Genomic DNA, 60,730 nt, shown 5'->3' with positions numbered 1-60,730 from the left:
ATTTTGAAGAATGTCGGTAACCCAACAGTTGTTGGACCCCATTGACTTCCATAGTATTTTTTTTTCCTACTACGGAAGACGTCAATGGGGTCCATCAACTGTCTGGTTACTGACATTCTTCAAAATATCTTCCATTGAGTTCAATAAAAGCAAAAGAAAATTCATACAGGTTTGAAACAACTTGAGAGCGAGTAAATGATGACAGAATTTTCATTTGTAAGTGAACTATTCTTTTAATAGGCCACACAAGACTAAACACTGCTGCTTAACTGAGATTTTAATACTAATGCTACTGTGTCATGCTAATCAGTCTGGCGTCGAGTCTAAACAGCGTGTTTTCTCTTCACGTGAGAAAGCCAACGAGGGCCAGAGAGCATAAAGTTTATAATGAACATGCCCTCAAACTCTTGCCAGTTTTGTATGCCAGAACAAACTGAGAATGGCACGACTGTAGCTCTGGACAAAGCCTTCTGTTCTTCTGGGCTGGGATTAGTGGATTCATGGCTGCTTTAACTTCCTTTGAGGCAAATAAACTAATCGACCTGGGTTATTAGCAATTACACAGTACACATTATCTTAGAAGCTGTAATGCCTCGGGTATTTCCGAGTTATTCTGCTGCATGTTCGACTGTTGTGACAAAGTCAAAATGTAAGGTAAGATTTGGGTGTGTAACACTTCAAAATGAAAAATCTGTCATCATCTACTCTCCCTCAAGTTGTTTCAAACCTTTGTGAATTTCTTTCTTCTGCTGAACACAAAAGAAGACATTTTATAGTTTTTTATTTTATTTTATTGCATAGTATTTTTTCCTACTATGGAAGTCAATGGGGACCATCAACTGTTTGGTTACCGACATTCTTCAAAATATCTTCCTCCGTGTTCAGCAGAAGAAAGAAACTCATACAGGTTTGAAACAACTTGAGGGTGAGTAAATGATGACAGAGTTTTCATTTTGAAGTGAACAATTCCTTTATTGAACCTTATTGTAAACCTTGACCTATATTCTGTGGTTGAATTCATACATTTATAGTCAGTGTGAATGATCTAAATAGCTATTCTGGGGAAAACTGTAGTCCTGTAGACTCGTGTGTTTTCCACAGGGAGATCTTGATCTTAAACTCCACCTCCTGCTGTCCACCTCCATCAGACTCTTGGCTGGTTTTGCTGAAACCGTGTGACCATGTAGGAGCCGATGTGATTGGAGAAACTTAATAAGAACTCTCCGTTATTTCTCTATTTCTCCCGGTATCTGTCCCATTTCCTTCCACATCTTCGCTAGTGTCTGCCTTACTGTTCCCGGCAGTCCCAGACAGACCCGTCTGAGTGCTCAGAGAGAGATGTGTGTTCAACCTGATGGTAGAGCTTCTTCAGGATGCCCTTCTTTGGCAGTTTCATGTTCTGGTTGTGGGAAGAAGCTTCAAGAGGTGACTGCAGAAAAGAGCCGCTGAATGTTCTTTCCTTATGTTTCTTTCTCGGTAGCGTAGAAGCACATGGTTTACTCTCTGTAACTCCTGAGAATGAAGCATCTGGGAAGTTGGGACAGTTTCGGTTTAGCCACCAATGGTTGGTTATGTCTTCCACAGTGGCTCTGTCCTCTACTTTTACTGTGAGCATCCATCCAATCAATGAACAGGCCTCTGTAAGAAGAATGGAAAGAGTCACGGTAAATTCTCACTCATGATGGAGAGCAGATATATGGAAGTGTTTGAATCTCACCCGATGGGATATCAGGTGTCTTGTGTCGTCCCTGGCGGATCTGCTCTTTAAGGATGCTGTAACTTGTGCCATCAAAAGGCATGGAGCCGTAAACCAGAGCATATAACAGCACACCAAGAGACCAACAGTCCACCTGGGACACAAGAGGAGCACATGCAGAATCATTTATGACGTGTTACTGTACAAACAGTGGGATTTCAAGTGTTAAATGCCCTTGTGAATAAGAAGCACGTTGGAGATTAAAATACTTTGTTTTTTTAAGCAAACAAAACACCTGCATCACTTCATAAAATTGAGGTTAAACCACTGGAGTCATGGATTCCTTTCATGATGTCTTTACTACCTTTCTGGGGCTTGAAATTGTAGTTGCATAGACTATCAATGGAGAGACAGAAATCTCTCATACTTTCATATCTAAAATATCTTCATTTGTCTTCAGAAGATGAACGAAAGTCTTACGGGTTTGGAACGACATTTTCACTTTTTCAGAATTTTCACTTTTAAAAAGTGCACTAATTTAAAGTATATTTTAAATCATGTTTTAAAAATCTTTTGTTGTGTTTTAAAGAAGTACTTATTTTGATGTGTTGACTAACAAACTAAAGCACGTGTAAAGTACTTGCACTGTTACATTTAAAGTAAATATTTTAAAATGCAACTTTGTCATTACAAATCTGCAATTACAAACATATTTAAATACACTGAACAAAATTATAAACGCAACACTTGTATTTGCCCCGCATTTTTCATGAGCTGAAAGATCTAAGACTTTTTCTATGTACACAAAAGACCTATTTCTCTCAAATATTGTTCACAAATGTGTCTAAATCTGTGTTAGTGAGCACTTCTCCTTTGCCGAGATAATCCATCCACCTCACAGCTGTGTGACAGCATGATTATTGCACAGGTGTGCCTTAGGCTGGCCACAAGAAAAGGCCTCTCTAAAATGTGCACTTTTACTGTATTGGGGGGATTCGGGGGAGACGTATATGCCGATCCAGAGCATCCCAAACACATTGTACATAACATAATACATTTCAATAGAAATAACGTAAAAATTAATTTACCATAAATGCTTGTCAGTACATTAAGCAGCACACTTTAAACTAGGGATGTCCCGATCCGATCACGCGATCGGAAATCGGGCCCGATCACGTGGTTTCAGACTCGATCGGAATCGGACGTTACCTCCCGATCAGGACTCGGAGTCGGATATATGTAAATTAGGGGTGTAACGGTACATGTATTCGTAATTATTGAACCGTTTCGGTACGAGGCTTACGGTTCGGTATGCATACAAACCGAACGATTCATAGGACCATTTTTCCTGCAGACAAAATCCGCACTGGCGCGACCACCACAACGTTGCGCAACATCAAATGGCAAACGTAGCGGAACGAAACTGCGCTTCTCATTATATTGTGCTTTACGGGCCATTTATCAGTTTGGACCAGCAACATCTGTGCAGCGCGAGATCAAGCGACACTGTGCTAAGAGATCCAGTGAAGAAAACATTTGAATTCGCCACTGAAGTAATAACATCGCTGCGAGATCTAGTGAGAAGCATTCACATTTCTCCGTTATTAACCGTAGATCTCTATTAGATCAAACAGCGCTGACGTGGGAACCAGGAGAAACATTGTGCCGTGAATGAACATGGATTTAATGTTGCACTTCAAAACTCAAATATTATATAAATATATATTTAAATGTTATTTTTAATGTGATTACCAAAACATTATTTGTTCATCCTTCAAAGATGACCCCCATTTATAAACCTGAAAGTTTCAAGATGAAAACTCAAACTTATTTAAAAATAGTTTTTCTTTTAATAAATAGGACATTTCTCTGGCATTTCTTTCTTTTTGCTGTATCGTATCGAACCGCAAATTTTGTGAACTGTTACACCCCTAATGTATATATATTCTCATTATTTTTTCTACACTAGCCTATTCAAACATTTTTATTTTTTGTTTACATGCCTGCCGGGTATTTTAAGTTGAGGTGCTATTTGTTTTTATATTAGACTTTTTCTATATTTACTGTTGCACTAAAGTCCAAAAGTGAAGATTTTATGTTATTTATTACTTGATTGTTCAAGCTACCTCACAGAAGTGCTCTGTTTGTTAACAGAGTTGTTGGATGTTAAAATAAGGTGAATTAAATAAAAAATAAGGAACAACCTGGATCTGTTTTTTCTCTCTTCTTTATTCTTTTTATATTTATTATATAAGTATCGGATCGGGACTCGGTATCGGTAGATACTCAAAATCAAATGACTCGGACTCGAGGGCAAAAAAACCTGATCGGGACATCCCTACTTTAAACCATATTTGAAAGACAATAGAAGTAATTATGAAATTACATATAAATATGTACTAAAGTAGGTCAAAAAAGCATTCTTAATTTTAAATAATTGCGTTTAATATAAATGTATATAATACATTTTCATTTCACTGCAATTAACAGTATTCTCTTAAAGTATATCATTTCCGTAATAAGTACTCTTTTTATAAGTATGCTAGTATACTTCTTTTCACAAGGGTGAGCGAACTGTTGAGACTGATCGACACCTCAGGGCCGTGGTATGGAAGTCCGTTGACAATCTCTGGTGAAGCATACAGGGGACTCCCGCAGAAAGTGTCCAGACGGCGGCCTCTCGTGTAGCGGTTGGACAAGCCAAAGTCAGCTAGCTACAAACAAACAGAACAATTAGAGATAAATCAACTCTGTATTAAAATGAGTGTCTTACATCGATTTATTTAATAGCATCTATTTCTGATTCACACAGGGTGGATACAAATAGCAGACGTCCATATGAAAGGTGGTTGATTTTGAAGTAGAATTAAAATTATAAATGGAGCTGCAGACATTAATCATATTATGATTAATTAGCATATTAATATGATTAATTTGATATGAAGGTTTATGCAGAATTTCTTGCAATTAGACATAAATTGTGCTTACATGTGAAATTAAACATTTGTGACTCTCAAAAACTGTTCATGGCAGACTCTATTAAAACGAATAATGAATAAAAGTCATCTTTCATCATATTTCCTACATCCAGTTAACATATGGAGACAAATGATGCCTTCAAACCTGTCTGTTACCAACTATGAATCATCGTGAGGTTTAAGCATTTTGTTTAAGCAAGTGTCATCTGATCCAATGATTGCTCTATACGGTTTGTAATGACCAAGGAATGAAGCTGTTCTATTGTGCAAAATAATGCAAACATTGTTCCCTTATAATGTTCCCATATTCCAGGATGATGATGCTCCAATAAACAGTGCTAAAGTAATTGAAGCGTGATTTTGTAAACACCAGGATGAAGTCAAATGCATTCCATGGCCACCAGATCTGCACATCCTTAAACCTTCATTGAGATGTTTGGGGTTCAAGTCGATTAATACTTCATCATCCCTCAGAAATAAAATAAGCGAAAGAACCAACGTCCAATAAAAGAGTTCAAGGCATGTTTGACAGATTCCAGGAAGAAAATGAAGATGATTTAAGCATAATTCTACCTGATCCTATAGGGTCTTTATTTTACATAGTGTTTCTTTTATTTTGTCCACCGTACTTATGATTTAAAAAATTCCAAGTGCATTAAGTTTGAGTTTCGGTAAGTTTCGGTAATGTGATGATAAAATGAATGAAAAATGAAAATGCATGAAACATAATGTCAGTTCTTCATTAATCAGTTTGGGCTTGAATTGTTTACCTTCACATTTAAGTCCTTGTCCAGAAGTACATTCTCGAGTTTGAGGTCACGATGAACCACAGCATTCTGAGGGATAACAAGAGATTTCTTAATTTTGTTTTTTAAATAAATGTAAAAAATCCTATTTACAATTTTTTTGTCAAATGTAATGTGTTTACAGTGTAGTCCTAATATTGAAAAATCTTTGACTTCAAGGCTGATTTTAATGCTTTGAGATAGAAATTCCTACTTAATATAACTAAATATAAATACAAAATATACTAGGCTATATATAATCAATTTACATATACTACACTCACCTAAAGGATTATTAGGAACACCTGTTCAATTTCTCATTATTGCAATTATCTAATCAACCAATCACATGGCAGTTGCTTCAATGCATTTAGGGGTGTGGTCCTGGTCAAGACAATCTCCTGAACTCCAAACTGAATGTCAGGATGGGAAAGAAAGGTGATTTAAGCAATTTTGAGCGTGGCATGGTTGTTGGTGCCAGACGGGCCGGTCTGAGTATTTCACAATCTGCTCAGTTACTGGGATTTTCATGCACAACCATTTCTAGGGTTTACAAAGAATGGTGTGAAAAGGGAAAAACATCCAGTATGCGGCAGTCCTGTGGGCGAAAATGCCTTGTTGATGCTAGAGGTCAGAGGAGAATGGGCCGACTGATTCAAGCTGATAGAAGAGCAACTTTGACTGAAATAACCACTCGTTACAACCGAGGTATGCAGCAAAGCATTTGTGAAGCCACAACACGCACAACCTTGAGGCGGATGGGCTACAACAGCAGAAGACCCCACCGGGTACCACTCATCTCCACTACAAATAGGAAAAAGAGGCTACAATTTGCAAGAGCTCACCAAAATTGGACAGTTGAAGACTGGAATAATGTTGCCTGGTCTGATGAGTCTCGATTTCTGTTGAGACATTCAGATGGTAGAGTCATAATTTGGCGTAAACAGAATGAGAACATGGATCCATCATGCCTTGTTACCACTGTGCAGGCTGGTGGTGGTGGTGTAATGGTGTGGGGGATGTTTTCTTGGCACACTTTAGGCCCATTAGTGCCAATTGGGAATCGTTTAAATGCCACGGGCCTACCTGAGCATTGTTTCTGACCATGTCCATATGGCCACCATGTACCCATCCTACTGATGGCTACTTCCAGCAGGATAATGCACCATGTCACAAAGCTCGAATTATTTCAAATTGGTTTCTTGAACATGACAATGAGTTCACTGTACTAAAATGGCCCCCACAGTCACCAGATCTCAACCCAATAGAGCATATTTGGGATGTGGTGGAACGGGAGCTTCGTGCCCTGGATGTGCATCCCACAAATCTCCATCAACTGCAAGATGCTATCCTATCAATATGGGCCAACATTTCTAAAGAATGCTTTCAGCACCTTGTTGAATCAATGCCACGTAGAATTAAGGCAGTTCTGAAGGGCGAAAGGGGGTCAAACACAGTATTAGTATGGTGTTCCTAATAATCCTTTAGGTGAGTGTATATAAATATATAATTTGTATACAGTACTAATTTCTGTTTGCAGTATTTTGAGTGTTATTCAGTTTCGTAATATTACTAAGATTGCCAAACATTTCTCATTGCCAGCACTGTTATCTAGAATACAATAATAAACAGGAAGTTGTTTTGTTTCGGCTGTATTTAGAAGAAATAAAAGTTACTAATAACAAATTTGTCAGCTTAACTGACCTGAACTTCCATCTATAATTTGAATGTTGTTTATTAAAAGATGTTACATTCAGGTACATTCGACTAGTGAAATGTTGACTGTGCACATTTGATACATTTAGTAGCATTTTTAGGTGAAATACATAATTTTCCTCGCCCCTCTCCATCCCCAGCACCACCTGCCTAAATCTGCTAGGCGGTTCTCCCGACTTTCCTTGCAGCAGCTCATATCCTAGTGCCTGTATTTGTGTGCATGTTTTAGCATTAGCTGTGTGCAGCGTAGCAGACTAAGCCTATACATTTCATTCATATCAATAAAATGCTGTTTAAATCTACCCAGAGAATTGTCATGATTGAAATGCCTATTCAAGAAAAAACTGCTCATATGTAGAATGAATGCCATGAGAATTTAAGAACAGAAATGTGTTTACTTTATGGCAGTAGTGCACAGCAGAGGTGATCTGTCTGAAGAAGTGTCTGGCCTCGTCCTCTGACAGTCTCCGTTTCTCCTGAATGTACTCATAAAGCTCACCTCCACTCGCATACTCCATCACCATCACAATCCTCTCCCCGCTCTCAAACACTGAAAACATATCCACACACATTTCATGAATCATTTGTTGGGTTAATCTGGAAAGAGAGAGTATCTTAATCTCTATGATTCAGCATTTTGCATATGACAAACAAATCCGTAGTGTGAGACTGTTGTGTTTTACCCTCGTATAGACGGATGATATTTGGGTGCGTAAGAGAGGCGGTGATTTCAATTTCTCTCTGAATGTGAGCCCTATCCAGATCATCCCTTAATCTCTCCTTTCTAATGGATTTAATAGCCACCTGAAGAACACAAACAGACACATTGTAATCAAACACATCATTGAACAAAACACGAATGTCTGTAAGAATATGGGTCAATGATGTGATGCTCAGTTATTAAGTTATTCAAAAAAAACATGGAAAATGCAATTAATATTGACTTGAATACATTTCTTCTTAGTGCGCCTCTTGAGGCCAGGGGAGTGAGGTTTACATACACAGCTCTTACTGGCCTACGTCCGTTACACTCACCCCCTTAAACCTCACTCCCATCCGGGTCACGGCACCAAATATAACAGTCCTACTCGACCCGTTCTGGGGAGCATTTCCCAAAAGCATCGTTAGCCAACTATGGTCGCAAGTTCTGTCGTTATCAGCATAGTTCAACGAGTCTGTGTTTCCTGAAACCATCGTTCTAACGAACATTCACAAACAGAATCGCAAAGTTGTGTGGTCTGAACGACAGCTCTCACCCTGTGGTCAGAAGCAGTTTCTTGTTTGCATGACATGTGCACTCAATAAATCCTTATCTTGAGCTGACATTCAGTGCAATCTAGATCTTTTATTTCGAATACATGTCATGTCTGTAATTTATAGCAAAACATCTAGCATTAATTCGATGTCAAACAGATTCATTAAAAGAAGTTATTACTCCAATACCTGTGTGAGGTCATTAACCATCGTGGTTGACCAATTTGCGAAAATATGGTTTCGGGAAACAGTCGTGACTAGCTAGTTGATTTCTTCAACGATGCATTGCACTATGGTAGTTAAGCAGCAAGTTATTTTGTTGTTCGGGAAACCTACCCCTGAGCGGGATTCGAACCGGAGTCTCCAGCATGGAATACCGCAATTAATATCATCTTGAATACATCTCTTCTTAACGCGCCTCTTAGAGGCCAGGGGAGTGAGGTTTACATACATAGCTCTTACTGGCCTACATCTGTTACACTCACCCCCCTAAACCTCACTCCCATCCGGGTCTCTAGCGTGGAACATCGAGATTTTATCACTGAAAAAACTGTAACGGAGGTGGCCGAAACCTGCTGTCTGTATTACGGCACTGGCAGTGGCATCTGGGAATCTGCCAAGCACCTCTGACCCTAATCTGGAGATGTGGAGAGACGCCTCGCTCCCCTGTCACACATGCACACAGCACCCGGCTCCCTCTGAATGCTGTTAGTGTTTGTCTGCAGGAATCCCAGCTATGCAAAGGCTCCTGGATTCCGGAATACTTCACCTCTGAGTCCAGATGAGTGACAGAGAGGCTCAGCTGCTGCTCTAATCTGATTGGACAGTTTTTTCCATTAACGCTCGCATACGTTTTCAGGCTGTGAAAGAGTGCAGACAGCAGGCTAGGGGAAATATCTCCTTTGTTTTTGTTAAATGACAGACTGAGTGATAAGTATTTAATTAAGTGTGCTAACATGAGGTCTAACTACAGTAGACACACACACACACACAGCACCTATTGGATGACCCCAAAAGTAAGACCCCAAGAGTAATTAACTGAGGTGAATTGCTAAGTAAATTTGTGTTGAATGACAGACAGGCTGTCAGAACTGACGTCAGAGGACATCCTGGATACTCTTTTAAAATAGAAAAATTAAGTCATTATAATTTTTTTTATTAAATAGATCAATAAAATTTAGCCATTATTAGGAACTAATAAGAAAAAAAAACATTAAAGCCATATTTTTTGGGAATACTCCAGCATTTCAAGTTAAATCATTTATTGATTTGATTAATTTTTGCATACTTGTGAATTTACTTCAGTTATATTTAAAATGTAATACTTTAGTGTTTTTGTCAGAACTTTTGTCAATACATTTCCATAACTCTTCATTTTCACTGCATACGTTTTTGTCAAATCATTATAATTTTATAGAAAGGCATCATTTATACTTTATATATTATCTCAGCAACAGGCTCAAGTATGCCTTCATCAACTCTAAAACCAGAACTGATATCATTTAGCATTATTATGATTAAAATTGCTATTATTATAATGATTCAATTTTAAATTAAAAACAATCAATACTGTGGATAAAAATCAGTGATGAGTTCTCCTCTCCCTTTATTGAGACACCTGAGACACTTGTTTTGACATGTCATATTGACATTTTCTCAAATAAAGACCCTCTTGTAACAGCTAGTGGACTTATTTACAAATTCATGAAACCAGATCGGATGCTTCACAAAAGCAAAACAATTTGCCGTTTTTGTATGGCTGAATTTCAATCTCATCAAATAAAGTATATGAAAAATCGTGAACCAAGCCCTAATTCTTTCTTAAAAACTGAATTTGTTAAAGCAACTATTTTACCCTATATCATAATAATGAAAGTCATTTCAAGGTTTAACAAAGCACAATCAAAATCCCTAAACATCCTTAAGTACTCCATGGGTTTCCTCTGGTTGGTAATCATTGCATATAGGAATATTTCTATAATTCCTCAAGATTTTATGTCCATGATTTTTACAGTTATGGAAACCAACTTTTTTTAAATCCCTGATATTTCCTTTTTTTTTTATGCACGGCAAATTTTTGTAAATTTACCACCAAGCATTGCATTGCTGATGGAGTAAAGAGGAAAATAGATAGATAGATAGATAGATAGATAGATAGATAGATAGATAGATAGATAGATAGATAGATAGATAGATAGATAGATAGATAGATAGATAGATAGATAGATAGATAGATAGATAGATAGATAGATAGATAGTGACATGTGAAATCAAAACTAGCTACAAGAACATAGTCGCTCACCGTTTTTCCACACTGTCTCGCTACCGCGCGCTTGACTTTGCCGTACGTGCCCGTACCCAGCGTCTCCAGCACTTCATACCGGCGCTTGAGTCTGTGTGTGTGATGGTGTTTCTTCACTGAAGTCTGGCGCTCCGCTCGCTCCTCCGGTGTGTGTGTGGAGGTCGCGTCAGTGACCCGCTGCCGCTCCATGGCAACCGCGCGCGGAGGCTCCGCTCACCTGGGAAGTGAGTCGTGTTTTGAACGGACTTAAAAATAGTTTTTTCTGACATTTACGGGGATAAAATAATAGGAAAGACACTAGCATGATGTGTTATGTTGAACGTCTCAAACATCTTCTGCCAATATTTATGCGGTGGGATGGTGAGACTCGGAGTGGGAGGGGTGGAGTCCTGCTGTCAATCATCAGGTGACGCGCATCAGTGCCAGCAGCCAGACTCTGATGGATGGGACTGCTGACCTCAATCCTACCTTACAGAAAACCCTACAAACCCTACACACTCTCAGTGTGATTGCAACTCAATGGCTTTTACATCCATGGTTTGCTGTTCAGAAAGGACGTTATTTTTATTCTCGCTTAAGAATTTTTCAATAGCCTACACTGTGGCAAAAAAAAATAAAAAAAAATGAATTGGACACTTAAAGGGTTAGTTCACCCAAAAATGAAAATTATGTCCCAAGCCCGTAAGACCTCCGTTCATCTTCGGAACACAGTTTAAGACATTTTAGATTTAGTCCGAGAGCTTTCTGTCCCTCCATTAAAAATGTATGTACGGTATACTGTCCTTGTCCAGAAAGGAAATAATGACATCATTAGCAAAGTAGTCCATGTGACATCAGTGGGTTAGTTAGAATGTTTTGAAGCATCAAAAATACATTTTGGTCCAAAAATAACAAAAACTACGACTTTATTCAGCATTGTATTCTCTTCCGGTTGTGTTGTCAATCCACGTTCAGTGACGCTGATGACGTAAGACGCTGCTGACGTGTGTCTGGTGCGTCCGTGTATTCGGGTTCAAATAAATATGGCTGGGCAAAAAAATGCAAGTCTTCCTCTGTGTGGAAATCCTTAGACATGTTTGCGAAGATTGTTTTGTTTACAGCGTGCATCTCCCTCAGACTGTAAACGAAGCTCGGGCGCACCAGATACACGTCATCAGCGTCTTACGTCATCAGCGTCACTGAACGCGAATCGATAACAGAACCGGAAGACAATACAATGCTGAATAAAGTCGTAGTTTTTGTTATTTTTGGACCAAAATGTATTTTCGATGCTTCAAAACATACTAACTAACCCACTGATGTCACATGGACTACTTTGATGATGTCTTTATTTCCTTTCTGGACAAGGACGTACATACATTTTCAATGGAGGGACAGAAAGCTCTCGGACTAAATCTAAAATATCTTAAACTGTGTTCCGAAGATGAAAATAGGTCTTACGGGCTTGGGATAACATGAGGGTGTCATTAATGACATAATTTTCATTTTTGGGTGAACTAACCCTTTAAGCCACACCGAAGACTAATGTTTTTGCATTGAATTATAAAATATCAAACAAATTGTATTTATTCAAATTGTATCTATTCTTATTATGTCAAAGATCATTTAGTGACTGACATTATGATCATTTACAAATACAATTGAACATAATATTTACATATTAGTTGCTGAGCTTGTATTTGTTACATGTGTGTCCTGAGTTTTCCCCCTCATTGTGTATTTGGTTTATTCCTGTGTCTCAGTTTTCCCTCTCCTCGTTAGTTCTCAGTTCCTTCACCTGTGTCTAGTTCATTTGCCCCAGCTGTGTCTTGTTCCCCTATCTGTTCTCTGTGTATGTAAACCCTGTGTTCTCCCTCACTCCTGGTCGGTTCTCGTTTGTGTATGGTACGTTTGTATTTGGTGTGGTAATGTTTCCTGGATTCCTGTTTTAAGTTATATTTAGTAAAGATTATTGAATTTGATCTGCTGACTGCTGCCTCTTCATCTGCCTGCACCACACCCGTAACAGAAGAACCGACCCTAACATCGATGGATGCAGCAGTCCAAATCCTTCTCCTGTCCCAGGAGGATCAGTCCCTCGAGGCCCACACACAGAGGTATTTAGACTTGGTACCTCTAGTTCATTTTGATGACACCAGCCTCTGTGTGTTCTTCCGGGCAGGCCTCAACGCTGACACCAAAGTATGCCTGCCCGGAGATGGGCCTCGGGGGAACTTCGCTGCCTTTGTTGAGTGGGTATTGGCGAGCTGTGGTTCTCCCTTCACCATCCGTCCAGGGGAAGAGGAGGAGCTTATTGACTGGGACACAGAGCTTCTGCCACTGATCCCAGTCAGCCCCAAGTCTTCACCGCTGGTTCCGTCCAGCCCAGCCAAGCCCTCACCGCTGGTTCAGTTCCGTCCAGCCAAGCCTTCACCGCTGGTTCCGTCCAGCCAAGCCTGCACCGCTGGTTCCGTCCAGCCCAGCCAAGCCTGCACCGCAGCTTCACGTCGCCTGCCCGCCAGAGCCTGAACAAGTCACGCCTGCCGAGCCAGCGCCCCACGTCAGCCCTGCAGAGCCTTCTCCGCTGGTCCCGTCCAGCCCTACAGAGCCTTCTCCGCTGGTCCCGTCCAGCCCTACAGAGCCTTCTCCGCTGGTCCCGTCCAGCCCTTCCAAGCCTGTCCTTATGCACGTCTCTGAGCCTGGCAATCCCCCCAAGAAAATTTTGGGGGGGGGATATAGGCCGCCCGAAGGTGCGTCTCCGCCATGGCCGCCCGAAGGTGCGTCTCCGCCATGGCCGCCCGAAGGTGCGTCTCCGCCATGGCCGCCCGAAGGTGCGTCTCCGCCATGGCCGCCCGAAGGGGATTCTCCGCCATGGCCGCCCGAAGGGGATTCTCCGCCATGGCCGCCCGAAGGGGATTCTCCGCCGGGACCGCCCGAGGGGTGGTCTCCTACTCTGCCATGGCCCCCTGACCAGCCTGCTCCGCCCTGGAGGCTTCCTGCTCAGGGTAGGCCACGCCCTCGTCAGCCTCCAGGGCGCCCGCCCCCCCACCCCTATTGAAGTTATACGGCGCGAGGACGCGCCTTTTTGGAGGGGGCGTTATGTTACATGTGTGTCCCGAGTTTCCCCCCTCATTGTGTATTTGGTTTATTCCTGTGTCTCAGTTTTCCCGCTCCTCGTTAGTTCTCAGTTCCTTCACCTGTGTCTAGTTCATTTGCGCCAGCTGTGTCTTGTTCCCCTATCTGTTCTCTGTATGTAAACCCTGTGTTCTCCCTCACTCCTGGTTGGTTCTCGTTTGTGTATGGTACGTTTGTATTTGGTGTGGTAATGTTTCCTGGATTCCTGTTTTAAGTTATATTTAGTAAAGATTATTGAATTTGATCTGCTGACTGCTGCCTCTTCATCTGCCTGCACCACACCCGTAACAGTATTAGTATTGATGTGATTAGAAATGAGACCAAACTGAGAAACATCATGGCTGAGTTCAACTTTTGAAGGTAACTTAAAGGGTTACGTAAACCTGGTTCCCCGAGAAGGGAACGAGACACATTGGGTCTCATTCATGAAACATTCGTAAATATGCAAGTGATTTGCGCGTAAAGAGACCTTCCCGAAAACTCTTCTCCTGATTCACAAATACTTTGTAAACGTCAGATGTGATAGTGAAATGTGTGTGTTAATGAATTCCAATCAGTCGTAAATGGGACGGCCGTGCACGCTCATTTTCAATTACCATAAATCCCGCCCATTAAATCCGACTGACAAGTTTTATTATCAGAAGTTCATTCAAAACACCATTTTATTTTCAAGCGTACATAGTGGTGTATCGGGTCCTAAAAAAAAGGAAGCTTGGCAGCATATTACAGAGGCAGTTAATGGAGTTTCATCTGTTAATCGAACATTCCCAGAAGTGAGAAGAAAATGGTTCGACATTAAGCTTGAGAGCAAAAAACGAATTAGTTCACTTCGGAAAAATAGTTTTCAAACTGGAGAAGGACCACCATCGCAGATGCTAATACTGGCTCTCATAATAAGAAAAAACGTATGTAATTACTATATATATGTTTTCAAAATGCTGTGTAAATATGTACCCGATTAAGGTGAATTAAAATGCAGCCTTATTTATGAGCAAAACGTTCGGGTGTTAAGCGCACTATTTACGCGTGGCGGGGAGCAGGTGTAGATTTCTTGTGTACCAACTAACATTTGGAAAATACGAACATTTTAATGAATCCGAAAATTTACGCCAGAACTACTTTACACACGATTTACACAAAAATTTGTTCTGCTCGTGTTTCATGAATGAGACCCATTGTCAGTAGCTGACACAATGGGGAGACATCCTGCGGAACCTGGTGTCTAAAGCACGTGTGAATTCACACCAATCTTATTGGCTGACGGCGGGCTGATGACATCACCTGGAGTGCCCAGGCGTATAAAAGGTGATTGCCTTACACGTCATCAAATTTGAATTTTCTGAAGGCAGGCATACCCTAAGCATGGGAACGCAACCCAGCATCAATATGCTTCTCAGGGAACCAGCTTACATTCCTAACCCTAAGACATTCCCTTTCAATGAAACTTAACGCTGCGTCAGGAGCTGAATCTATGGGGATGTAATACCCACTATGCAATGCTGACCAATGCCTGCCTGTGCACTGTGAAAGTCACCAGCAGCAATCACAACCTTGTCAGACTTAAGCACTGGGCCTCAATGGGCCTCGACCCCAGAGAAACCTAAATGCATTAGCAACCAATTCGGACGCATCCTGTGACAGCACAGGAAAACCCTGAAGCCTCTATGCTCAGCCGTTTATGAAACAGAGACTCTTGCATTAGAACAGTCCGAGCCGCAGCTACAGGACAGCCCAGAGCCCCAATGAGCAGACCTAAGAGGAAGACTATATAGACATAGCCTCAGCCAAGTCCATAGCACTACATTTAGCAGCCAAACCAGGCCAGAGATGAAATACGAAGTCGCTCGCACCAACTGGGCACCGGTACTGACAATTTCTGACACATTTGCTGAGGAAGGTTTTCCAGTTTTATTTTTGTCGGAGTGTCCAAAGCGCTACGAGCTGTAAAGGGCCCTCTTCTGGAAAGGGGGCTCATGCTCATTTGCATTTAAAAATGTTTTTGCTTCCACCCAAATAAGGGCATTTAGGGCATGTTATAATAAATGATATAAATGACACCTGAGACTTACATCTTGTAAAAAAGGGCATAATAGGTCCCCTGATAGATCTGATAGATTGGGGAGGGTACCAGATGAGAGAGTGGACCACTTCGTGTGGCTTAGTCCACCTCATCTAGCGTCTGTTCAGCTCTAAACCATGAATATACTAACCAAGCCTTGAGAGGTGAGCCTATGAAAGAGTGAACAGAGACCACATTCAGTTTCACCTATCTGGACTCATAAGAATATCTGTCAGTGAGCACAACCGTGCTTTAATCCCAGTCAATCTCAACCCTACAGACGCTATTATCACTGCAAGTTCACCAAGGAAGCGTGCACTATCGCCTCCTACTCTGGAGAGGGATACAGATAATAAGTGAGACTTTTACAAAAGTCCTCTACATTATATTAACCTGCCCATTCCTTGAGAACTTTTAGGAAGCATGCCAACATTGAGACAATGTTTACACTAACAGCTCTCTGCTGAATATGATGAAGGGGGAACTGATGGAAGTGCTTTAAAACACCAGCTTTTTAATCCATCAAACCTCCTCTGCCTAACACCCCCAGATATGCTGGAGGAAGGGGACCTTATTAAAGTGAAGGGGCCACATCTTTTCACCACGTCCCTTAGCAGCCTTACATCAGCCTTAGCGTTCCTTAGCAGTCTTACATCAGAGGAGCATGCTAAACAACAGCATTGCTCTGGACCAGATAAGAAAGCGGATCACCTCATCTCACCGCAACTTCACACTTTCAATTAACATCAGTCCATCCTCTGGACCTAAGCCCCAGAGTAAAATGCTGAACAACAGAATAAGATAAGATAGCGGATCGCATAATCTCCCCGCAACTTCACGCTCTTAACATTTGTCCATACTTTGTGCTTAAGCCCCTCCAAAAGCAGGATGTAAGCATTGAGCTGGGTTCTCCTAGAGAAGCGAGCAGGCATTTACTGTGTCCACTCTCTCCAAGCCTAAAAGCTAGAGAACTCTTCCGTAGGAAAACTCCTGAAGGTCCTTGAAGGCAGAAAGCAACATCAGCGTAAGCTGAGACACCACCCTCGGGCAGCACTGCTGAGAGGAGATTGGGCAGATTGGGCAGATCCCATGGTGTGCAGAGACCCAATGGCCTGACCTGCCACCACATTTGACTTGCCACAAGCCGCAAGGAGGAAAAGCAGAGGTGGCGGACTCATTTGATAACACCTGCATCGACTCTACCAACCTGCAACACCACGAACGAAGGGCCTGAACTGAGAGGTGCAAACACTTGACTCTCATCCCACAAGAAAAGAGTCAAGCGAGAGGGGAGCTCCCTCAGCTCGCTTGCTCTACTCCCGTTATCAAGGCAGGAGTCTCCAAAGAGGATGCAGCACCAGGGAGAGAAAGCAGTTTCCTGAACTGACATGAGAGCAACAGAGCTAGCAGGAGAAGCCCAAGAAGGGAAAAACTCCCTATACTCCTTACAATCCCTATGACCGATCCCGCTCTGCCACCTTGGCAGCCGCGCGACCCAAACCGCAAGGTGCAGATACTCAACTCTCATCCCTCAAGAGAGAATCAAGCAAGAACAGAGTTTCTTACCGCGAATGATTCGCAATGAGTGCATCCAGTGTCTGGTGGCTCTGTTCCATACAGAACTTACAAAGTCCCTTTAAGGCAAGTCATTTCACTCTGCGTCTGTCTTTGAAACACCTCTCAGCCAATGCACATGTGCAGTCATCTAGCTTCTAACGGCAGCTGCAGTGACTCAATGACTTTACCAATAGGCAATTGGCTCTTTTATTTAGAAGGCGGGACATATTCCGCCAGCCATATTGTGCGTTGCACTTTCTCCCATTCATAGTAAAACGAGTCTTTGTATAAAGTTGTTGATACATATAAATTGGCTGATTACTTTGTTCTCCTAACTCATCTCGTTTACTTGGGGAAGTCATCTTGGCAGATAAAACAACTCAAATTAAACTGACAGATGATGACAAAAAATATAACAATTGGACAGCTGAAAGGACAGCTTTTAGTGCTCACTGACAAATAAGATGTTGCCTTTTTATATTTTGTTATATTTATCACATTGTAGGCTACTATTTTTGTCCATGTGTTTGTGAGTTAGTGAAGTGTCACAAGTTCATTAACTGATGTGTGATATTTGGCAATCTCATGTTTATGGGACTGTTGTGGGTGTGGTGTGGGATGGATCTTTAAAGACTCTGATAATGACCCAAGAACTTTTCCTATATGGACATTTCTGGTTTGAACATACTGCAGGTACCTGCACACTGAAATTCCCCTCTATAGGAATCCTTTGGCTGCTCCTATAGATGGTTCCTTCATCTGTCTGTCATCTCTCCATGGAAACCTATAAATGGACTCATTATTCTCAGTGAAAAGAAGAATCGTCACAGATATATTCTCAGGGAGAAAAAAAAAACATCTCAATTTATACTTTACCCCCTGGGAGGCGTTTGAGGGTTTGAGTTGCCGAAACCCCCAAACCTAGGCAAAAAGGAACATACAATGAACATGAATAGGACAGGCATGGGTTTCTCTGAACATGGTGGAGCAAAATTCTGCGTGGAGAGGATCATCCTGGATGAACTTAAACTTGAGGAAGTAGCTCAACGGCAGACTGAAATCCACGGGCCCTCTATAAAGAAGAAGATCTGTGACTCTATAAGGTAAGATTCAAAGACACAAAGTATGTCGTTATGCAAGGAAAATGATGTAGCCCCCTTTTTGACTAGGGTTGGGTATCATTTGAATTTTAACAAATCTGATTCCGATTATGATTCTTATCTATTCCTAATTTTGATTTCAATGAGGTAAAAAAAAAAAAAACTATCATTCACATTTATTCTGAGTCTTATTGCAAAACAGCATGAACAAAAATCAACAGGCTAAAAGACACCTATACAAGAAACTTCTGCCTATGGTTTAAAAATACTATAGCAAAAACAACTACCCTAACTAATATCAATTTCAAGCATTATTAAAGACAAGTAAACACTCGGTGATTAAAAAAAGAACAAATAAACAAATTAGCAATTGCACAAATAGATGCAACTGAAAGATATGATTGAAATTAACAGTGTTATAAGATTTTCAGGTATTCAGGTATACAGAAACTGTAATCAAATGTAAAATAACACTGCACTTTATAAATAAAATACAAATTACAAATATAGAAAGTTATTCAGTCAAAAACAGCGAGGGAATTTTCTCTTTGTCTTTTGTTGTTTGATGTGATAGAAACGGCAGCAGGAATATTAGGCTGCTGTCACTTTAAGAGCTGCACGGATCCAATATACAGTTACAAATGCGTTTTCTTTTTCAACTATTTAGGGTCACTTAAGATATAGTAACCGACTGTGTTTTTACGAGGACGTTTGACATTTTTGTGTGTATTTGTCCGTTCAAGTGCAAAAAGACGTGGAAGAGAATTATCAGTATCACGCAGTATGAGAGGTGGCTTTCTGTGCGCACGATTTGGATGTGTACGCAGAACAGAAAACAGCGTGTGGGTCTTCTTGCGCTTGAATGGTTTAAAATCACATTCAAATCACTTTTCTGCATGGGAGCATGTTTTGAATGTGTGCGCACTGCGCAGCACAGAAAACAGCTTGCGGGTCTTCTTTCACTTTAATGGTTTAAAGTCATGTTAAAATGTATAATCAATAAGAAGAATTGAAATGCGCGCATCTTAGCGAATCTCCGGTTTTTAGAACCGGTTCTAAAATGGAACCGGTTCTCGATACCCAACCCTATTTATGACTGATATGTGACGTGATACATTTGCACTTAAGATTTAATTCAAAATTTTTTTCATCAATCACTTTGTTTTAAGAATGTAAATTTATCTATCTATCTATCTATCTATCTATCTATCTATCTATCTATCTATCTATCTATCTATCTATCTATCTATCTATCTATCTATCTATCTATCTATCTATCTATCTATCTGTCTGTCTGTCTGTCTGTCTGTCAATCTGTCTTTAATGAAATCGTTAATACATTGGATATTGTCGCTATTAGCCAATAACGCCAAGGAAGATTTAGAGTTAAACTATGAACAACACATTCTATAAAACTCTTATGCTTTTACTGTCTGCAAGGTGCTTTGTAGGACAGTGGAAGATTTGGATTCTAACGTGGATACCAGTTCTGTCCTGGATCCCCCAGTATTCCGTTCAGGAAAATGGACTTGGTGACCTGGTTTCAGGTGTCAGTGTGGGAATCATGCATCTGCCTCAGGGTCAGTTTACAAGTTCAAGTTCCAAAGCAAAACTACACACTGGATACAAATTCTCAAAATGTTCCTTGAAGAATGAAAAAATAAAAACCTGACAAAACCCCATTGCTGGGATGTCCCCAAGAAAGTTGATAATCGTGATAAATAATGTTTTAATTAAAATATAACAGCCAAACTCCAAGGGAAGTCTCTAAAGAGATACATTATAGAGTGGGTATAAAAAGTATACACACGCCCCTGTTAAAACAGCTGTTTTTTGTGTTGGAAAAAAATGAAGCAAAGATAAATCATGTCAGAACTTTTGCACGTTTAATGAAAAAAATTGCTACCTTTAGTGACACAATTTTAAGAGCATATATATATATATATTCCTGGAATAACTGCACACAGCACTTAGTCTGTTTGGACATCTTGACTTGGGAATATTTTCCCACTTTTCTTTGCAAAAACACTCTAGTCTGGTAAATTGCAATGACTTTTTATATCCACTATAAGCTTGTTGATTGATACTCAGGTATGGCATACGCTCTTTTGGCTTCTGTCCCACCTGTGTTTGGTCTCTACACCTCCTTCTATCCTGTACTGGTGTACTTCATCTTTGGCACCTCTAAACACGTCTCCATAGGTGAGGGGAAGAGAAAGAATGTAGGTAATGTGAAATGTTATTTTGTATTTTATACAAAATACATTTAGAACATCTACTTTTACCAGCATTATCACACATTGTGATGACGCGCGAAATTCAGATGGAGGGCAGGGAGTGAAGAGCGCAATGGACGAGATGGAGGAAAGTCCGTACTGTACTACTTTACACGCTATTACAAGAGAAAGATATAAACAAAAAATCAAAATGTTGTACGTGATCCTTACGTTATGAAGAGGAGCGATTTTTCAACTGAATTTAAAGATTTTCCTGCCATCGAGGCGGTAGATATCAGCAACTACCTCGGATTACAGACATACTTTGACTTTACAAAGTTCAGAAACGTTACACGTTACACAAACATAGCCACTTAAGTTGTATACTCACCTTTGACGAAGTGATCACTGCACACACGGACATTTTCCCATTCGGCCCACCCGACCGCAGACGTACGTAGGTTTTCCTACGTAGCCGTTTTTCGGTCGATTTCTTGCATTTTCCCCCCTTATGAACAACAACTTTTGGTACACGATAAAAACTCATCGTGGTTTGATCGATTTAAGTAACCATAAACGACGCAAATTTGAGTTTGTTATAGTGCTTTCTAAATACAGCTAATCACTTCCTGCCCTCCATTTGCATTTCGCGCCATGGCAACCCAGTGGCGTGAGGTCATATGAAAACAAGCCATAGATACATAGACTATGATAATAATTTCTTTATAAAAAACACCCAATTTGCGCGTTTTCAATGCCTTTTAGGAACCTTTGCGGTGATTAGCATAATGATCGGGAGCGTCTCAGAGCGATTGGCTCCTGAGGATCACTTTCTGACCAATGGGACAAATGGATCAGTCGTCATGGATACGGAGGCGCGAGACGTGCAACGGGTGAAAGTAGCCGCAGCAACGACGTTACTGTGCGGCATATTTCAAGTGAGTCTAGCTCTAGCTTAAACAAGAATATGAAAACAAACATGAAAATACATAAGAATGAGAGAATGAGCAAAGTAACCAAACAATGAATACATGTGTGGGGGAAAACGCTTGAAGGAATGTGAAAAACAATCAAATGAATTCAAATAAGAAAATAAGAATGAACAAACGAACAAACCAAGGATTAATGTAGAAAAACAAAACAAAACATTTTGAAACCAATGCAGTCCTCTATGTAATTCCAATCATTGTGTGTTGTGTCTTTTTCTGTAGGTTTTATTGGGTCTGGTTCGGTTCGGGTTTGTAGTGACGTATCTCTCCGAGCCGTTAGTGCGGGGCTACACGACAGGCGCGGCCACCCACGTCATCATTTCTCAACTCAAATTCATGTTAGGAGTTTCGCCCAGACGATTCACTGGACCCCTGCAGCTGCTTTATGTGAGTATTTCAGTATATCTTGAAACTAACAACGTAAATTAAAAATAGCACGTGTTAATGCTGACTATTCACTTATTTAAATAAAATAAATGTAGTACATAATGAAAGTTTTTCATTTACATTATGTAAATGAACATTATGCAACTTTATGTTGCGTTGCATGTTTTGGTTAGTAGCCTAGTGAGGCTATCCTTCCTGTTCCTGTATTCTCCTGAGTATCAGTTTATTAAAATACGATATATTGAATTCTCCGTTGTAGAGTTTACTGACCAACAGTAAGTAACTGAATGCGGCGGGAATAATATATTAATTATATCCCAGACAGCAACATAGTGTTGGCCCAGATCTGGCCCATCTGGTACACTTGGATTCCATATGTACCAGATGTGGGCCGGATCAAGGCCGACACTGTGTTGCTGAATGGGAGAAAGTGCAATGCACAATATGGCGGAATAAGTCCCGCCTTCTGAATAAAAGAGCCACTCACCTATTATCATAGCCAATACTAATAACATAGCATTTCAGTATTTTAAAACATAACGCTTTTAATGAGTTTAAAGGTACGGTATGTAATTTTGGAGAGGCTAGCAATAGCATGCTAGCATTGAAATCATAAGATCCCACCCTCTTTTAGAGCGTCTCTAAAGCCATGCCTCCTCCAAAACACATGAACACACACAGCCAGAGGAGAGTCTGAAAAGCATTAAATTACATCATGTCTCAAAGCTCATAACTTACAATACAAGTAACGTAAACAATTTACAGAGCTCTTACTTGTTCAACCTGTCTGCTGCAGATTCATTTCTCCATTGATAGTGTTGACATAGAAACACATAAATCGTGAAACGTCAAGGGTTGCCGTCTCTTAATCACGGTAATTATGGTGTGAACGCAGCATAAACTCGTTGTTTGTGGTCCAGGAGGAACTGTAGAAGGTGCTGCTGTTTGTTTTTGCCGTCTGGTGACTGTGTCTACAACTCTGCATAGCCTCTGATAAAGTGTGATGTTTGTGCGAGCAGGTGCGCAGAGGTATTGAAATACATATGTTGACAACTAGGTAGGACATCCTATCATTAGATTCAGACCGAATGCAATGATTGGACGAACATCTTTTTGACCCTGATACATCCACAGAAGACATAGGCCTATGTACATTTTTTTTCCACTTCTATTATTGACTGCTATCAGGATGTGAAGAGAGTTTCAAACAGTATTAAAAAAAATGTTTATGAAAAACATTGCCTACCCATCCTTTAAGATGATGTAAATACTTTATGCGAGAAAATGCAATAGTTGTATCCCGTTCACTGATCTGTGTTAAAGATAATAATAATAATAATAAATTTTATTTGTCATGCGCCTTTCTCAGACTCAAAGCGCTACAGTACAGAACAAAACAATCAAACATGAGGATAAAATAAATAAAGAAATATAAAAAGAAGTACAACAAAATAATACAATTATAAATTGAAAGCTTGACTAAAAAAATATGTCTAAAGAAGTTTCTTAAAACAATCCAGAGAATCAGCATCCCTAATAGTTGTAGGTAATGTGTTCCATAATTTTGCATAAAGATATAGAGTTGTGTGACACTTCCTCGGGGTTTAATGCTGGGATTGGTTACCAATCCTCAAAACACAAAAAGTGCATTCACATAAATTGGAGTGAGGATTTTAACATTTATAATTAATTAATCTTTTCCCAAACTCACCATTTTATTTCACAGCGCCTCCACAAATGAATGATAATAAATGTCTACCCCCATAAATTAAAATTTCAGACATATTTTAAAAACACATTTATTTTAAGGTGACGTAGTTACATTGTACTTAAATAAGTAGTAAGTAATATTAATTAACTACATGTTCTTAGGGTTTAGCTTAGGTTTAGATACTTGTAATTATGCATAACTTACTGTTATTACTATAGTAAGCACATTAATTTCTCTCTCTCTCTTTAGACTCTGGTGGAGCTGGGCAGTTTATTACTGCAGACTCATATTCCCACTCTGGTGATCAGTCTGGTGGCTCTCACAGCTCTGGTCATTGTAAAAGAGATCAACTCCTGCTACCGTCACAAATTATTCCTCCCTGTTCCCATCGAGCTCATGCTGGTGAGGACATGGTGTGTTTCTGTAAACTCCAGTAGTATTCAAAACGTCAGATGCTCAGTAAACAACTTTGGATGTATCTTTCCAGATTATTGCAGGGACTCTTGTTTCTCATTATACTGATCTGAAAGCTGGTAATGGTGTAGATGTGGTGGGAAAAATTCCCAGTGGGTAAGTGTGTGCTTCACATCACATACAGTACATAGGGGTAGATTTTGAGTGTTAAACTGTTTCTTTTGAAACACCAATCCTCATGCAGAAGGTTAGAAAGTTTTCTTGGTGACTCAATTCTTGGTCTTAATCTCTGTTGACTGACTTTGTTAAACCCATCAAAACAGTCAGAAAAGCACTAATCCCAAGCCAAATGAAATTCCTTCACTTACACCCTCACGTGTGAGATTTACTGGACCTTTGTGAGTACTTCCTTCCAATGTGAGTATCGAATATGATCCATCAGGATTTTGAGGAACGTTTATTTGTTCATCTCTCGATCATCATTGTATTGCATTGCATTATATTTTTTGCCCCCACTATGAAAACTACAGACCTTTGGTCATAAAACTAAGCATTTAAATATCATCTTAAGACATTATGGGAGATATAGAGTGATAAATGATATTTATATGCATTTTATGTAAGTATCTGCTATACTGCTATAAAGATCTAATTGATTTACATTACAAGCTATCAGAATTTCTTCTAACTTTTTTGGCCATATATCAGTAACTGCATTAAATTGCACATTTTTTGCTCAGTTTTGGTCTCTGAAAAAATAATGAGCTTCATATTTTCCTGTATCATATGAGCCATAAAAGCCTGATGTATCAAATATGATACTCAACAAAAAACATGCAACTATATTGTATAAAGGTTCAATAAACTGTTCCAATTTTGTATTAATATAGATTTTTCAGACTATTATTATATTATTTCACACGTCTGGCTTTACAGGGTTAAGCATATAAAAGACACACACAAAGGTTGGTTGGGAGAAATGAACTTTGCCCCATGCACCTAAAAGCCAAAGCTGTGTTAGTGATCTGTAACCTCTGACCTCTCCACAGGCTGGTGCCACCCAGAGTCCCAGAGGTGGGTTTCTTCTCCTCGGTGGTAGGAGACGCGTTTACCGTGGCTGTGGTGGGATACGCCATCAGCATTTCTCTGGGCAAGACTTTTGCTCTCAAATATGGATATAAAGTAGACAGCAATCAGGTACAACAAATTTCACCCAAATCCGACACGGGCCAACCAACCCATGTGGCACATATGCCTTCAGTACACTTGTTCACATAGATATATCATGCTTTGAAAATGTATGCGCATTGTGCAGAGGTGAGAGTCTGTCATTGTCCCTCTGCAGGAGTTGTTGGCGTTGGGGTTCAGTAATGTCATTGGTGGCTTCTTCCAGTGCTACTCTGTCACTTCCTCACTATCTCGCAGTCTTGTCCAGGAGAGCACAGGGGGGAAAACACAGGTGATATTCCACTTGAGAAAAACAAACAGTACCGCTCAAAAGAAGAAAAAGTGACCCGAAAGTAACAGTAAAGACATTTAAAATGTTAGAAAAAAACTTCTATTTCAACTAAATGCAGTTCTTTTGAACTGAAAAAGAATGTATTATAGTTTCCACAAAAATATGAAGCAGCATTGTTTTCAAAATTGATAATAATAATAGTTTCTTGAGCAGCAAATCATCATATTAGAATGATTTCTGAAGGATAATGTGACACTGAAGACTGGAGTAATGATGCTGAAAATTCAGCTTTGATTACAGGAATAAATTACATTTTAAAATATATTACAATAGAAAACTGCTCTTATAAATTGTAATAATATTTAAAAATACTGTTTTTACTGTATTTTTGATTAAATAAATGCAGCCTTGGTGAGCATATGAGACTACTTTCAAAAACATTTGAAAATCATCCCGACCCCAAAATATATAAAACATATGCTGTCTATTATGCTCAACTACAGATATACTTTTGTGTCATGTAGGTGGCTGGAGTGATATCTGCTGTTATTGTGCTCATTACAGTTTTAAAGCTCGGTTCACTTTTTGAGGAGCTGCCCACAGTAAGTCATGCACTCAATTTAACACTAGACAAAATATAAATTTGTGATATAGAATTACATTATGTAATTAAAATACTTGTAATTGATAAAACTCTGTAATTCAGGACCTCTCTCCAAACATTGGCATTCATTGGTGGCTCTTGTGTCCAGTGTTGTTGTTGTTAACTAAAACTAAAATTATTACAAAATAATTTCCATTTTTTTTAATGCCAATTAAAAAATACTTCTGGAGCCAATGAAAGCGGTTTAGAAATATTTATTATTTTATTGATATATTTATATTTACATAATTTTAAATACGCCTATTTATGATTGATTTAGGCTATTTTTTTCAGATTAGTACATTAAAAATGTATTCCTTAATTTTTGAAGCGGCACTCCTAATCCTCCATTTGGACATCAGAGCAATTTTTAAGTTGTTGTTTGTGTCTGTCATCAGGCTGTGCTTTCCACCATCGTGTTTGTGAATCTGAAGGGAATGTTCATGCAGTGTCAGGATATTCCTGCTCTATGGAAGAGCAACAGAGTAGATCTGGTGAGATCTGATCATTAAAGACTAATAAATGTATGTCTCCTGTGTGTATGATACTGTGTCCCGACCCTCTCTAGGGCTCTTCACACACCGCGCTTAACCCCGGGTTATCATCGTTCTAAACACTGCTTTGTAACCCCGGTACCAAATGTATACAGTGTGAAACGATGAGGTGTTAGATTGTTATGACTAGATGCTTAGCAATGGACAACCAATTACATGCCACATATTCAAATTGGACAGTCACAGAAACACAGCATGTTGTATAAACAGTAGGCTATGTTCCAATGTTTTGAGGGTAAAAATGTCAAATGGTAACAGAAAATGTGACAATTGGAGTGAAGAAGAGACCGTTTCATTCTTACCTTTATAGTTGAAAAATCCATTTAGTATAAACTTGATAGTAGGCTATGGCAATATATAATACGAGGATGCGCAATTCTAGAGCCTTTATGTAAATAGGTTGCATGCCGCATTCGTCCAATCAGTGACACTGACTCCACAAATATACAAATAAGGACATTAACCCAGGGTTTAAAGGGGTAGTTCACCCAAAAAATGAAAATTATGTCATTAATGACTCACCCTCATGTCGTTCCAAGCCCGTAAGACCTCCGTTCATCTTCGGAACACAGTTTAAGATATTTTAGATTTAGTCCGAGAGCTTTCTGTCCTCCATTGAAAATGTATGTACGTCCTTGTCCAGAAAGGAAATAAAGACATCATCAAAGTAGTCCATGTGACATCAGTGGGTTAGTTAGAATGTTTTGAAGCATCGAAAATACATTTTGGTCCAAAAATAACAAAACCTACGACTTTATTCAGCATTGTATTGTCTTCCGGTTCTGTTATCGAATCGCGTTCAGTGCCGCTGCTGACGTAAGACGCTGCTGACGTGTATCTGGTGCGCCCGAGCTTCGTTTACAGTCTGAGGGAGACGCACGCTGTAAACAAAACAATCTTCGCAAACATGTCTAAGGATTTCGACACAGAGGAAGACTTGCATTCTTTTGCCCAGACATATATTTTTGAACCCGAATACACGGACGCACCAGACACACGTCATCAGCGTCACTGAACGCATATTAACAACAGAACCGGAAGAGAATACAACTCTCGGACTAAATCTAAAATATCTTAAACTGTGTTCCGAAGATGAACGGAGGTCTTAACGGGCTTGGAACGACATGAGGGTGAGTTATTAATGACATAATTTTCATTTTTGGGTGAACTACCCCTTTAAGAGTGTACAATGAAATGTCTGCTTATGAATACCCAGGATTAATTGTTAACCACGGGTAAATTATGAGCAGTGTGAAATGGGAAGCCAAATAACCCAGGGTTAGCTAGTGTGTGAAAAGCTCTGTCTGTTCCTCTAGCTGGTGTGGCTGGTCACGTTTCTCTGTACGGTTCTGCTGAATCTGGATCTGGGTCTGGCAGCGTCCATCATATTCACACTGCTCACAGTGATCTTCAGGACTCAGCGGTGAGCCTGTGTGAAAGTGTATTTGTGTGTCTATAAAGATAAAGGCTATGTGTTTCATAACCATCCTAATGTCTTTGTCTAGTCCGAGGTACTCTTTACTTGGCAGGGTGCCTGACACAGAACTGTACTTGGAAACAGAGTCAAATAAGGAGGTGAGACTTCCTTGCAGGCAAACTGCTCATTTATGTGTACTGTTTATGGAACTTCTATAATCTATATTTGTGATTCTGGTCAGGCTAAAGCAATCCCAGGTATCACTATCTTCCGTTCCTCTGCAATGCTCTACTATGCAAATGCTGAACTCTATCAAGAGGCCCTGTTGGAGAAGGTAATGAACAGATGAATTACACACTTGACTAAAGACATGAGCCGTCAACAGCTTTCAGCTCATCTTTCTTTCTTTCTAGTGTGGAATCAATGTTCCAGAGCTGAAAAAGAGGAAAGAGGAGGAGAGGGCAAAAAAGAGACAACAGAAGGGAAAAGATAAACAGGTGAGAGAGGAATGCTGTAATGAGGAATTCTGGAAACTCTTCTGAAAGCCTGAGAACATGAGAGTTTCTGTCCAAATACCACAGCTTAAAGACAATCACATACACACATTCATCATTATTACACTAACCCTACCCCTGAAAGAAACTTTGTGTATGTTTGACTTTTTTTTTTTATATATATATATATATATATATTTGTGAATCATTTTCCAACAACCCCTTACAGAAAATAAGTATAGCTTACATCAAGTTTATTAAGTATACTTAAATAAATAGTTCACCCAAAAAATTCAAATTATCCCACAATTTACTCACCCTCAAGCCATCATCCAAGGTGTATATAACTTTCTTCTTTTAAGCGAACACAATCGGAGTTATATTAAACAATATCCTGGCTCTTCCCTGCTTTGTAATGGCATTGAATAGAGCCTGAGATTTTGACGCTCCAAAAAGCACATCTATCCATCAAAAAAGATCATTTGAACAGATCCATTATACTCTTACACATGCTTTCTTTTCTTTTAAAACATAACTGACTATGTTTACGTGAATACTCGCCAAGACCGGCATTTTGACCGACAACACTTTTGACAATGTAAAATATATATGTAAATATATATATAATATAAAAAAATACATAAATATATATTTTATATGTAAAATTCAACCCGCCAAGGTGGCTACTAGAAGTGCCTGAGTAATCACTGGCTTCAGACAAAGGCTGTACGTGCGGTAACAAGAGAGTCGAGTTCTGGCGGAAGGGTGACCTTTGACCTGACGTATGACGTAAGAAGTAGCTCCTTTCTCTTATATGGAAATCCTTCAACATTTTTCTTTCAAACATCTTGCTTTAGACTTCTAAATCGCCAAACGGCGTTTTGTTTTGCTCTATTGTCACGGTAATTCTCACCTAAGCTTACACTACACCTACGTCATTCGCCCTACGCCATACGTCCCCCACACACTCTTGCATACCTCTCTACAGAAACCTTTTTAAAGTTTTAGTTCTTTAAGATGTGAGCATGTGAAACAGTTTCTTAAGCGGTTATGTTTCTTGTTTATAGACTGGAGTTCTGAGAGAGTTAGCGAACCGAATGCTGGTCTCCATGAAGAATGTGAGTGAATCTGTGCACTGCCAAAGAACGGACCATGAACACATCATCAATGACAACGGCATAGCGACAGTAGGCCACGGTAACACGAACCACGGCTTCCAGCCAGAGCAGGACTCTGAGGAGGAGGAGGAACGGGACAACACAGAGACACACTCCTCCAGCTGTGACAATGTGCAGGAACACACACACTCCATCATCCTGGACTTCACTCCTGTCAGCTTCATCGACACGGTGACCCTGAAAACACTGGAAAACGTAGGTCAAAACAAGTCACATTTATTTATAGGCCTATATACCTACAAAAAAGATTGTTTCAAAAGCAGCGTCACATTGATAAAGACGACAAAAACAGTGTTAATGTTGTACAATAAATGTTTCAGCTGTTAAGCAGCTCTACATAAGATGATAGTAAGAGAGATAGAAAGAGAAATGAATCGATGCTTGTTTCCACTATGGAATAATAATAAAAAAAAAAAAGTAAATTCGAATTTATGTTTTGCAATTCTGACTTGTTTTCTCAGAAAGAATTGAGAGGGAAAAAAAGTCAGAATTGTGTAATACAACTTTTTTTCTAATGTACAACTCTAGCAAACGCTCATTCTCCCTCCGTCGGCCATCTTTGTTTGGAGAAATAAATCCACTTACAACGGTTTGCCACTAGGTGGCAGTGTGTAGGATGAGGCACTAGTGTCCACTGTAGAAGTTGATGTGCAACTATGCCATCAAAAACCATGCATTTGCAAGAAAATGTTTTTTTGAATAGCTGTCTACTCACTGTAGTGACCTCTATGAGTGAAAGGGTTAAAGTAAAAGTAAAGATTGTGAGATATAATCTTGTAAGGGGGAAAAAAGTCTGAATTGTGTCACATTACCTTTTTAATTCCATGGCAGAAGCAAGTTTCCATAGTAATGAATTGAGAGAGAGAAAAAAATCATGCTGAAAAGAAAGAAATGGTAATCTTTCTTCTAGATATTTCAAAACTTTGCTGAAGTAGATGTCACTGTTTACATCGCTGGATGTCAAGGTGGGTAAAATCTGATACACCCTTAATTAAAATACAAACATTCACATGCTAAATCAGAAATCTAAATAAATAACATTACTAGAATGTGTATAATTCATATATTCAGCCGCCAACAACTGCCCCTTTTTTTGTGGCTGCAGTGTGCGTAGTGCAGCAGTTGGAGCGAGGAGGATTCTTCTCAGAGTCCGTCTCAAAAGGGCGACTTTTCCCATCTATCCATGATGCTGTGCTGCACTGCCTGTGTCTGAGAGATCTGTCCTGCTCTGAGCTTGCTCTGGTGAGACTGTGATCACACTGAGCAGTTCATTAACATGTCTCCTGTCACATTCATCTGAACTGTTGCTCTGTCCCAGGAAATGCCCTGCGTTACGAGGTTCTGACCAGCAGATGTCAGTATGTCCTCCTCTTTGACTGATGTGCCTATGTGAAGACCCCTTGTTACCATGACGACCGGCATCAGGATGATATAAGTCAATGGATATTGACATCCCACAATGAAAACATCTAGTCATTTTGAGATATATGTGTGTAGGGCTGCAAACTATCACGCATTCAGTGCATTCACACCACACAAAACATCGCGGAGCAGAGAGGACACTGACAACACGCCGACAGACAAGACAGATCAGGTTACTTTTGATATGAAACAAAGTATTAGCTTTCAAATTCTGTCAAATTTGTTACGAAATTCAAACAATAAATACCGCTTTGGCGCTCTTTAATGTGGCGTGACAGATCGCTGTAGTGTCTTGGTTCAGGCGGCAATTGAACCGATCTTCTCTTCCTCTTAGTCTTAACTACTAGTTACAGCACCAAATAAACATGAATGAACATCAGAAGGTATGTTGAAAGATACAGAACAACTTACTGAAGGGTATCATGTCTCATGTAATCGCTCAATCAGCGTTTCTACTGCGGAAAGAGGTCAGTAAATCAGCTTGTAAACAATGTACACTTAACGTTATATTTACCTCTGGAAATTCTAAGACCATAGCTTGTTAGTTAGCAAGAAAAATGTACTCTAAAGAAGAGCATTTTGCTAAATATATGCACTATGGGCATATTACATATTCATTATAATAGTGTTTATATAATAGTGTTAATAATGATTATATTAACTCTTATATGATTAAAAATATTTTAACGTTATTATTATGAAAAAACGTATAATTGTAAATTAATTGTATACAAATCACTTGTTAAATTTAAACTTTAATATGATAGTAATGTAATGCTGACAGGGTTCTCTGTATAGTTTAACATTTAGAGCATTTATTTCTTCCAGTGGTGGGCCGTCAGGGCCAGCAAGGCCTTCTCTGCTGGCCTAAACACTATCAGAATCACTGACTTGCACTTTAATATATTTTTTCCATGAATGAGTATTAAATTATTCCCAATAGTTCATTCTCTTAATTTTATAGCTTTTCTCTTGGTTGCGCTGCTTCCAGTAGTGTATGTTTATTTTAGCGCTTTTATCCAATCATATTTCAGCCATCATGCGTTGCCAGGGTCAAAGAAATCTGCCTTCAGGCCTTCAGAATCGACAGTGCGGGCGCCTGTAGCTTACAATGAATGGCAATGAAACCGTTGCTTTAACCAATCATAAGCAGTCAGATTTAATCAGCCAATCAGATTTCGATTTGACTGCAGCGGGGCCATAGCAGGCATACAATAACGTCGGCATTTTCACGTTCTTTGATTGGATGCTTAGAGCGCGTACTATTACTGGTAGTCTGCTTTCCGCATCTGTAGCGAACTGCAAACTAAAATATATTCCTGTAGATTTAATAGTTTTTCAACCCACAAATTAATGTTTCTTTCCCTCCTCGACCCCCAGCAGGTTCCAACCTACCTGAAAAAATCCCTTATTCAGCCTGAGCTTAACGCAGAGTCACGGAACACTGCTCGATCTGTCCGGGTAAAAACTGACTAAGTTATGCCACGAATGATTTTGAAGGCAAAAGTCCCGCTGATCTCATTGCTTTCGTTCAAAACTCTGTGTGAGAGAATGGGACAGCTGTAACGTTACACATCGGCAGGTTATGCGGTGACTGTGTCCACTGCTTCTGTCGAGCAGACACTCTCTAAAGCGAATTAAAACTTGTGCTAGAAATATGACGGGACTCGACTTACAGCATTAGACTCGTCATTGTTGGAACTGAAACGCACAGATAACCTGTACAACAGAGTAATTTAAGTCTTCTTGAGGAAAGAAATAAGGATGGATTTTGTGTAAAAAATAATCAGTAGTTTTGGTGAGTATAATGCTTTTTTCCCCGTGGTGAATATGATTTTCTTCTTAATTTTTCTTTTAAATGTATGATCGAAACGTATTTTTTTTTTTTCAAACATCCATACTATTGTAACTTCTGAAAAAGGACTATTGTAACCATTGAACGACAAGATAAGGGAGGCTCCGTTATGAACTTATAATCGGAACGCAAGAACAACTGTACACAAACGCACCAGCCGAACTCACGCGCTCGTTTATCTCTAACCAAACTCACCGCATTAACCCAATAACTGCCGGTGCAAAATAAAAACAACAATTATAGAGAGTCTTTGCGCTGCTACACTATTAAAAGTTATTAATTCAGGTAGGACAGAAGGCCTAGGTGTGAAATGCACGGCCCGCCACTGATTTCTTCCAAATAAAAAATATTTCCATTACCCTTCAAATTGCGCAAATTGAAAGTGAAAATATTGAATATTTCGCAAAACTGCAATGGAAACAGTTTCTTCGCACTCACAACAGGTCACCTGATGTACGTAAAAGTCACATGATCATTCTTTAAAGATGACACGTATGTTTGAACAGAAGACGAGTTTTGGAGTTAAACTCATAAAAGACAAACGTATCACATAAATACTGGATTCTAAACAGCAAAGAAATGCCACATTTTATCAAGACCTTGAAGCAGATATGAGGAAGAAACACCTCATACTCAAGTAGCCTATAAGGGCTTTCCTTGCCATTATGCCATTACATCTCCTTCCATAATGTCTAGTCCGGTGGCTGAGATATAGCCTACGTAAACCTACCAACATCCGTTGGCATGATTTTTGGAATGACTTCTCGTGAGAGGAAAAAATTACATTTGAGTTGCATAACATCGGTTAACGGAAATGCCGTCAGTTCGCAATAGTTTTTTATCGACGTTTAGAAAATATCGCAAAAGTTTTGCGCAAACCTGCAATGCAAACGCGGCTAGTGGAAGTGTAAAAAAGGCCCCCTTGTGGAATCTAAGCGTCAGATTCACCTCGCTTCACCTGGACTCTTATGGTGTGTTCACACCGAACGCGAATAGAGCGTCAAATACGCGTCTATCGCGTTTAGTTAGACGCTTGAACATTCGCTCGAGTTCAAATTTTTCAACTTGCGCGGAAGACATTCGCGGCAAACGCGTCGCCCAATTCGCGTCATTCGCAACGCCCGGCGCGAATGATGCGTCTATTCGCGTCTTTGCATTGACTTTGTATGTAATCTACTCGCGCAAATAATTAAATTCGCGTTCGGTGTGAACACACCATTAGCCAATCACAAGTTGATTCAGGATCGCTACGCGCGAGTATTATTCTGTCAGAGGTTTTGACAGTAGTGTACGCGAACCGCACGGACTTACAACCCGCCTTGATTCAACTGCTTTAATTCTGTGTGCGTCTTTACAAGTAAGAATCTGTATTTTGTTGATCTTTTACTGGCATTGCAAAGGCTAGATTGGTAGTGTTTCGTCTGTTTAGTATTGCTAAATGTAAGCTCAGGCTTTCCTGCTCAGCTAGTCTTCGTGTCGTGATGATTCTTTCTATTGATGTATAAGTTGCCACTCGGGCATTATTCTTTGGTTATACATTGTGAAATACCAGTTCAACACTTTCTGTGCATAGTTTGTAACCAGTGGCGGCTGCTGGTCTTTTAAAGAGGGGAAACTCATTTTTTTTTAAACTCGACTGTCAGGTGTGGGGATGGTGAAAAGAGCGAGGACTCTGGTGCAGTTGATGGGCTTTATTTTAATAATAAAATAAAAAATACAAACAAAAACTACGAACCAGCACAGGACAAGGAGAATAAATAGGGAGCAAAAAAGGCAGGTAACGAGGGAGGACAGGTGGGGCATAATAACTAATAATCAGGAAACAAGATGGGAGTCGACACAATCGACAGGAGAGCACATGGCACAAGGAAAACACATGACAAGCCATGTGCTGCTCACACCAAACATGACAAAAACACAAACACATGGCCAGTAAAACAAATTACAAGCAATTGTGCTCACACAAAATGAGACATGAAGAACAATGAGAACACTCATAAGCCACGTGTTCCCACAGAACATGACAACATGAAAGCACACAGCTAGTGTAAAACACAAGCTGTGCTACACAGCAAAAGACAAAACATGACATGAAAGCACGCGGCCGATGTAAACACGAACCGCGTGCTACACAAAAAACAACACACTGAACAGAGCTAACACGAAACCGCACGCGAACACGACAAGACAGAACGTTATGCACGAGTCGAGAACGACCATGAGCTCATCCTGTGCACTCACAACAGAAAACAAACACGCAGAGCATGCATGTCCAATTCCCGACACAAAACCGAAACCAAACTAGACAGATGTGCCGGGATCCAAACACCACGCCCGCAAGGCACCTGACATCGACGGAGGAAATATGGGAATTAGGTTAAACTGTGAAATGTATGATGAAAATTGCAAATACCAATAAATATTACAGCAGTTAGTATTTCGAGTACACTTGCTTTCGAGTACATATCCGCCTTGAGACTGAGCTCGAAATCTCGAATAGCTTCTTCTTCTTCTTCTTCTTCTGTGAATTTTATTGGCAGTTTGCAATCTATGTGCATTACCGCCATCTACAGGAATAAGGTGTGATCACATTGGGACATGAAATTACCGCCCCCCCCCCCCCCCCCCAAAAAAACCCCCCCCCCAAAAAACAAACAAACAAAAAACAGAGAATTAGAGCCCAAGCTTCAGCTGGCGCTACGTGTTTAGCTCCTCCAGCTTCAACCTCAACTCAACCTCCATAGAAAAAAAAATAAATAAAAAAAATAATAATAATAAAAAAAAAAAAAAAAATAATAAAAAAAAAAACATAAAACTAAAGTCTTCTTGCTAACTGTGTTTTTTTAAGAAATTCTATCACTGCTTTTATTGTAGAGTGTGTTCCTGGTAACTTCAACAGGTTGCTTAAATTAACAGATTTTGTTACCCTCTTAATTTTTTCTCTCTCTTCAAGGTACTGCCTACATGTCAAAAGTACATGCTTCACAGTTTCAATTTCCATACAATATGGGCACATTCCCGTCTCATGTTTCCCTATTATATATAAGTTGCTGTTCAGGCCTGTGTGTCCTAGCCTTAGCCTAGTAAACCATGTTTCCTCCTGTCGTGATAATGAACTCATTTTTTTAACTGTTACATTTTGTTGAATACTATATAAATGCCTACCTTTTTCCCCCTTATCCCATTTATCTTGCCAGAGTTTATGAATACCATCTTTAATTATTGTTTTAATTTCTGATTTGCTGAGTGGAACCTGTATTTCTACTTGTTCTGCTTTAAGTGCTTCTTTTGCCAGCTCATCTGCCTTCTCATTCCCCTCAATACCTGTGTGCGCTGGAACCCAAGTGAACTGTGTTATTAGCTTCTGTTGCGTTATTCTGAATATTATCTGATGAACTTCGTCTAAAAGATCTTGCCTGCATTCAGATTTCCCAGTCTGTATGCTAGTTAAGGAGGACATAGAGTCTGAACAAATAACCGATTTATATGGCTTCACTTCTTCTACCCACTGTAGTGCCATTATGATGGCCATCATTTCTGCAGAGAAGATTGAGAGGTGATTTGAGGTTCTTTTTTGTATTGTAACTTTATATTTAGGAATGTATACAGCCACCCCCGTTTTACCTGCTGGTTCTTTGGATGCATCTGTAAATATTTGTACTGTATCATTATATCTTACTTCTATATACTGTTGTACACTTTGATACAATCCCGTCTTAACTATGTTTTTAGTTTCTATATTAACTACAGGATAGCAGAAAAACCAAGGTGGAGTTATGCTTAAGTTAACAGTTTTGCTGCAGGATATAATACTGATTCCCATATCATCTGCCTCTTTTTTACTACTCCATCCAAAACTATTTTCCACAATGCGTCCATATTCCCAACATTCCTCTAACACCAATTTTGTAGGATGTATATTCTCATGCCCTTGTAAGTTTACCCAGTATGCTAGAGAGAGCTTTAACCTCCTAAGATCTAAAGGCATCTCCCCTACTTCTACTTGCAGCGCTGGGATAGGTGATGTTCGGAAGGCTCCACTACACAGCCGGAGAGCTTTGGCCTGCACCCTGTCCAATTCAGCCAATGTAGTTTTAGCTGCTGTTTTATATACTGTACATCCATAATCAAACACTGATCGGATTATTGCTATATAAATTCTTTTCAAAGAAGAGCCTGATGCCCCCCAATTATAACCTGATAGACATTTTAAAAGATTAATTGCTTTCTTACATTTTTCCACCATTTTCTGTACATGATTTTTAAAAGTGAGTTTACTATTAAACCACACACCAAGATATCTTAATTCATTAACCTGTTTGAGAGATTGCCCATATATCTTAAGATCTATTGTTGGTTTTACCCTTTTCTTAGAAAAACAGATGAATTGCGTTTTTTCCACTGAGAGGTGAAACCCCCATTCAAGTGACCATTTTCCAACCTGACTAATTGCTGTTTGCATCCGTTGCTGTAAATTATCTATATTACGGCCCCTCACCCACAATGCTCCATCATCTGCATATAATGCCCTGTTTATCCTTTGATTCACTCCATCAAACACATCATTAATCATTATATTAAAAAGAATAGGACTGCATACACTACCTTGTGGGGTGCCATTATCTATTGTGTATGTACTTGATAACTCTGATCCTATCCTTACCTCTATGGTTCTATCCTTTAAAAAATCTTTAATCCAGTTAAACATTTTACCTCCTATTTCCAATTTATTCAGCTTAATTAAAAGTCCTTCTTTCCACAGCATGTCATAGGCCTTCTCTATATCAAAAAAGGTTGCCAACACAGATTCTTTGTTAACCTGTGCTTTACGTATCTCATTCTCTAGGCAGACTACAGGATCCATAGTTGTTCTTCCAGTACGGAAACCACTCTGATATGGTGTGATCAGCCCTCTGCTTTCTAATGTGTACCCTAACCTTTTAGTAATCATCCTCTCCATGAGTTTACATAAATTAGACGTTAACGCTATTGGTCTGTAGCTTTTAACATTCGTTTTATCCTTTCCGGGTTTCCCTATAGGGACTATTACTGAATGTTTCCACCCAGTGGGCAATTTCCCTCCCTCCCAAATTTTATTATATAAAATCAGTATCACATTTTTTGCCACATCAGATATTTCTTCAATCATTTTATAGCATATCCCGTCTCTCCCTGGTGAGGTATTTTTTACACCAATCAATGCTCTTTTTAGTTCAAACAATGTAAAATCTACATCTAGTGAGCTCTCCCCCACCACTTTCATCCCCAACATATCTTTATTCTCTTCAATGGTCCTCATTCTTAGATCTAGCTCTTCACTGGAAAGGTTCTGTGAACTATGTATTTTAACAAAAGATTTTGCTAGCATCTCAGCTTTTTCTCTACTAGTTACTGCCTCAATACCACTATCTCTTAATATTGGTAGTGAAAAGTCCCTTCTTATCCCACCCATCTTTCTAACCATTCCCCATATATCATTTATTTTAATTCCTGTCCCAATATTACTACAGAAATCTCTCCAGTATTTCTTTTTAGTTTCTTTTATAATTCTTTTAGTTTTAGCTTGTGTTCTTTTATACTCCATTAAATTATCAAAAGAATGATTAGATTTAACTACTTTAAAAGCTTTATTCCTGTTTTTAACAGCCTCTCTACACTCATCAGACCACCATGGTACCATTTTCTTCTTCTTTGCTCCAGATGTTTTACCTATTGTTTCCTCAGCTGACTTATGTATTATATTAACAATCAAATTATTTAATTCCTCAATATCTTCACTCAAATTTGGCATCATTTCAATTAATTTGCTGCTTGTTTTAAAATTATACAGCCCCCAATTGACCTCTTTCATTCTCCATCTTGGAATCCAATTTTCTTCAAAACTAACATTTTGACTCCTTATCTTTACCCAGATAGGATAATGATCGCTACCCATTGTATTATCACTTCTCACATCCCATATGCAAGTACCTGCTAGTTGTTTTGATACAAAAGTAAGATCAATTGCAGATTCTACACCATGAGCTACATCATATCTAGTGCCTCTTCCATCATTTAAACACACTAACTGATTATCATCCATAAAATCCTCAATTATGTACCCATCTCCATCTGTTCTAGCACTTCCCCACAGAGTATTATTTGCATTAAAATCTCCACATATTATAACTTTGGATTTTTCCACATCACATATACTCTCCAACATATCTCTAGTTATTTTTTTACAAGGATTATAAAAATTTATTATTCTATTTTTTGTTTTATTCACCCATACTTCAATTATAATTATCTCAAGCTCTTCACGACTGTTGATAACTCTATAATTAACACCATGTTGGATGAAGGTTATAACTCCACCACCCATAGCAAGGGTTCTATCCTTACGTACTGCTGTATATCCATACAATATAAAATCAAGTGAAGGTTTTAACCATGATTCCTGAATACAAATTATGTTAGGTTTGACAGATTGCTCCTGAATGTGCTGTTTTAATTCTTGTCCGTTCGCAATTAGACTCCTCGCATTCCACTGTAGAATGCTTAGCATCATTATTAATCTCCACCACCACATGTTGATTGTGAATCTGATATCCCCATTCTAATTGTTGCATTGATGATCTCTACTGACATCTCTTCCATTTCAAAATATTTTTCTGCCGCTTTTGCAATTATCTTAATTCTCTCTGTTCGGCTACATGCTTGGGCAGAACAGTTAATGATTTCCACCATAAATGCTACAAACTTTTTCTTTTCCACTATAAGTGTATCCTTGGTAATATTGCAACACTTATGCAAGTTTTGAACTGGGGATTGAGTCACAGGTGCTAATCTACTATTATCCTCATTAGATTTTACCTTTCTAATTGCCTCAACGTACGTTAATTTTTCTTTTACCTTCACATTCTGAATTTGAACTGCTTTTTTATGTGCATCACATCCTTTGTAAGCAGCACTGTGCTCTCCTCCACAATTACAACACTTGATTTTAGCTCCTCTCTCACATTTCCCGTATTCATGTTCCCCTCCGCATTTGGCACAACGTAGTTTACTCTTACAAGCTGCTGCAATGTGCCCAAAATGCTGGCATTTAAAGCATCTCATAGGGGGAGCGATATATGGTCTTACTATATAGCTGACATACCCAATTCTGATTCTTTCAGGAATTTTATCTTCCTCTAGAGTCAACAATACAGACAGGCTGGGCCCCTTAACACCATCCCTTGTAAAAGGTAAACGTTTAACTCTCATTACTCTCACTCCTCTTACATTATCCCTGATTTCTTCTTCAGTGATCTCAGTTGATACTCCAGATATTACTCCCATAACCTTCCTTCTGTCTTCCCATACTTGTGGTTTAACCTCCTTCCCAAGCAATGATTTACACTTCATTAATCCATGCTGCTGAACTCTATCTCTACATATAATCAGTAGATTCCCATCTCTTAGAGTTTTAACAAACTGTACTTCACCTACCAATTTGTATATTGCATCACTAACCTTCAAGGGATTTGATGTACAAGGGGATTGAAATCGCAGAATGACTTTAATTTCAGAACTTTGTTCTTCCTCTCCTTTTTCTCCATCAGATTCTCTCTGCTTTCTTTTCATTTTTTTTCGATTCACTATCCTCCATTCTTCGTTGTTTGATTTTCCCTCGTTACCCGTGTCTACCTCAATCTCACTTCCTTCATCCACCTCACTTCCTGCACCTCCCGGATCACACCTCATTCCTCTCAACTCAGCCATTTCCAGCCCACCCACTCCACTCGGCAAACATCTCGAATAGCTTCCGCGTCAGTGACTTTTTATTGTGCGAAATTGCTGTCAATGAAAAAGAAGATGCAGTCCTCCAATCATCACGCAGACGCCCGGACTCCAGGCCAGCCCACTTCCCTATTCACTCCAGAGACGCCCGGCGTCCGTGGGCGGGACATAATCGCAGCATTTATCCAATGACCGTCTAGTTTCGAAGCACTGAAAAAAACTGTTCAAAGCAGCCCCAATGAAGTCAATGGACGCTCTGCTTCAATGGGGAAATGCCATAGGGAAATGCACTGTGACGCGCTACGGGAAGGAGATCGAGTCAGCCGACCTGCTATATGTAGCTGATTCTGAACGAACTCGTCTTCGATATGACCGTGTTCTAACGCATTTTTAGTCAATAAAATGTTAACACAATAGTACACATTTGACCATTAATTTTTTGACATTATAGGGGAAGCTGAGCTTCCCTTGCAGTCTTAAAGAAATCGCCACTGTTTGTAACCTATCGCGGCGATATTTGCCTTCAGTCCAGTTAATCGGTTATAGGGCGCGCGCCTCTCGCATATACACTGGTCATCACGTGACACCTCTCGGAGCGGCTTGGTTTAGTTATTTATGTGACCAGCAGAGGGAGTCATTGTATTGCGAATGGTTTATCCTTTGTCATTGTTACAATTGTAGTTGTTTAGATCTACAGAACAGCCTTTTTTCATTCTGTTAATCCCAGTTTCGGTTATGTTAAAATATTACTGTATTTTATTCCTGCTATATTATTAGAATAGGATACAGTTGATACAAATAGAGGTTGTGTTGCATGATAATCATTAGTTTGCATTTAACTAATTGTTTGTTTATTTATTCTAATTGTTTTCAGAACCACACACACACATACACGTCAATGTACATTCAACCATGCAGTTGTAAATCCAATAAATGCTTTCAATGAAGACATCTTGTGTGATTCTGACCGATCACCCGCTGTGAGCTCTACCTAACGATCCATAAACTAAATCAAAGAAGCCAGTCATCTTCTGCACAGGAAGTAAAGAAGATGATCCACCACTTGATACAGTTGAAGACCATAGAAGAAAGAAGACAAAGAAGAGATAAAAATGTATACATTATATTCACATATTTAAATAATAATATATATTTTCTCAATATCACCTGTTGTGTTCTGTTACACTGACTGGGAGAAAAGGATTGAAAAAGTAAATACGGTCCAAGCTGGATGTCGAAGAGAACACTAATTATCATAATGCAAAGAATACTGTAACATTTCGTTAAATCCTGGAAATATTTTACAGTGCACTTTTAGAAAATAAACTTTCTTAATCTTACAACACACTTCTCACTAGTTTATTTAACTTGTTTATGTCATGAGTCAGGTTTCTCCTCCCTTTTGATTCTCACACACACTCACACTTTCTCTCTTCTGCTCCGTTCTGCAGGCCTCTCTCTCTACCTGCACCTGTTAGTCATTGCAATCTGCGCTCGCGCTGATTTGCTTTGACACCTGTTTCTACTTTCCCCTAAGTGTTCACCCTTTATCTGGTGTTTGCTCTGGTAGTTTCTTTGTCCAGAAATAGATTTCAGTATAATGGAAAACATCATGAAGGCACAGAATATCCCAATATGGTCAAGCAAAGACTAGAAAATCAGTGGGGAACTTATCTTCAGATTTACACAGATGGATCCCAAGATCCACAAACTGGGAAGTCGGGATTTGCTTTTTATATCCCACAATATGAATATGTAAAGCTTAAGCGACTGTCTGAGGGGGTATCGGTGTATACAACAGAAATTCTAGCTATTATATGGGCACTAAAGTGGGTAGAGGAAGTTCAACCAAGGAGAGCAGTATTATGCTCAGATTCGGCTTCAGTGTTAAAAACTCTGAGAGGAAGTAATTTGGGAGCTCGGCCAGATCTGTTTATGGAGCTGATGGTTCTGTTGTATATGAACAGGCTGGAGGGTCAGTGGGATTTATCTGGGTGCCTGCACATGTTGGGGTAGAAGGGAATGAGGTGGCAGACAAGGCAGCAAAAATTACTTTAAAAAGAGACATTGATTTAGCAGTTTGTATTGGGGTTGCTGAATGTAGATCTGTCATTAAAGTAAATACTATAGTAGTATGGCAGAGGCAGTGGGAAAAGGAAACAAAGGGCCGTCATTACTATGCAATACAAAACAAAGTAAAGACAGAGCAATGTTATTTGGGTAAATCCAGAAGACAGTCTGTAATTATGACAAGACTAAGGCTGGGACACTGTGGACTTGCATGGGATCTAGCGAAGATGGGCAAACATGAGGATGGACTCTGTAGAACCTGCAATCAACAACAGACTGTTAATCATGTGTTTATGGTATGTCAACAGTATAAAGGGCAAAGAGAACAACTTTACTCTGTGGTATCAGGAGATGGAATACAGGCAGTGACACTGAGAGATATTTTGAATCCTCATGAGAATCAATCGAGGACAGTGGATGCAGTCATGGATTTTATATCTGCAACAGGATTAGCCCTCTGAGAATGATGGTGTCATAAAATGATAACCGAGATTGAACTGTGGGAGGCAGCAATGTGCCGAAAGCCATCTAGCCTGCCGGAAAGCTAGAAGAAGAAGATTCTTTGTCGGATCATTGTTGCTTGTCACACGTTACATTCTGACCCACACTGATCTGTGAAAGTTTTCACAAATCAGAATGACCTAGTTAGCCAACCGGGGAAGGGTTAACTGACCCACACTGATCTGTGAAAGGTTTCACAAATCAGAATGACCAAGTTAACCACTCAGGGAAGGGTTAACTGACCCACACTGATCTGTGAAAGGTTTCACAAATCAGAATGACCTATATAACCACTCAGGGAAGGGTTAACTGACCCACACTGATCTGTGAAAGGTTTCACAAATCAGAATGACCAAGTTACCGACTCAGGGAAGGGTTAACTGACCCAAACTGATCTGTGAAAGTTTTCACAAATCAGAATGGCCAAGTTAACCACTCAGGGAAGGGTTAACTGACCCAAACTGATCTGTGAAAGTTTTCACAAATCAGAATGACCTAGTTAGCCAACCGGGGAAGGGTTAACTGACCCAAACTGACCTCTGAAAGGTTTCACAAATCAGAATGACCTAGTTAACCAACCGGGGAAGGGTTAACTGACCCAAACTGATCTGTGAAAGTTTTCACAAATCAGGTTCAATCTAAAACAAGTGTTTTTGTAATCCAGCACTGTGTGTTTATTATAAATTGTTAATATCCATGGTTTAAACATGAAAAACACCTATTTTCAACATTCCTGTCTAACGGACTTTTTACAGACAAGAGCTTTGCTGTGAAAAAAATTCACAAATCGAGCATGTCAAGGTGACACTGGGTTCAGAGTCCTAAGTGACCGACTTTTGGAGCTGTATACCCAATTAAAAAAAAAAAAAAAAGATTTTGACCCGGAGAAACACTGTTACACAAATTCACAAAACATGAATAACGACGTGAGATATTATTTGCATGTCCACGACACCGCACTGCGGGACCACAGCGAAACGAAAACTGAAAATCAAACCGCAAACTATCTTTACTCCGGTGGAAAACCGAGTGGCAAGGGACGGGCGCTATTTAAAATTGTGAATTTCTCTGAATTGACAGATTCTTGGAAACATTTAAGATAATGTAAGTACACAATTGAAAAACACCGTGCAAGTGTTTTTTGGATATTTTGATAAATTCTTACATATTGTACATTTAAGCAGTACATAAAGTATTGAATGAAAATGTCTCTGAAACATCTGTGTATTTGACAAATATTGCATCCATTTAATTTCACTACAGCTGAATGAGAAGGTGACGTCACGCGTATCACTCCGTGTTGCATTGTGGGAAGGATTCGCCATCTTGGTAGGATACGCTATCCGTTGTCATGGTTACTTCGACCGTGAGACCGAGAGAAATAGCGACAGAGAGAGAGAGCAGCTTGATATTTGTTTGCATTTTTGCGATAAGGCACAGTTTCTTGGGAATAAATGAAGAAGGGGGAAGCAAAAGGAAAGGGGGTCTATCGGGAGAGACTAAATAACAACACAAAGCAGCGTTATTTAGAGAAACTACTTGACATCAACATGGACCCGTACGACCTGCTACAGAATGGACGAAAGACCAAAGCACTACCACCTTTCACATACGCTGACAAAGTTAATTACCTGGTTTGTTTATGGAATCAGTGCCTAACGTGCTTTAAGTCATTAGAAGCTGAACAAGTCTGCTGCGGCTGGGTGCAAGACACCCCCAAACCTGTAACGTTAAACTGCGAGAGTTCAGTCATACTTGATGTTTCATTCAGGCAAGGGCGTAGATTTGGTTTTAACATTGGGGGGGTTGTAATGTTTAATATAGTTTAAAAAATTGTTCTGCATATTTTTCATGTGATCATGGGTATAAATATGGGGGGTTATCTCCCCCCCAACCCCCCCATAAATTACGCCCCTGCATTCAGGCCTCATTCATATGTGGAAATAAATCTGATATGAATCAGATACGTGCATTTGCACCTGCCGTGCAACGTTAAGCGAATAGATCGGACATTCCCCTGTCAATGCGAATCGTAGCTGCTACGTCATTAAAAAAGTGTATTTTTAAAACATTTCACGGTACAGATATATCTATAACAAATGAAACAACTCTAGTTGAATAACAGAGTATTAATTTCGTTCGTTTGTGTTAAATAAATGGCGAACTGTGCTGAAATGTGTTGCTTTTGAAAGCAGGCTTTGCTCGCTGTTGCTGCTGTCAGTTTATTGACAAGCAGTTTCTCTAAGCTGGCTGCATTGTTATTTAGTCTCTCCCGATAGAACCCCTTTCATTTATCTTCCTTCTCCATATCTTCCAAAGAAACTGCGGCGTATCGGTGAAATGTAAACAAACACTAAGCTGCGCTGTCTCTCTTTCGCTATTTCTGGAATGTTTAGTCGCGCCTCTGTGAAGTTCTGAAGGCGTTGCCCCTGGCAACCGATAGCGTCTCCTACCATCATGGCCGACCGGCTCAGACCCCGCCCAAATCGGCACGTGACTCCTCACTCTCAATAAGGTATGCATTGCAAACACAGCGCGAGCGTCTCCGTTTTCAGCTCCTCCCCGACTGCGCGCGCACCTCTCTCTCCCCCTTCAAGCCCAGAGCTGTGAAAAACATATTTGGGCTCTGTTCAAGCCACGTCACAGGAAAGAAATTCTGATGGTGTCGTCGGACCTGTTTTAATATCCTAAGGTGATTAAAAAACTTGCAAGGACTTGACTGTCTCAGTATTTTTACTGTTATAGCGACTCTAATCTCAGTGTCTCGACAAAAGCATAAAAGAACCTGCAATCAGTGGAGAAGAAGAGAGACACTTTCAAAGGGGATTTTTGAGAAGTTTATTTCCAAATAGCCAGTAGAGTTTGTGTGATTTTCCTGCATGTTTACTTTTGAATCCATCATTTGGGAAAGTGAAGTCTCGTTTGCTGGTGCTCTAAAACAGTGAAAATGGATTCACTATCTGCAAAGGAAATGTCTTGTCCAATTTGCTGTGAAATCTTCAAGGCTCCTGTTCTTCTGTCGTGTAGTCACAGTTTCTGTAAAGAGTGTCTTCAACAGTTTTGGAGAAGCAGGAACACTAGAGAGTGTCCTGTCTGCAGGAGAAGGTCGTCACGAGATGATCCTCCATGTAATCTTGTGTTAAGAAACTTGTGCGAGTCCTTCCTGAAGGGGAGAAATGAGAGGAGTTCATCAGGGTCCGAGGAGGTCTGCAGTTTACACAGTGAGAAACTCAAACTCTTCTGTCTGGAGGACAAACAGCCTGTGTGTTTAGTGTGCAGAGATTCACATAAACATGTCAAGCACACATTCAGACCCATCAGTGAAGTTGTTTCATCTTATAAGGTAGGACAAATGTCTCTTGTTTAATTTAAGCAATAATTATTCACAGATATCATCACATTCATACACTCAGTATTTCTCTCTGCCATTTTGCTCAACTTTATAATCACATGATGTTCGATCATATCACTATACTCTTTTTATATATTTTATTTTGTTTAATTCTAGGAGGAGCTGAGGTTCTTACAAGAGAAACTTAAACACAGGGAGAAAATTAAAGGGGAGTGTGTGAAAACAATTCAACACATCAAGGTGAGGATACAGAATGACGCAGATAGGATCTACAATTAATGTAACAGATTCCAGTTTATTATGATTACATTTCTTTTAAGTCAACTTAACAGGCTAATCCTTGTGAGAAATGAGTACACATATGTGTTATTTAGTAAAATACAAAAAAGAAAATGCATAAGTACAAACTAATATTTACTTAACATGACATTTATTTACAGGTAATGAAATGTAGACCCACTTAAGTGGGACTTAAAGGGATAGTTCACCCAAAAAGGATAATTCTGTCATTAATTATATGTGTCATAAGAACACATAAACCAAATAAATATATTCAATATTAAATGTCCAAATTTCCATAAAAAAAGTGAAAATATAAATTCTAAAAATATGAAATATGGCTCTAACATGTACTTTAAAGTAAACTTTTAATTTGACTATAACAAAATTTACTTTTTAGGATTGTACTTAAGTGTGTTAAGAAACAGTTATGACAGTGTACTCTGTTGAAGTGCACTTAAGTTGCCTTTTATTTCATTATTATTATATTATCTGTTAGTAAAGGTTTTTGTAAATATTCTTTTGCGATGTGAAGTACACTACAATTGTACATTCAGTACAATTAAGCACACTTTTGCAGAAGTTTTTCCCTAGTCATAAATAATGTTCATGTTCATGTGTGTTCATTCACATGATTGAACTCTGAAATTTTTAAGAAGTTGATTAAGACTTTTTTAATGCAATCTTTATTAACTTGGTTGTTATTTAAATTGTTGTTGCATAACAACATAAATATGTAAAAAAAAAAAAAAGAGCATAACAAATCAAATGTATTATTTATTAATAAGGGAATGTTATTTAATTTCAGTCTCAAGCTGAGCACACAGACTGTCAGATTAAACTGGAGTTTAAAAAGCTTCATCAGTTCCTCAGAGATGAAGAAGAAATAGCAATCGCTACATTGAGGGAGGAAGAGGAGCGGAAGAATCAGGCGATGAAGGAGAAGCTTGAGGAGATGAACAGACACATCTTAGCTCTTTCACACACAATCCAGGACATGGAGGAGATGATGAATGCCAGTGAAGTCTTGTTTCTAAAGGTCTCATTTCTGATAATTGATACATTGATTGATCACATCCTGTCATTTTGGGAGATAATAAATTATCTGTTTATTCTGCAGAACTTTCCAGTCACAATGGAAAGGTGAGTGATCTACTGGTTCCCTCTCGTAGTCACTTCGAGTTACGTCGAATGATGACGAAATGGGGTTTCGCTTAGAAAGCCTATCATTTACATTTATATTTATTCATTTAGCTGACGCTTTTATCCAAAGCAACTTACAATTGCTATATATGGCAGAGGTCGCACGCCTCTGGAGCAACTAGGGGTTAAGTGTCTTGCCCAGGGACACATTGGTGTCTCACAGTGGATTCGAACCCGGGTCTCTCACACCAAAGGCATGTGTCTTATCCACTGCGCCATCGCCACCCTATCAACTTCGAGTATTACAAAATGAGCCAATGGCAAAGAAGAAATGCTATGGGTCTGTGGATTTTGCATAGCGTGACTCAGCCCCACCTCGTGGGTAGGGAAGTATGCTGGCAATATGCTGATCTGTTTTTACTTCGGAGCCAAGAAGTCCTCTTCACTCCTGCAGCCTATTCTCTGACTATCTTCGAGAATCTTCTAGACGAGCAGCTTCCAGCGGTGTTGGTGTGATGGCGTGTTCCAGCGAGTTTCACATTCCTGCCTGCTGATCTGAACAGCGTGTGTGTTTCTACCTGGACGCTTCAGCACTGCTGAAAGCTTTTCTCTCACATAAAGAGCGTGCACGTGGTACGTCTTTCTAAAGACGATCTGCCTGTGTATTTCTGAGTGCGGTAGTCTGATCGATTCCGCTGATGGGCACGAGTGCTGTTTGGGCTTCGATCACACTCAGACAGCGTTCGTGGATGTGTCACGTTCTCCTAGCGCATAGGTCGGCAACCCGCGGCTCTAGAGCAGCATGCGGCTCTTAAGCGCCGCCCTAGTGGCTCCCTGGAGTTTTTTTCAAAAATTTGAAAATGGAAAAAATATTTTTTTGTTTTAATATAATTTGTGTAGGAGGAAAAACATGACAAACTTTCTTAAAGTTTTTCAACGTTGTAAAAATGTGTATAATAAATATTTAATTTCAACATTTCTTGTCAACGAAGAATTTACGCCATACACTTTGACACACGTGTCTGTCAGATTGGCGTGATGCCAGACCGGTGGCTGACAAACAAACCGGCGGGTGTGTCATGGGCCATGGATCCCAAGGGGAAAAAGAGAAAGATAGCTGAGCACTCCCAACGCAATAGAGTGCGGCGCGGGACTAGATTTGATGGCCGAGCGCGGGCGCGTGCGGTAATGCACTCACTCTACTAAAACAAAATAGAAACGATTTACAGGCCAGAATTTCTATTCGTAACATGTTTGCAGCGTTGAGCGATATAGCCAATCACAGACATATGTGTTGATTTCTTGAACGCAATGGCCAATCAGAAACATTTAAGATAGACTCCCCTCACCGCTCAAAGCAGACTTTTTTGTTCAGTGCTGAATTCTGTATGCTGGCAAATCCTCTAATTATAACGAACAAAGTGTGGATATTATGAAAGATTCATTGTGCAGTCAGCTTCATTGATAATAACAGAGATGTGTGAGATCGCGATGAACTGTCAGCTTTTTAGGAATTATTAAGAGAGCGCACTTTGCGCCCATTCAGTCATGCCAAACCTTGCACGCAGTAAACTGCTTGCTTTTATGTTAAATTAACAGTGGTTTGTGTTTTAATGCTTTAATAACAAATAATTTATCAGGAGGATGTATGGTGGCGACACGTAGGCTAACTTAAGTATTTGGAGGTACAGAAAAAAGTCTATTTGCGGGCGGGAGCGGGACAAAACATAAATGTTGCGGGCAGGAGAAAGAAAGTTGAGAACGTCAGTTATAACGACCCACGCATTAAAAAATGGTCGCGTTAAAATCGGGCTCGGTCTCATAATTACGTTTAATGTGTCGGGCCGGGCCGGGCTTGATTTTCTGGGCCCGATCTAAGCTCTAATTTGTAGCCTACTTATCATTTTGATACTAAGGGGCTAATAAAGCTAATATAACACTTACAGCATGTGTTGCCTTCATTATAAGGCTTATATAAAGCTTTTATTTTTTTGCGGCTCCAGACAGATTTTTTTTTTTTGGTCCAATATGGCTCTTTCAACATTTTGGGTTGCCGACCCCTGGAACATGACCATCGCAATGTAATGGCTGAGACTCAATGAGCTCAATACAGCGAGAGTCCCCTTATCCACACCCCAATCTATTTTCTCCACGCGATATAATACTTTGGCTGGTGGCCAGGGTAACCTAAGACGGCTGGTCTGGAACTAAACCAACGAAACATCCTCGCTCCACACCCCGTCTTTCACATTGCAACCCGTGCGGTTCTAAATGAGCTCGGGTGTGCTAGCATAACGAGTCTGATCCACAGGTTACAGCTATGCTTTTCCGGCCGCCGCGAGTATCGGGCTTGTGTGGAACCATCCGGCGCACAGCTAGCCGCGGGGCCTCCGAAAGTATGCGTTTCCCCCAGTCAGCCTTCTTGTACAGACCCTGTGCAAGATCAGGGAGGACGAGGAGGAGGTCATTTTGGTTGCGCCTCATTGGCCCAGCCGGACCTGGTTCTCCGAACTTGTACTCCTCGCGACAGCACCTTCCTGGCCAATTCCTCTGAGGAAGGACCCTTTCTCAGAGACGGGGCACCCTATGGCACCCTCGTCCCGTACTTTGAAACCTCTACGTGTGGCTCCTGGACAGGACAAGGCAGGTTTGAGTCCCCTACCACCAGCGGTACTACCATTTGAGTACTACCATCACTTCCACTTGAGCATTGTCCACGAGACATGCCTATGCGTTGGAGTGGAACCTCTTCGTCAACTGGTGCTCTTCTCACCGAGAAGACCCCAGAAAATGCCCGATCAGTGTCGTGCTTTCCTTCCTGTTGACGCAGTTGAGGGTAAGTCCGTGGGAAAGCACAACCTGATCATCAGGTTCCTGAGAGGAGCGAGGAGACTGAATCCTCCTCGCCCTCCCTCTTGGGACCTCTCAGTGGTTCTAACTGCCCTGCAGAGTGCTCCCTTTGAGCCTCTGCAATCAGTGGAGCTTAAGTTCCTGTCAGTTAAGACAGCGCTCCCGGTTGCATTGGCCTCCATTAAGAGGGTAGGGGACCTGCACGCATTTTCCGTTGACGAAGCGTGCCTGGAATTCAGGCCGGCCTATTCTCATGTGATCCTGAGACTCCGGCCTGGATATGTGCCCAAGGTTCCCACCACTCCCTTTCGAGATCAGGTGGTGAACCTGCAAGCGCTGCCCCTGGAGGAGGCAGACCCAGCCTTGGCACTGCTCTGTCCAGTACGCGCCCTCCGTGCTTACGTAGACAGAACGCAGTGTTTCAGGACCTCAGACCAGGTCTTTGTCTTTTATGGGAAGCTGAAGGGAAAGGCTCTCTCCAAGCAGAGGCTGTTTCACTGGATAGTGGATGCCATTGCTTTGGCATACCAGAAGCAAGGCTGACCTTTTTTTCTGTGAAAAGCTCTTGGTGTGAAAGCTCACTCCACCCGGAGTGTGGCTTCCTCTTGGGCTCTAGCGCATGGCGCCTCGCTAACAGACATCTGCAGAGCTGCAGGCTGGGCAACACCCAACACATTCGCCAGATTCTACAATCTCTGAGTCGAGCCAGTGTCCTCCCATGTACTCGCTTCAACCAGCCGGTACTAGGACCCGCTCAGATGTCTTTGCTTGCTCACCATTCCACTCCACGGACTGGATACGTGCGATATATCCCTCAGGTGAGCTTTCCCCAAGCCCTGAGTTCCTTCAGCGCTGTTGACGTCAACGCCAGAGTCTATGCCTGCGGCAGCTTTCACGTTGGCTACGTGCCTCCATGTGCTTGGTTCCCGTGACCATCCCACTGGTGACCATCCCACATGTGTATTTCGACTGTAAGCCTCTCCGAGCATGTGTCTTTCCCTTGGCAAGCCACCTTGCCACTCCTGGGGTTGAAACATTCCACCCTGCGGGCTGAACACCCCAGTGTTTCTTCATATGCTGCCCCTCTGGGTCATATCTGGGAACCCCATTTCATCGTCATTCGACGCAACTCGAAGTGACTACGAAAGGGAACGTCTCGGTTACGTATGTCTCCCTTCCACTTCGCTGTACCGCTGGAACAGTCTGAGTTCAGTCTCGCCTCCTCAGCAAGTAACATATCTGCATATTGCCAGCGTATATCCTTATATACCCACAAGGTGGGGCGGAGTCACACTATGCAAAATCCGCAGACCCATAGCATTTCTTTGCCATTGGGAATTGTAGAGTACGGAGATGCAGAACTGCAATGGGTCAATCATCCTTTTCAGTGAAAGGTGGACATCTATGGAACACCATGCCGGTGAATCTAAAGTTGCAACCAGAACTTACGGTTTTCTGTACAAAGCTGAAACAATGGCTGAAATCTACACAGCGATGTGAACATTGAGGTTATTTTTATTTTTTTTAGATTAGTTACGTTATTTTTATGAAGTTGATGTGTTTAGGTATGTCAATATGTCATTGTTGATTTGTTTGGGTACAACATGTGCACACATGTATACATGTGTGTATTTGTATTTGTTTTGTTTCTTGTGATGATTGTTTGTTTGTTTTTTTGTTTTGTTTTTTGGATGTTTTGATTTTATGTAAAAGCCTAACCAGGGACGCGGGCCGCAAACTAGCTTTATGCTATATGCCCTATGTACACAGCATCGGTTGTCTATGTGTAACAATGCTTAGTGTATTGTCCCTGTTAAATAAAAAAAAAAAAAATTGGCTCGTTTTGTAATACTCGAAGTTGATAGGCTTTCTAAGCGAAACCCCATTTTGTTGTCATTCGACGTAACATATCCATTTCCTACTCAGGGAACGAGGGTTACATACGTAACCGTGACGTTTCTCTGTTTCTGATCCAAAGCCACTGTAGTTCTGACTTCTGAATATTCTTCCAGAGTCCAGAGCTCACAGCCGGATCCACACATGGCTTCTGGAGCTTTGATTCATGTGGCGCCTTACTTGGGCAACCTGCCGTTCAGAGTCTGGAAGAAGGCGCAAGACATTATCCAAAACAGTGAGTCTTCTTTAGATAAGTGATTCTCAAACATTTTGACTGCAAGGCCCTTAGTGTCCAGGAAGCTTCAGAAGCTTGGGTCTTTTTGCTCACCTAGGCTCTTTGAATAGAATCCTGAATAGAAAGTTCAAAAGAACAGCAATTATTTGCAATACAAAAATACATATTTGAGAAAATACATAATCAGCCAGTGTTCAAAAGTATCTGCTTGCCTTAGCTCGATTCAAAGCGGTAAGCTTGTAATAACGTTTTTAATTCCAGTGGTACTGGCGGATTTCCGCGGGAGATTCGAGCATGTCTTTGCGTCATTACATCACATCTGTACACATAAAGAAGGAGTCTCGGCTAGTAGGCTATATTGAGTCATTACGTCACATCTGTACACATAAAGAAGAGTCTCGGCTAGTAGGCTATATTGAGTCATTACGTCACATCTGTACACATAAAGAAGAGTCTCGGCTAGAAGGCTATATTGATTCATTACGTCACATCTGTACACATAAAGAAGAGTCTCGGCTAGTAGGCTATATTGATTCATTACGTCACATTTGTACACATAAAGAGGAGTCTCGGCTAGTAGGCTATATTGAGTCATTACGTCACATCTGTACACATAAAGAAGAGTCTCGGCTAGTAGACTATATTGAGTCATTACGTCACATCTGTACACATAAAGAAGGAGTCTCGGCTAGTAGGCTATATTGAGTCATTACGTCACATCTGTACACATAAAGAAGAGTCTCGGCTAGTAGGCTATATTGAGTCATTACGTCACATCTGTACACATAAAGAAGAGTCTCGGCTAGAAGGCTATATTGATTCATTACGTCACATCTGTACACATAAAGAAGAGTCTCAGCTAGTAGGCTATATTGAGTCATTACGTCACATTTGTACACATAAAGAGGAGTCTCGGCTAGTAGGCTATATTGAGTCATTACGTCACATCTGTACACATAAAGAAGAGTCTCGGCTAGTAGACTATATTGAGTCATTACGTCACATCTGTACACATAAAGAAGAGTCTCGGCTAGTAGGCTATATTGAGTCATTACGTCACATCTGTACACATAAAGAAGAGTCTCGGCTAGTAGGCTATATTGAGTCATTACGTCACATCTGTACACATAAAGAAGAGTCTCGGCTAGTCGGCTATATTGAGTCATTACGTCACATCTGTACACATAAAGAAGAGTCTCGGCTAGTCGGCTATATTGAGTCATTACGTCACATCTGTACACATAAAGAAGAGTCTCGGCTAGTAGACTATATTGAGTCATTACGTCACATCTGTACACTTAAAGAAGAGTCTCGGCTAGTAGACTACATTGAGTCATTACGTCACATTTGTACACATAAAGAAGAGTCTCGGCTAGTAGGCTATATTGAGTCATTACGTCACATCTGTACACATAAAGAAGAGTCTCGGCTAGTAGGCTATATTGAGTCATTACGTTACATCTGTACACATAAAGAAGAGTCTTGGCTAGTCGGCTATATTGAGTCATTACGTCACATCTGTACACTTAAAGAAGAGTCTCGGCTAGTAGGCTATATTGAGTCATTACGTCACATTTGTACACATAAAGAAGAGTCTCGGCTAGTAGGCTATATTGAGTCATTACGTCACATCTGTACACATAAAGAAGAGTCTCGGCTAGTAGGCTATATTGAGTCATTACGTCACATCTGTACACATAAAGAAGGAGTCTCGGCTAGTAGGCTATATTGCGTGTGAGGATGCTATAGCCTTTTCTCACAGCACTTGATATAATTAAACTTATCAATTTGATGGCGGATCCAGAAAGGTTCAAACAACAATCACCAGTGACAACTGGAGACTCACCCGTTGTAAAATGCAAAAGACTTACAGAACTTACAGAAAAAAAGAGACTGCAACCGGACCCATGCGAAAACAAGGATACATATCGGAAGTACACGCAATGCTGTAGTCACGCAATACTGACGTTGTTAACATTAACAATTTGAGAACAAAGTATAATTTGCACAGTTTTGCGTAGGGATGGGACTTGAAAACCGGTTCCACTTGAGAACCGGCTCTAAGTTTTACGATCCATCGATATTGTCTGCCCTTGACGTTAACGAGTCCTCATATCAATGCTCCTGCTCTGAGTTAGCCATAGTATGTAGGCTACAGACCGTGAACTCACAACTGTCCCTTTTGTCCTTTATCAAGCACCATAGCACGGCGTCCAAAGCGAATTTATGTACCGCCAAAGTCTTATTTGATCGGTGAGTAATGTAGATGAACTGCTGCGCTTGTGACAGGGCACATGTTTAACTGAACGATCAGAGAGAGCCCTGGTTGCGCGCACGCACTCTCTATCTTCGGAGCAAGGCCGGCTTCACCGTCTCGAAACTAAGCGCTGTCTCGCTCTCTCTCCCTCGCACATATTAATCAAAATAAACGACACAATGGCAAGGTCGGGAGACCAATGTTTCATGTGGAGCATTCAGAGATTTGTTTTTCCTGAATTAGGCTACCGCTGGGTGTGAATTGTGCTAAAATACATTGCCTTATCTTCTCTGAAAAGCGTTCCGCACATTCAGCTGACATAAACCACACTTTAAATAAACGAAAAAAAACTATCCAGTGATGAAATGTTTTCTGTGATGACACATCTTGTGGTATGTCCCAACCGCCGGCACACGTCTGATAATGACACGTCCAATTCGCGAACTAATGACTCATTTGAACCGATTCGTTTTAATGAATGGTTAAAACAACTGATCTTTCCAACACTGAACTCACGGTACCTTTAATCGGTGTATAACTAAATCGGTAACACTTTACAATAAGGTTCCATTTATTACATAAATTACATAAAAGTACAGTTTGCTTACTCAAGTGTAAGCTTTAAAACAAATAAAACCACTTGGTTTCCCAAATCCCAAGCTATGAGCTTGATATAACTATGAAATTAATAATCATTATAGAAATTTCCATGACTTTACGATGTCTGGAAATCACACTTTTAAAATTCCCTCATATACAGTATCCAGGTTTTCTAAGACCAAGGGAACAAATTGAAATAAGAAAAATGTCTTGATTGTCAGCTGTCTTTTTAAAGTTTATTTTATTTTTAATCATTGTAAGCTATTTTTCGCCCCCCCTTGGACATTTGCTGAGGCTTCCGGCGCTGGTTGAGAACCACTGCGCTGTTGCACATACAGTTTAAATGACAGATGGGTGAATAGTCCCCCTATGGTGAAAATCAAGTTTTTAATGTTGTTTAATATGTCTATGTGGTGTTTTTAATATGCTTTGACAAACTCAAAGACTGAAGGCCAATTTATACTTCTGCGTCGAGTGTACGCCGTAGTGTACGGCGTAGGCTACGCACGTAGGCGACGCCGTCATGAGCATTTATACTTCTGCGTTTAGCTCTGCGTTGCTCTGCAGTACAGCGCCGAAACGCTAGTTGGCGGCGGAGGGTTTTAATGTTCCACTGTGTTTAGATTCCTCGCGGCAAGAAGAAGAAGATTCCTCGCGGCTGTTTTGAGTTTAGGTTACTACAAGCAATGGCGACTGAAAGAGAGCAGATCATGTTGGAGTTGGAGCTTATCGAGGTGGAAAAGGTACATTTTTAGTTTTTTTAACAGTTTCGCTGTACTTAGAATTTAAAAATGGCGGGCGGTGCAGAAGAACACGCCGGAAATGCATAGGAGGAAACGCGATGCTACCAAGCCGACCAATCACAGATCTTGCGGTCCGTGTCGTCGCGACGTGTAGTTACATTTTTGAGGAGGTGCGCGTCAGCTTACGGCGAAGGGTACGGCGTATGGTACGCGTCTGTGCGTATGCTACGCCATACCTACTGCGCGCACCCGACGCAGAAGTATAAATTGGCCTTGAGTGATTGAGTGGAGGCGGGGCTAATTTGTATATTCATAGAACCACGTATACTAAATGAGGCAAGGGTGTAGAGTTACGTTCAAGCTATTTTAAGGCATGAATATTTGTTTTTTTTCAAGGAAAAAACATTTAAATGTGTAATTTCTGTTATCAAAGATGAGTTTTAAAGGATAAAAGTATTGACTACAGGGGGGACTTTAAAGATTTAGTCATGATGTGTGGAATAACCAGATGACCTGCAACAGCAACACCAAAATGAGCTGTAAACAAGAGAACAACAACTCTGGCACACACTGATATTTAGTTACATTTATTTAGCAGATCTCTACAGTTTTTATCATGGGATGCAAAAATAACATTTCTTAAGGCCCGGGTATGCTTAATTTTCTGCATTCTACTTTGCGCAAGCATTTTAAAGTACTCCGTTGGCTGTGAGTGCGGAACGACACGTTTGGCACATTGGCACTATCTAGTGGACTTTGTTTTCAAGCGCTCAAGTCAAGGCCAAATAATAGGGGTGAAATAAGGGTGATTGGGGCAGTTTTTGAAGTTCCGCCTTGTGTAAGGTTTCTTTAATTTATGGTTCTTGCCATAAATTAAAAACATCAGCCCAACATATTCCCTTTTATGTAAACTGATCCAAAATACCATTTTTGGTAACATTTGAGTGATTGGGACAGCACATCTTATCATTGATTTAGGCCAGTGTAAGCACTTATTACACTATTTAGTTCATACTTTGGTATAATTTCACATGCAACATTTCCTTTTTCTGTTTGTGTTTATTTCTGTTCAACTTTGTTTCTCAATGTTTATAAATTCATCCACAATTCAGTACAACACCCCCTTTTTTTGTAACATTTGGATGAAAGGTTCATAATCCATCTTCATTTGTGTACAGTTCACTCTTGATCATATGAAGATCAGAATAAAAGCAGCTGTTGATTGTGTCTCATCAGCTCCTGTGATTCTGGATCCAAATACAGCTCATCCAGATCTCCTCTTGTCTGATGATTTGACCAGTCTGAGATGCAGTTCGAACAGTCAAACGCTTCCTGATAATCCAGAGAGATTCGACGAGCATTCCTGCGTTCTGGGTTCAGAGGGGTTTGACTCGGGGACACACTGCTGGGACGTGGAGGTTAAAGAGAGCTCGTCCTGGGCTCTGGGAGTAACTGCGGCATCGAACCAGAGGAAGGGATGTGATTTCTTTGACACTGGTGTGTGGAGTGTGCAGTACAGACTGTTTGAAGAGTCTGGTTTTCCTGTGGAACAGAAGCTGGAGCGGGTGAGAGTTCAGCTGGACTTTGAAAGAGGAACGGTGTCATTCTCCGATCCTGTATCTAACACGCATCTATACACGTTCACAACCAGCTTCACTGAGACTGTCTTCCCATTCTTCTATAGCTTTTCCCATCTGAGGATCTTACAGTTGAATTGTTTGTAAAAGTTATTGCTGTACATCCACAGCTGACAGAAATAAGACCGGTTTAGTAATGTTCCCATTAAGTCGCGAAAAACTTTATTTCTGAATGATCTTATCGTTCAAAAAGTCCAGTTTATCACGTGTTTTAAAAACGTGTTTTTTCTTGGTTTCGGCGAACGTTAAGGAAACATTCCATTCAACATTTGGCAAACATTATGGGTATGTAACTTTCTCTGAACATTCTGAAACAAGTACTGATATTAACAAATGTTGGATGGAGTGTTGGAAATGTATGAACACACAGACAAGTGGAGTGAAACCAACATTAAAATGTTCCAGTTTAGAGGTGAGAAGAGAGTTTTCTCAGGATTCAGTTCAATAATCAATATTATCTTCATGATTTGATATATGTATATATAATATATACACTCACCTAAAGGATTATTAGGAACACCATACTAATACTGTGTTTGACCCCCTTTCGCCTTCAGAACTGCCTTAATTCTACGTGGCATTGATTCAACAAGGTGCTGAAAGCATTCTTTAGAAATGTTGGCCCATATTGATAGGGTAGCATCTTGCAGTTGATGGAGATTTGTGGGATGCACATCCAGGGCACGAAGCTCCCGTTCCACCACATCCCAAAGATGCTCTATTGGGTTGAGATCTGGTGACTGTGGGGGCCATTTTAGTACAGTGAACTCATTGTCATGTTCAAGAAACCAATTTGAAATGATTCGAGCTTTGTGACATGGTGCATTATCCTGCTGGAAGTAGCCATCAGAGGATGGGTACATGGTGGCCATAAAGGGATGGACATGGTCAGAAACAATGCTCAGGTAGGCGGTGGCATTTAAACGATGCCCAATTGGCACTAAGGGGCCTAAAGTGTGCCAAGAAAACATCCCCCACACCATTACACCACCACCACCAGCCTGCACAGTGGTAACAAGACATGATGGATCCATGTTCTCATTCTGTTTACGCCAAATTCTGACTCCATCTGAATGTCTCAACAGAAATCGAGACTCATCAGACCAGGCAACATTTTTCCAGTCTTCAACTGTTCAATTTTGGTGAGCTCTTGCAAATTGTAGCCTCTTTTTCCTATTTGTAGTGGAGATGAGTGGTACCCCCGGTGGGGTCTTCTGCTGTTGTAGCCCATCCGCCTCAAGGTTGTGCGTGTTGTGGCTTCACAAATGCTTTGCTGCATACCTCGGTTGTAACGAGTGGTTATTTCAGTCAAAGTTGCTCTTCTATCAGCTTGAATCAGTCGGCCCATTCTCCTCTGACCTCTAGCATCAACAAGGCATTTTCGCCCACAGGACTGCCGCATACTGGATGTTTTTCCCTTTTCACACCATTCTTTGTAAACCCTAGAAATGGTTGTGCGTGAAAATCCCAGTAACTGAGCAGATTGTGAAATACTCAGACCGGCCCGTCTGGCACCAACAACCATGCCACGCTCAAATTTGCTTAAATCCCCTTTCGTTCCCATTCTGACATTCAGTTTGGAGTTCAGGAGATTGTCTTGACCAGGACCACACCCCTAAATGCATTGAAGCAACTGCCATGTGATTGGTTGATTCGATAATTGCATTAATGAGAAATTGAACAGGTGTTCCTAATAATCCTGTAGGTGAGTGTATGTATATATAAACAAAAAATGCAAGCTAAATGCAAATTATCAGAGGTGGACAAAGTACACAACTTCCTTACTTGAGAGAAAGTATAGATACTACTGGACAAATATTACTCCGTTACAAGTAAAAGTTGAAAAGTCTGATTTTTACTTAAGTAAAAGTACAGAAGTACTTGTTTTTAAAAGTACTTAAGTATCAAAAGTAAAAAGTAACTGTCAATGCATTGTTTTATTATTGTTGTATGTAATACTTACAGTACCTTTTGCCTCTGAATCTATGCCTGCCTACCTACCCTCATATCAATGTCAAATGTATTTCTACAACACATTTCCAGTAGTGGGGTTAAATGTGAGATTGAATAAGTGCACTCAATAATGTCCACAATGGTTCCGGA

General features: G+C 40.2%; 3 protein-coding genes across 4 annotated transcripts; 2 read left to right on the top strand and 1 right to left on the bottom strand.

Annotated features, from left to right (window-relative positions):
• Positions 1-1,288: 1,288 nt before the first annotated feature.
• On the bottom strand, positions 1,289-10,970 carry LOC130070801 (NUAK family SNF1-like kinase 1). The gene is made up of 7 exons (XM_056235325.1): positions 10,732-10,970; positions 7,859-7,979; positions 7,574-7,725; positions 5,445-5,510; positions 4,291-4,410; positions 1,718-1,850; positions 1,289-1,638 (listed from the first exon to the last, which is right to left on the bottom strand). Exons 1-7 carry the CDS (start codon positions 10,918-10,920, stop codon positions 1,289-1,291), a joined length of 1,131 nt encoding a protein of 376 aa, XP_056091300.1. The 5' UTR covers positions 10,921-10,970.
• Positions 10,971-18,149: 7,179 nt separating this feature from the next.
• si:ch211-117c9.2 (solute carrier family 26 member 6) lies at positions 18,150-31,612 on the top strand. The gene is made up of 19 exons (XM_056235320.1): positions 18,150-18,564; positions 20,002-20,141; positions 20,653-20,763; positions 21,543-21,715; positions 21,989-22,153; positions 24,114-24,266; positions 24,352-24,434; positions 25,328-25,475; positions 25,624-25,737; positions 26,262-26,339; positions 26,779-26,874; positions 28,251-28,357; positions 28,440-28,509; positions 28,593-28,685; positions 28,765-28,848; positions 29,913-30,218; positions 30,934-30,988; positions 31,129-31,265; positions 31,342-31,612. Exons 1-19 carry the CDS (start codon positions 18,404-18,406, stop codon positions 31,366-31,368), a joined length of 2,301 nt encoding a protein of 766 aa, XP_056091295.1. The 5' UTR covers positions 18,150-18,403; the 3' UTR covers positions 31,369-31,612.
• A 14,657-nt stretch (positions 31,613-46,269) lies between these two features.
• On the top strand, positions 46,270-59,072 carry trim35-39 (tripartite motif containing 35-39). Of its 2 annotated transcripts, XM_056235337.1 has the most exons (6): positions 46,270-46,978; positions 47,144-47,227; positions 48,075-48,305; positions 48,387-48,409; positions 53,272-53,390; positions 58,227-59,072. In XM_056235337.1, exons 1-6 carry the CDS (start codon positions 46,583-46,585, stop codon positions 58,712-58,714), a joined length of 1,341 nt encoding a protein of 446 aa, XP_056091312.1. In that variant the 5' UTR covers positions 46,270-46,582; the 3' UTR covers positions 58,715-59,072. The 2 variants fall into 2 exon arrangements, with proteins under 2 accessions (XP_056091312.1, XP_056091311.1); XM_056235336.1 differs by having other exon boundaries at positions 48,075-48,409.
• The last annotated feature ends 1,658 nt before the right edge of the window (positions 59,073-60,730 follow it).

This window comes from Rhinichthys klamathensis, unplaced genomic scaffold (assembly GCF_029890125.1).
Source record: "Rhinichthys klamathensis goyatoka isolate OS25496 unplaced genomic scaffold, OSU_Roscu_1.1 h1tg000419l_1, whole genome shotgun sequence".
Taxonomy (NCBI): Eukaryota; Metazoa; Chordata; class Actinopteri; order Cypriniformes; family Leuciscidae; genus Rhinichthys; species Rhinichthys klamathensis.
Note: the sequence above shows the minus strand (reverse complement) of the source record. Positions and strands in the feature narration are given on the sequence as shown.

Excerpts from the sequence above, each read along its gene's own strand:
- si:ch211-117c9.2 (XM_056235320.1), top strand. The coding sequence starts at position 18,404 with ATGAACATGAATAGGACAGGCATGGGTTTCTCTGAACATGGTGGAGCA. Across the intron at positions 28,849-29,912 it reads AGAAGGGAAAAGATAAACAG|ACTGGAGTTCTGAGAGAGTT; the intron begins GTGAGAGAGGAA and ends TCTTGTTTATAG. Across the intron at positions 30,989-31,128 it reads TTACATCGCTGGATGTCAAG|TGTGCGTAGTGCAGCAGTTG; the intron begins GTGGGTAAAATC and ends TTGTGGCTGCAG.
- LOC130070801 (XM_056235325.1), bottom strand. The coding sequence starts at position 10,920 with ATGGAGCGGCAGCGGGTCACTGACGCGACCTCCACACACACACCGGAG. Across the intron at positions 7,726-7,858 it reads TATCATCCGTCTATACGAGG|TGTTTGAGAGCGGGGAGAGG; the intron begins GTAAAACACAAC and ends ATATGTTTTCAG. Across the intron at positions 1,639-1,717 it reads GACACCTGATATCCCATCGG|AGGCCTGTTCATTGATTGGA; the intron begins GTGAGATTCAAA and ends TTCTTCTTACAG.
- trim35-39 (XM_056235336.1), top strand. The coding sequence starts at position 46,583 with ATGGATTCACTATCTGCAAAGGAAATGTCTTGTCCAATTTGCTGTGAA. Across the intron at positions 46,979-47,143 it reads AAGTTGTTTCATCTTATAAG|GAGGAGCTGAGGTTCTTACA; the intron begins GTAGGACAAATG and ends GTTTAATTCTAG. Across the intron at positions 48,410-53,271 it reads TTTCCAGTCACAATGGAAAG|AGTCCAGAGCTCACAGCCGG; the intron begins GTGAGTGATCTA and ends ATATTCTTCCAG.